Here is a 72,089-nt window from a genome sequence, read left to right on the forward strand (position 1 = left end):
TAATTCTATTCGAGAACGAGATATAACTTTTAGCGACATGCAACCAGTACTTGTATAGTGATTGAAAAAAATGGACAAAATGCTGCATTTTGCACACATTGACATCTTATCAAACACCTTATACACACCAATTTGCATGCTAAAGCGGAGCTATAGTGAACACATACCTTGTGAATTTTCCAAGTGACTGTTGGAGAGTCCATGCTCCCCAATTTCACAGAATTTATTTTGATATGTTAAACCAATAACACACCATGCATCATTTCAAGACTTAAAAGATACTGTTTCGGTAAGTTTAAAATTATAAATTACGAATTGGGAGTTTAAAATGTGACTCCTAAAAATAATTTATTGATATTTTATAGTAAATTTTATCAAAAAAATTAAAATATTAAGTCATACCCAAACTAGGGATGGGCACCGGGCAATTCAGGGGCGGGGGCGGGGAGTGCTATCCGCCCTATCCCCGAATCCGATCTCCATCTCCGATCCTATCTCGAACCTCAAATGACGATTCTTTTTCTCCCTGCTCCCCGTCTCGAATCTCCGCCAAGATTCGAGGAATTTTAGTTTTTAATAAAAAAAAATTATAATATAATATCATTTCATACTTTTAACATCAAATCATATTTAAACTGATTTATAATATAAATAAATGATAATTTTAAAATTATAAATATATTATATTACAATATAATAATCGATTAATAAAAATAAAGATTTTTTTAATTTTAATAATATTATAAAATTTATTTAGTATCATATAAATAAATATATATTATTTACATATATATACAATCGGGATCGGGAGGGACACAAATCCCCGACCTGCCTCGATCCTCGAATTTTTTATAAGACTTTCCCTCTTCCCCGTCCTGACCCCGAAAAATTCCACGAATCCCCGACCCGAACGGGGCGGGGACTGTATTGGGGTTGAGCTAAGCGGGGTGTATCCCCATCCCTACCCCCAAAGCAACTTGGATTTGACTTGGTTTCTGTTTGATATACTCCCTCCCTCTCATTTTATGTGAGCTTGTTTGATTTTCATGGAGATTAAGAAAAAAGTAATAAAAAAAAAGTAAAATTAATTGAAAAGTGGGTAAAGTGGTGGGACCTCTCAAAATTTAATGATAGATTTGAGAGTGGAGAAAAATAGTGGGAATAATAGTGTTTATTTAATTAAAAAAGAGTATAAAATTGAGAAGTAGTGGGTGTAATAGTGACATTAGTGTTTAAAAATAATAAGTACTCCCTCTGTCCCAAAATAAACGTCCGAATTTCCTTTTTGGTATATCCCACTAAAATGTCTTGATTCTAATTTTGACACTAATTTTGCTTTGAAACTCCAACCATTCATTGAACATGCTTCGGTATATTACCCATTCTTTATATTAGCAGTCAAAAGTCAAATTATAACATTAAATATTACTCCACCAATTTATAGCCATTCACTAACTAAACACAAAAATATCAACGTAAATGAATATCTAAATGACAAATATGATCCATTTAAACTTTCATAGATAAACATTCAGATACTGAAAAATACATGAGACACAAGTAAACTTCTTATCTAAACACTATTACTTTCATTTTGGAGATGACGTGCAGTTTATTCTACGATAATTCTATCATATTGCAGACTAACAGGAAGATCACCATTCATGTCAAGACTATGTTTTTTCATGTGAGGCACATTGTAGTTATTTCCACCGTAATCTTTCACTACTTCAATCATGCATTGTTGTAATTCAAGCTATTTGGTGAAATTTCTTTAAAAGATTTTTGCACTGCAACTATCAACTCCTTGTATTTTTCGGAGCTTCTTGATGTTGAAGTGACTGGATAGTTTTAAAGAAACCAAGATCAAGAACGTTCATGTTCAGGCTATTAGGTGGTTGGCATGTCAATCTTATGTCAAACCCGTTTCTTTTAGCAGCCTCTGCAAAGTCTATATCCAATAGCGGACAATGGCCTGGTCTAGGGTTGACTCCAGCCCAGGTCAAAGTCCAGTAACGCCCTTAACATTTTATAGCCCAATATCAACCAGCTCAGGTAGAAAAAATAAGCAGATATTAGTTTAGGCTCAGCCCACATAAATCAAAATAACAGAAACTGGGCTAAAAAGAAAGATTGGGCCAAGAAACATTGCTCCGCTGGACCGCTGCTTTGCAAATTAATTAAGAAAACAAAATAGAGAATCATACATACCGGTCGTGTGCATGCATTCAGAGTCCAAGACAAAAAAAAGAAAAGTTTAAGCCCCAAAGTGAAAATGCTAGGTATCCGGCGATTGTTTTCCTTGAATTATCTCCTCAACTCTCTACCTCAACTCACTATAACGTAAATTGCTGAACTTTTCTTTTTTTTTTAAATTCTTATTGTAATTAAGTATGAAAGACAATGTTGAGTAATTAATTAAAATATGGATAATGAATCTGGATTTTCTTTTAATCAGGATCATTAGAATATTGATTGTTTGGTGTTCTTTGGTTGTCCTAAAACCAAGACCTCAATATTTTAAGCCGTGTGCGAGTCAGTGAGTCCCATGAAACGAAAAGGAAGACTAATATAATATTTCAAGTTTTTGGCTGGAATCCATGTGAGAAAATTAAATTTAATAATCTTAGTGGTGTAACACACAAGCTCTTAGTTGCTAGTAATCGATGGATGGAGTAGTAATGAATGAAAGTGATTATAATAATATTCTAAAATATTGTTTGATTAATAACTTTAATTTATTTAAATTTTACTTGTTGCAGGAGTCAAGATCTAAAGAGGAAAATGTTGTTATCCTATTTTTCTACTCCTACAGCTACTCCTAGAGTCCTAGTGCTCCTCCTACAGCTACTTCTAGTTCTCTTCCTACAGCTACTTCTAGTCTTCCTACATTTGCAGCTAGTCCTATTGCTCCTGCCCCAGCTACTGATACTAGTACGGCTACAACTAATCCTATTGATCTTGCATTTCTTGAACGTGATCCAGGTCTTCGTTGTCCAATTTGGAAGTATCCACCTAATGTTCGTGATGACATTAGGCGTGAATACATTAAACTGGGAGCATTTCAACCTAAACTATGCAATGATTGATATCCACATACTGGTTATAAAAGTCAACGTCGTCGATTTCAAGCATCTTGGTTCAACTCATGGCCTTGGCTAGAGTATACAGTTTCTAAAGATTCAATATTTTGTTTTCCGTGCTATTTATTTGAAAGTGATACACATGCACAACATACATTTACTATTGATGGATTTAGGAACTGGAAAAGAGTTAATGATAATGAGAGATGTCCTTTGTTGATACATATTGGAGGCTTAAATTCCCCACATAGAAAGGCAGTGAATTCTCTTGAAGGGTTGAAGAATGTTACAAGGCATATTGACAAAGTCATAAATCGTCAATCTTTGGAAGAGGTAAAGAAGAATAGATTGCATTTGAGAGCTACTATACAGGCTGTTCGATACTTGACTTTGCAAGCATGTGCATTACGGGGTCATGATGAATCATCAACTTCTCGTAACAGAGGTAATCTTATTGAGATGATTAAAGTTTTTGGTAGACTAAGGGTTGATATCTCAAATGTTGTTTTGAAAAATGCACAAAAAATGCCATATATACTTCTCCAAAACAAAAAGATATTTTGCATATTTTTGCTTCTTAAGTAAGAAATAAAATCCGTGATGAGATAGGAGATTCTAAGTTCTGTATTTTAGTTGATGAAGCAATAGATGTATCACATAAAGAACAAATGGCTATTGTGCTTCGGTTTGTTAATGTTCACGGTGTTATTCGGGAGCGTTATTTGATATTGTTAATGTGGCTGATACAACATCATCAACTCTTATGAAAGAAATATCTGATGTTCTCACACGGAATAACTTAAGCATTCATAATATGAGAGGTAAGGGATACGATGGTGCTATTAATATGCGTGGTGCATTTAATGGTTTACAAGCTTTGTTTCTTAATGATTGTCCATATGCTTATTATGTACATTGTTTTGCTCACCGTTTACAACTAGCATTGGTTGGGGCTGCTGAGAAACAAGATTCTATTTGGGAATTCTTTTCAATGTTGTCTAATGTTGTGAATATAGTTACTGGTTCTTTTAAACGCTTATTGGAGTTATAGACTGCACATGACATGGAGGTTGACAAATCTATGGCTAGTGGAGAATGTGAGACTAGTCGGGGACTTAATCAGATTGGGAATTTACAATGATCAGGATCAATAAGGTGGAGTTCTCATTTTAATTGTGTTTGTAGCTTGATTGATAAGTTTGGTTCAATAATTATTGTGTTGGAAAGTATTAATAATTGTAGTACTTCTTCGAATTCTATGCGTGGAGAAGCCTGAGGTTCTTTAAAGGCACATAAATCATTTGACTTTGTATTTGGGTTACATCTGATGCATAAGATCATGGGCATTACAGATTTGCTTTGTCGAGCCTTACAAAGTAAATCAATTGATATTTTGAATGCCATGGATTTAGTTGCAACAACAAAAGAATTGTTACAATCTTTGAGAGATGAATGTTTTGATGTTCTTTTGGATTATGTCATGTCGGTGTGTGAAAAATATGACATTGACATACCAGATATGAATGCTCGCTATATGCATGGTATTCGTTCTGTGAGACAAAGAGGTATTATATCAGTTGAGCATCATTGTCATTATAATATATTTAATTCTGGAATTGATTTTCCATTGGAAGAGCTTCATTACAGGTTCAATGATGATGTTGTGCAGCTTTTGAGACTAAGTACATCTTTGGAACCGAAGAACAATTTCAGGTTGTTTAACATCGAGAATATTTGTACACTTGTTACTACCTTTTATCCTGCTGATTTTGGACAATAAGAGATTTACCATCTTAAACTCCAACTTGATCACTACAAGATTGATGTGGTTAATCATACTAAGTTTCAGGATTTGTCTACTCTTTTCAAGTTATGGGTACGACTGGTTGATACAGGAAAGTCAGAGCACTACAGTTTGATTTATAGATTGATATGTCTTGTGTTGACACTCCCTGTTTCCACAGCAACTTCAGAAAGGGCTTTTTCAGTTATGAAATTAATGAAGACTGATCTTCGAAATAAAATGGAGGAAGAATATTTGAGAGACTCTATGCTTATCAACATTGAGAAGGAGTATGCTGAAAACATTGATGTAGATGAGGTGATAGATGAATTTTACGCTCAAAAGAATCGCCGAGTACGACTCAAATGATGTGAGTAAATCTCCTTTTGTTTTTCGTTGAAACTAGTATGTTATTACTTGCTTTCTAGTTTATTTGTTTATCACTTCTTTGAATTCGTGGAATTTTTTTTAACTCCAGCCCCAGTAGGTTTAGAATCCTAGGTCCGCCCCTGTCTATATCATCAACAGATATGTGCGATTTTGGATTATCTTGTTGCACAAATATAGGTTCACTTGAAGAAGAAGCTGACCACTTTTCCATAATTGCCGGCACCATCTTTTCGATCAAAAAACTTCTGTAAACATCTTTAGTTATAGAGGAATAGGTTTAGTTTCTAACGTCCCCGCGTCTCGATTCTTACTCTTTCTTTTTGCCGCCTCTTCAAAAACAAGTGAAAATTTTCCATTTTTTCCTGAAAAATATTACGTTCCCTAATACATCAAATCCTGGACGAGCCACCGCAGTCAAGAACATCACCTTTGGAATGAATTTTTTACTTTTACAAGTTCTTATTGTTTTAGACTCACCAGGAAGAAGGTAGTATCTTTCTGATTCTTTGGATAAATGGAACCATTTTTCGTCCACATGTACACAATTAAACATAAGATTAAAGGATGGTTGATTAATATGCGTAACTTGAATTATTTTGGACAAGCAGAATTGTAACCTCACTTTCTTGTTTCTATATGTTAATATTGGTTTTATAAGATTTGAGTAAGCTCTCAAATCTCCATCTTCCACTCTTTGATATAATGTGGATTTGGTACATTCATGGTCGCGGACAATGAGCGAATATTTATTTTTCTTCGAAGAGGAATATGTAGAACCTGGTTAAGATCAATGACCTTTTCGGCGCGAAGATACATCAATCAAACTCTCAGGTGGTGCATCCTTTGTCTGCTTCCAAATTCTTCGTATGGTTCTTTTTGATTTTCAAAACTTAGACGACACATCTTCCATAGAACCATAACTAAGTTTCCCATATTTGCTGTTCTTTAACAACAACTGAAATATTTCTTGTCTCTCTTCTGGAATTAGGTTTTTCATTTTTTGCAAGTAAAGGTTAGCATGGTGGGTTGAAGTATATAGTGTATTTACGTGTGTGTGTATATATATATATATATAATGAAATTCAAATAAGAGCACAAAATATTGGAGGGAAAAATTGGCAGACTTTTTCCAGACGGAGGGAAATTTTGGTTGAACAGAAGATGGAGGCAAGTTTTTAATTAATGACTTAAAGAAACGTGATAATCCATTAAGACTACTCCCAGCAATCAGTCTTGAATATGTTGAATAGGAGATAGATTATGATTGGATAATTATTGATTTTATAAAAAATTTGAATTTTTTTTATTTTTCTTAAACAGCGTGTAAAAAATAATTAGACGTCTTTTATTGGGACGAAGGGAGAACAATAAATTGATTATTTTTGGGACGAGGTTCATATGAAATCGGACTTTGTGGACCAAATATACCGCAGCGCCCAATTACTTAACATCTCTGATGCACCCCGAACCAAAGCCCAATAACCAAAATCAAGACCCAAGTTGACTCCTTGATCGTTCTTCAACTGTCAGTGTATTCTCATTCGCTTCTCAAACACACACACAAACACACTCTATTCCTCATTTCTGTTACACAATACAATGGATGCTGAGTTGTTAGAACTACAAAAACAATTCGAATTCGCACAGCAAGCAAAATCAAGCGTCCGCTTATCCGATCGAAACGTCGTCGAATTGGTCCAAAAGCTCCAGCAACTTAAAATCATCGATTTCGATCTCCTCCACACCGCCTCTGGCAAAGAATACATCACTCCCGTACTCTCCTCCCCCTTTCGATAAATTATTCGTCTTCTCGATAAATTTATAATTAGTAATCTCGATAACATGACATGGACTTGTTACTTTTTGTTAGTGTGTAACAAACTATATTTATATGTGATATTCTCGATGAATTAATAATCTCGATAATGCGAAATGTGACAGGAGCAATTGAGGCATGAAATTGAGGTTGAGATAAAGAGATTAGGCCGAGTTTCGTTGATTGATTTGTCGGATAAAACTGGAGTTGATTTGTATCATGTGGAGAAACAAGCTCAGAATATTGTATCGAGTGATTCGGCGCTTATGTTGATTAATGGCGAGATTATAGCGAGTTTTTACTGGGACACTGTTGCGGAGGAGATAAATGAGCGTTTACAGGAGTGCAGTCAGATTGCGTTGGCGGAGCTTGCTGCTCAGTATCAAGTTGGTTCGGAATTGCTTGTTACTGTTTTGGAGCCTCGTCTTGGAGATTTGGTAATTAGATTTTGCATTGTTTGTCGGTTATTATGATTTTACTTTTGTTTGTCGGTTATTTTTATTTTACATTTGTTTATCGGTTTGTTCTGTATGCTGTTAATTTAATGATTTTTTGTCCAATTTGTTGAGAGATAGAAATGTAGGGACTTATCTGAATTTTTCTATATTTGGCAAATGCATTTGTAATTTAAGAGGCGATTTAAAAAGTTTACGTATATATTATGCTTGACGTGTAGTCACTGAATATAGTATTTTGTATTAAAAGTATCAGAAGAGGACTATGATCCAGTTCGGTTACGGTTTTATATGATTTAATAGAGCCTTGACATTCTACGTTTTAGTTGTAATATGTATAAAGTTACTTTAAAGGTAGATATATATAAGCATTTTTTCCGTACTTATGCCTCCGTACCCAACATGACAAACAACTCCTTGGTATATATGTCTATTCTGGTAAATGTGTTGTCTAAAAATGTATATATTCGTTTCAATTGTTTACATTAGTGTGAACTTTTAAATACCTTAGGTCAAAGGTAGACTTGAAGGTGGGCAGTTGTATACCCCAGCATATGTTGACCGTGTTAATGCTATGGTACGTGGTGCTGCGAGGGGTGTTACTGTTCCCACGAATCTGTCAGCTTTGTGGAGCTCATTGCAGCTTCTGCTGCAAGAGATGGATGGAGCTAGTGGCGTAGCTGTTGATGGGTCATTTTTCCAGTCACTGTTTAATGGATTGGTGAAGGAAGGTGAGATTCTTGGATCACTTCGTGCAGGAGTTCACTGGACACCCACAGTATGTGAATCAATTCTTTTATCTTTGTAATGGAACTTCAAGTTAATTTACTCATTAAATTTTCTTTTCAGTAACTTTGTTCATTGTGACCTTTAATATCGCAGGTCTTCGCAACTGCTCAAAAAGACTCTGTAGATGCTTTCTTCTCACAGGTAGGAGTCACTTATTTATTTGGATCTATTGCAATGATTTAAAATATATAAATTTACATATATACTTGTCTAAAAATAGTTAATGTACACTGCCCTGACCTTTCATATTGGCATTTCATTTTAGAAGTAGGTAATTGTTCTAATGGTCAACCTGTCTGCTATTTTACTACTATTATGTTTTGTTTTGAGCGAAAGGAATCAGGTTCATCATCTTGATTTTCATTGTTTCTAATCCAGTATATATAAGTTACATGGTAAATTTTGTAAGCCTGTAGGTTCAAATTTCTCAAAGAGTGTTCCATATTTTGTAAGCCTATAGGTTAAATAATATAAATATGAGAAAGAGAAATACAGATGTCATCTTCAAACAAAATATAAGTGTGTTTTTTCCTGGAATTTTCCAGGTATAAGGTCTTGTCTATGTGGAATATCGTGTTTTATGTCACTGGATTAAACCCCTTTACTGAAAGTATCTGGGCAAGTTTCCTTTTTGTTTTTTCCCTGAATGCTGCCCTGTGAGGAAGGATCTCCACGAGTGTAGCAACTGGAATCCTTCGTTTTTTTAATTATGGGGGATGGGGTTGTTTGTTTTGTGTATTGAATTTGATCTGTCTTGTTCCACTAAATTCTCACATGTACCACTTGTTTGGTGAGATTTGTTCCCTAGTTATAGTCCAAAGCTCTTCTCTCGAACCTGTCCCGATTAGTGTGTGGTCAAACCATATTAAAGTTTTAATTTAGGGCAATGTTCTCTTTATTATACAAGAAAGTATTTGACTGTGTAGATTGCCGATGGTTTTAGCAACAGAATTGCTGATGTATCTTCAAACTTTTCAACGGTTTCAAAAGTGAGGGCTTTCCTGAGTAAAGAGAAGCATTGAAGCTTAAATGTTGGTTGTCGTCGTTTTTGTTGGAAAAATTCTAAGGTTTACCCTTGTGTCCAAATTTGAACTAGTTTAATTTTTAAAAAATATTTCTTTCGATTAATACACTTGCATAAAGGAGTTTTTTTTTAGTTTTATAGCCATATTTGTACTTCTAGAAGTATGCATATTTGATTATTCGAGTTACATTTTGAAATTAGACATAGTTTAGAAAGACATTTAGTATAGATGGATAATGGACTGTTCCTTTGTTCTTGCTCATATTTTTTGGCAATCAGATAAAAGTCTTTACTGATGCTATATCCTCTATATAGAAGTATGTGGTTAGGCAGGCCAGATTGGGGTCCAGTCCAGTGCTTTGATTACATAGAAGTATCTGAAGTTCAGAAAGTGTTTTGATATATTGTCATTCCAGTGAAGACAGTGGGTAGATCTACAATATGGGCTATATTAAGGCAATAAGGCTCAAGCACTGCAGTGCAGATCTATGCTAAACTTACTGACTGTATTCTGAAGTAGGCAGTTACATCTCTACATGAGTATGTTGCTCAGTTTATATATAAGTTCTTTATTTACTATATAATTTTCAAGGGACCAACCAAAAAAAAAAATGAAACTAATTGCTGATGGTATTTACAGCCAAGATGATTACAACTTGGATTCTGGCTGGTAATTATTTAACAATAGGCAGATTGGAAACATCTTTGTCGGCACTTTTAAGGTCATGGTATTATCAAAGCTGTTAGAAAATAACTTTGTAGTGTCTAATATTTTTTTAAGATGGACACACCGACATTGGAATGTTACATCTTTATGGATTTGCTGTGACCCGTTTTGACCATAACCTTCAGTTGTGTAGTATAAATGTGATACCTCGGCTATATATATGTGTGTGCTTGTGTATGATTTACATTATATGTATATATCTACATTCGGAATAAGACTTTAATTTCATAATCCATATTATGAAGTTCCTCATTCTTTATTTGGTTTCCTTCGCTGTGCAGAATTCTTTTATCAGCTATGAAGCTCTAAATAAATTAGGAATTCCGTCAGCCATACAGTTTCTGCAGGTATCCTAATGATTCAGATGTATGCTATATGCATATGATGTGTTTCTGTCGTAGCCTAAGGAAGTGAGTTCTTTTTTATTGAATTTTCTCTACTTTTTACTGATCAAATAAGTAAATATTTACCTATTTAGGCCAGATATCCTGAAGGTATACCCTTAGTGACAGTATTTGTTCACCCATCAATGGTTGATATCTTGGATGCTGCTGTAGAGGATGCAATAGAACGTGGTAGCTGGTAAGAGCCCTAATTTTATTTTTCATTCTACTGATATTTCAGTGGCTTGTTGCATATGATATTGATATGATGTCATGTTCTTTGTAAGTTATTTTCAATAAATATTGAAAAACCAATTTGACCGTTCTTGGGATTTGCATCCCTGTCATGTGTTTACTAATACCGTATATATAAATAATAAATGTGACCTTTTCTCTCTATATGTGTTCTGAGCTGAAGGCAAAGTTCATTTATAATTTATATTTGTTTCATTGTATTAAAACAATTATTGAATTGTTGCAGGATAGACACACTTACAGTGTTACCAGCAGCATTTGCCTCCCAAGATGCTTCTAAGATTTTATCTCTTTGTCCATCCATTCAGGGGGCCCTTAAGGTAGTTTTTTTGCCGAACAATTTTCTCTGAATGGTTTGTCTCAAATTTTGCACTTACTATCTACAACAATATACTTGGAAATTTATATATCTGTTTTTCTCTCAGTCCAATGAAGCACACGTATTGGGGGATTCATATGTGTTCAGCAACGGATTCGTCAAGGTAGATCCTTTACCATCCTCGTCCGAATATATCGGGTTGCGTATAAGATTCTCATGTGCTGGAAGGATTGTGTTCTAAAATTCTAGGAGAATGGTTGGCCCAAAGTTGATGGCTTCTTTATAATTATGTAGGGGTGGCAAAAACGGACACAACCCAAAACCCGACATGAACCCCACTCAAAAAAGTACGAATTAGGGTCGAGGTTTTTATATTTCGGGTCTGGTTCAGGCTGGGTAATTTTTTACCCAAAAAACTTGGGTCGGGGTCGGGTTGAGTGTACTGAAACCCGACCCGAATTTTTATATATATATAATATACTATGTGTAATATATAAATTTTTATTAGAAAATTACATACATTAGTCTTATATTTATATATTATTTAAACAAATTTATCCACTTATAATCTCATTAAATTATTATATATATATTATATTATAATAAAATATTATTTTATATAATAAAAATAATTAATTTTAATGAAATTTTGGGTCAATCCGGGTTGATCAGCAACTGGACAGGTCGGGTTCGGGTTGAAATTTTCAACCCAACCCATCATCCAAAATTGCCACCCTAATTATGTGGGAGATCCATCTATAATTCTTTTCTGAATATTAAGCATAAACAGAGTCAGACAGACCACCTTAAGGATTATTAAACTAACAGTTTATTCGTATATATAGTAAAATGAATAGTAGAATGTAAGACACAGACTAGGCTTGATAAGTTGTTAATATTTCTTTTAACATGATTGTAGCCATGTTTTTAACTGCCACACCATCCAGACTGCAAATATAATCAAGCATCCTGTATATTTTCTTGTATCTTTTAATAAAGAGGAAGTCATAGCTCATACCAGTTACTTCTTAGATCAAAACCTTAAAAATTCAAAATTAATATTGAATCTGACATGCTTAAATTTAGTATGCACAATATCATTGCCTGTTTTAAATTTATAACAGTTAATTATAACTTGCAAAAAAAGTGCTTTAATAGCTGGACCTTTTAGGCCCTTCTATTATTGGTATATGTGACTTTCTCCCGTTATCATCAGAGGTTCCTTTATTAATTATATATAAGTCGCAGTTCAATACATTGCAATTTTATAATAGAAAAGTGATATATTCATACTGTAAACTAATTCGCCGTTCTGGATCTTGGATATTAGTATTGAATATCAACTCAAGAATGACTAGTTTTATGGTCTATACTTCTATTCAAGTTTAGATTCTTGTGGAGTGAGTCTATTGCTTTTCTACTTTCTTACCAGAATCTCTTTGAAAGCTTGGATAAGGAATCACAAACATCAAGTCTTTCAGGGGTATACGGGACACAGGCTCCTGACAGTTTGGATGCCTCTATTGACTCTAAAGTCCGTAAGGGTCTAAGCAGTAATCTGACTGAATCAAATGAAACTGAAGCTGAGATTGTTAATAGCAAACATACATCGGAGGTAGGATCGAAGAAGAAAAGGGGAAAATCTTCAGGTAATGCAAAGACTGGAGCAGCTGAAAACAGTACAGACAACCAAGAATCTGTTCCTAGTAAATCTAAGAGGAATCAGAAAAAAGGCAAGGCGATGGCTGCCCAAGTTTCAGATCTAAAGCCTGGGGGAAAGAAAAGTGTGGACAAGTTGCCTGAGGACACGGTCAATATTTTTCCAGAGAAGTTGCTGATTCAGAGGATTAACAAGCTAGTACCTGAATTTGAGGAGCAAGGTGCATTGTCTTTTCTGCTGTTTTTGTTTAAATGGTCGGGAGGCTGCTTAGTATCCGGATCTGACGAACAGAATTATTTTTTTGTAGGAATTGGTGATCAGGAAATAGTTCTTTCATCTCTAGCGCATCATTTGAGACCCATGCTCCTCAATTCATGGAAAGAGAGAAGAAAGGCGGTGTTTACAGACAATACACAACGGATGAAGCACATATTGGACAGTTTACAAAAAAAACTTGATGAGGTATGCACAGGTCCAGTGTTTGATTTATATGTAAATATGTGTGTGACTGGAAATTGGCCTACGCCTTAGGATGGGAATTTCTGTGTGTTGGAAATTTTTATGAGATGCGGTCTGTTGAAGATGTATGTAAAGTGTCTCAAGCAGAGCTTGATATAATACATTTTTTCTCATATATCCATAAACACATTGTTTACACATAGAAGCTAATTTATAAGTTCATAATTACAAATACGTGACAAATATGATTTACAAATAATACGTAAAATTAAAATCAACGTAAAATTTTCAATTTAATGGGAAATTCCTAATTTGTAGTTTGGGAGTGGCCGAGTGGGGACTTTAAAATTCAAATTTCGATTATAATCTAAAGCAGTGTCTAGTATGCATTGGAGTTCTGAATTAGATGGCCAGTCTGGAGTTTGGTACAGGAATTGGTTGATATATATTATCTTCTCAATAGAAGTGTACTTTCTTTCTGTTTAAAGTCTATAATTTCGACGTCTTTTATATCTTCATATAAGAGAATTGGATTTTAGGAAAACCAATCTCAAATATTTAAATCTGAAATAAATATGCTTTGTTTCTTGAAAGGGTCTTTCCTAACACTTATCTTTAGGTAATTATTCATGTACTACTTGGTATATAGTAACTATAAATACTTCTCACGTTTCGGTTTCTGTTTTCTGCAGTCTTCCTTAAATATGCAGTTGTATGAAAAGGCACTAGAGTTGTTTGAAGATGACCCATCAACCTCAGTATGCTTCTGGCTTAACACTCTGAATTTTAGTTTCTGTCCGTTGATAAAGCATATAAATGAAGTGTTTCTTCTAATGGATCAGGTTATCTTACATAAACATTTGCTGAGAAGCACAGCGACCCCTATGGTGGACACTCTCTTAAAGAACTTGGTGACAGCTCTCGACACTTTCTTCTAGTCCCCTGACTAAATTTTGATGTCTTGTCTATGTAATGTGTGCCTAAGTGTAGCAATCTTTCAATTACAGGATGTGTACAGTAAAATGAAAAATGGAGTTGACGTTGAGGAATTTCAAAATCCTGAATCTATTTCATGTAGCTCTGCAGAAAGACTTGCTCTTGTATGACTTTTTCTCTCATATTATAATATCATGAAGGTACTGTGTAGCTATGATATCTATTCATCCTTTTCTTTCTTTTCTGTAGGCAAAGAATTTGCCTGGATCTCTTTCTGTTAAAGCTACTGCACTAGTTGAAGCTTTAGAAGGGAAGGCAAGTGATTATTATTTTTTGGTCAAAACTCAAAAGCTTATAATTAATTACATCATCACCAACCCCCTTCCCTGAAAATGAAATGGAAATGACACAAGACAATAACGCATTAGTTTTCTCATTCTGTGCTAGTGTTCTGCTATATTTATGAATGCAGCATTCTGTGAAATATTGTCCAACTTATAAATCTATGTTTCTGTTCTTTTGAAGGTGTCCTCAAGCATTTCATGTCTTCTACTAAATCAAGGCTCTGATATGTTTTAACAATTTTGTTCTGATAACTGAACATGTTCAATTCTGTTCTGATAACTGAACAGCTTCTTTTTATAAATATAAAATACTGAATTGCTAGTCGTAGAATATTATTCATGCCACTTCTAACACATTCATTTAATCACTTATTGTCCTCTCAGGTCTTCCAATGTTATACATAATATTATATTTGTTTTATACCTTCTCCGACCCTCTCATTTCTTTACACTTTTTTTGCATAAGTTTATTATAAAATTTAGATATTATATTTCTATTCAGAAGAAAAAGAAGTTCAAAATAATTTATCAAACTATGTTTTATAATAGCATTAAAATGCATGCCGAGCCCCCGTCACCCAATGTAAAAATTGAGGGGGAAGGAGGGAGTATGATACAATGGAAAACTTTGTATTTGTTCTGATAAAGGCTTTACATGTTGTTGCTTTTGCATGACAGAGCGTGGAAAACTTTTTAGCCTCTCTTAGGGATATGGCAGAAGAGAGGTGTGTGATTGATTATCTTATAACTACTTCTATTTTTGTGTTGAATACTTAATAATACTGCCTTGGTTTATTCAGTGGTATATCTTTGAAAAAGCTTGATAAGAAATTGGAAAGAACTCTTCTTCATTCTTACCGCAAGGTATGTTTCATTTCAGCATTTGGTGATATCTAGATGTTTTGGTGCTTCTATATATCGATTGTTTTGTATCCAAAAATTTATGTTTTTGAATTACAAAAGAAACTTGACATGGATATGGTCCTGGGGACTGAATGTAACGATATGAAGTAGTTCACCGTGGCTATTTATAACAGGTCTTACCAACTGCCAAAAGTTGGGCTCACTTCAGTGTTTTAAAATCTTCAGTTTACAAATTTGTTCCAGTTTAAAAGGGTTTACTTGACCCTAGTTGTAGTTTTCTAGAGGTCAAGTCTTTTTTATCTTACCCTGTCAACACCCTGGTACTTGTAATACACTCTTTCCCCTTTTCACACGGGTACAACCTTCTCTTAGCACCAATTTGTGGTATATTGTAACATATATATGGTAAGTGTTAGAGGGATTGTATATAAAGTTTCTATATCGGTCACTGGAAACATCTATATTAGTTAAATTTGTTATTAAGTAAAGAAACTTAATAGTATAAAATGTTTAGAACACTTACGTATTAAGTATGATATTTGATATAATGTCTTTTTTAGTCAGTTAAGAATCGAAGTGCATATAACTTCATCTAAGCAATTACTATATATGCATCCATGTCAACACATTCTCTGAATTCATATTTTTTTCCGTAATTAAGGCAGATTCTCCAACGACTGTTATTTTGGTCACTTGTCATTGAAAAGTAGATGTTACGGGCTTTCACCCAGATTTCCACCTAGTAAAATAAAATATATAGAATTTTAATATTAACAATTAAATTTATATAATACAGTATGTATATTTTAACCAATCAAATATCGTACCAGCTAAACATGCAGTAAGAAGTTAAATCTAAAAAGGTAGTTTTTACCATGTATGGAGAAAGTGAAATAGATTATACTAATATACTTTGTATATAAACTATGAACTTCGGTACTATTAATACGAATTAATTATAGAAATACTAAAACATATTTAATAATATAGATTAATAAATGATCTGTGTGATACATGAGAATAAGCTAGTATATATGGAATAGGTGGAGAATGTTGTAGGGATTCTTCCAGTTTTGATAATGATTTGAATTATACACCATAAGTTTGTCTTCATATGTGAAGCCTCTCATCTCTTATATTATATGCAGGAGTTGGTGTCGCAAGTAGCTGCTGAAACTGATCCTGTTGCTCTTCTGCCCAAAGTCGTTTCTCTACTTTATATACAGGTGAATTTTTTAATTCCTTTTTATGCTAGTTATCTGCTGTACCAGCTTTGATGGAGTAGCATATTATTATTTCATTTTTTTAATAGGTTCATGGTAGAGCTCTTCAAGCTCCTGGGAGGGCCATTTCCGTTGCGGTATCTCGGTTGAAGGTAAATTACCAGAACTCTTTAATTCTCTGTTATTTATTTATGCTCTGGAAATTTGATGTATAGAGCAAGTCGTACAATTGTTTGTCAATATAAACAGTTCGTATAAATCATCTTGGAGAAAGTTGTGGGGCTGTGTAAAGAATTTTAACCATACATTTGGGAAATGCATTACAATCTGCACAGTCATTTGGATATATGAAGCAACCGGAGATTCTTTTGTACTGTAATATTGTGAACTGGATATGGCCTTCATTCTAAAGGGATTACGTACGTGCCTGTCAAAAACTGCTCAGTAGTGTTATCAGCATTCATATGTTCTGTCAGCATTACGATTTCTGCTTCTTCTACAGTCAGAAGTTGTATTGTAGTATCCTCTATATTGACCCTAGACGAATGTAGTGTTAGTAAATTGCTAATAAATTTTGACCCAAACAAAGAAGTTTCTGTTTCTTATGTCTTGGGTTATCCAATACATTTTTCTTTCGAGAAATGGAAAAAGTCTGAGGAAATCTACATGGGACGATGCAGTAAATTTGGAAAGCCCAAATATTAACTGAATCTGATTTTCAGAGTCTTATACAGTCCTGTCTTCTGTGTATGGGGAAGATTAGATCTTGGTCAACAAGTGATATCTTTACAAGGACTATGGCTGGCCTTTGTTAAAAAAAGAAATTAAAAAAAAAAACTTTAAATGTTCAAGGACTACTCAGGAGTGAGCACCTGAGCGTATATTGCTAGTCTATAGCATGATTGTTAAGTTTAATGACTGTGTTATTCTTTATACATATTATCCCATATTCCAGGATAAATTGGGAAAGTCAGAGCACAAGATTTTAGTGGATTACCATAGCGCTACGGTGAGCCTTCTAGCGCTAATATCTGCGGGGACTGCTGAGGTAAATTAGTATTTACATGCTATATTTATTTGCTGTTAAATGATTCCAGCTTTCGGTTAGGAGTATTTATTACCTCGGTCTTTTACTAGATCACCAAGCTTAATTTTGAAGGCATATTTGGTTTGATGAGATTCTTGGTGTTGCAATAAGAAATTTAATGCCTTTTTTCGGTTTCAGTGTTTTCTTGTTTGTGGCAACCAGAAATTGGAAAAAATTAATCTTGCTGCCTTGTTTTTGGCTTACGATATGTGTTCTGCAACTTAATGGTTCATTGACTACCATAACTTGTAACTTGAAGAAACCATTCAGGCGCCATAACTTTGGTCTACAAAGTAGAATAATAATTATAACATGAACTGATGGCCACAGAATCGTCCAATTCATTTTCTTCACATACCTCATGTACATATATTGGAAATTCAATTTTTTTTCAGTCTTCCCTCTTGGATACACCTTCTCCCTTAATTTGTTTTTTCATAATATCTCATTCCAGTCATAACAGCCAAATTGAGATTTAGTGCTTTTGCGCTATTTTCTTAACATGTAAATGCAATTTTTCTTAATTTTTTGAAAAGTTTGTTGTATATCTACTTCTGGTTTTGCTGAATGCAAACTCTAGACTAACATTTTCTCTTTATATATGTGTTTAATTATTTAGTGTTACCTAGATTCTTTGTTTTATCCTAGTATTTGTGTCGACATGACGTGAAGCTCGGTATGGGATCTGTGTCGGACCTTCATACTGGAACTTGACACAGAATATATAGGGCTCTAGACAACTTGTTCATAGAGTGCAAGACCCATTAATGACTTTGTGCTTCTTAATATCCTTTTTTTATATTTTATGAATTTGGCACATAAGCAATAGTATACTATTTATTTCTTAGTAGACCTTAAAAAAAATGTGTGGTGAATTGATTTACATGAACTTTTCTTGTGTCAAGCTTACTTCCCAAGCCCTTGCACCCGTGTCCATTTCTATATAGAGTGTAGTATTGATTTTAGATTTGTCTAATAATTCGGTGAAAACCTAGTTTCTGGAATTCGAGAATGGATTTGTTTTGAAAATATATGCTGTCTTAAGATTTAGGTATCCAGTTAATCTTTATTTGTAGAGAATAATAGGATAAACCCCTCGTTTATTAGAACCTGAATGTCTCCTCTGCCAGGCTATTGCTAACACTAAATATTCTGTCCCTGGGCAATATCCTTCACATGGCCTTATTACAACAAAAATGCTAGCTTTCCTTATTTTTATAGCTTCCAGGTTTTTAATCCCTAAGCTTAATCCTCTTTACGAGGACAGTTTGGTCTTTTTAATGAACAGAATTATTTGTTTTACGGTTGTTCTTAGTCATGTAAAATGGCTTCATTACTTGCATAGTCTGGTGGAAGTAAGATGTACAATGCCCTATTCAACTGAAAGCTAGATCTGCACCTAAGAAATTGACAAAATGGTCATTCTAATTTCATTTCAATATATATTTAGAATGCCATACAATCTAGTTTTCAGATTAAGCATTCTAATTGACAATATGCTTTGATAATTTATAATATAATGCTGTTGTCAGATCAAGCACTGCTTGTTCACAAGTTTTTTAAATCAAACTCTCAAGAAGCATACAAGGAAAACTGAAGGACATAAAAACATCTTGTTGTATGTTGCCTAGAACTGTTATCATTGTTTTCCTAACTTGGCAGGAAGAAGACTGTTCGTCTGACCGTATTTTGAGCAAAAGGGAGTTACTGGAGAGTTTAATGTCAGCATTGAAGGGCTTGGTCTTAGGCACCTCGCAAGCTTGATCTTACATTTCCAGATCTTATAACATTCAAATCATAAATTTGGTCTTTCTTTACGTAGTTTTCATTGGTATAGCCTAGGCAGATTTTGTGTACCCACCTCAGTAGTTTGCACTACACTCGGGATGGCAAATTAATAGATTCATATACCCGCCACCAAGCTCTAATGTTAATTATACAATTGTGAGCTGTTCTCCATTGCATTGGAAGATTGGAATTATGTCGATAACTAAATTAGATGTTAATATAATACAGTTCATGATATTTTTTGTATTTCAATAGAAGTAAACTGCACTTTGGTTACCTATTATATTTTGCAGTTTGTTGGCTTTATTATAATTTTTTTCATTTCAGTGGCACTTCTATTTTTGAAAGCAGTAGAATGGCTAGTGTTGAATACTTTCTATTTTGGTATTAGAATGGCTCCTCATCGTTAGAAAACTCAATTTATGTTAAGTTAAAACAAAACTTAGTAACATGAGGAATCAGACTAGGGCTGAGCATTCGGTTCGGTTAACCGAATACCGAACCGAAATTACCGAAATATTTCGGTTCGGTTAACCGAACCGAAATATTTCGGTTCTTAATTCGGTTATGGTAATTCGGTAATCTCTGATTTTTGCTGATCAGTTTTACAATCTGTCTTCCATGTTCCATTACAGGGGATTCAAGTAATACGGAGCTAAGCTTAAGCTTTTTTCCCGATGTTTTTTTCATTATTTTTGTGAATTTTTTTCATTATTTTTGTGATTTTTGTTCACTATTATAAAATTTCGGTTTTTTATTTCGGTATTCGGTTTTAACCGAAATAAAAAGTTCGGTTCGGTAAAATAACCGAATTAAATTCGGTTTACTATTCGGTTATGGTTTTCGAGCTTATTCGGTATTTCGGTTATTTCGGTATTCGGTAATTCGGTTCGGTTTTTACCGAATACTCAGCCCTAAATCAGACACTCTATTGTAAATATAAGTATATGACTGCACCCACGTTTATGGTGTTCGGTTGGAAAATGTGAAAATGAAATTTTGTTTGGTTGGAAGGAATAGATTGAAATCGTGATTCGTGATCATGCCTTTCAATTTGGACTGCCTACATGTTTTTCTTTTAGTTTCAATCATCTCATTGCAGTCTCGTTTTTCCTTTCAGTTAGATGACAAAACACAACAGTATATATCGAGAAAAGGTTCCATATATCACAATTTTCATAAGTAATATGCAGAAAATAGAGTTGGAGAAATGATTCAAAATATCATTTATTAACGCCGGGGAAAAATGACTCAAAATACCATTTATTATCGGTGAATAATTTAGTATTTTGATTTTTGAAAGAAAATGTTAAATTGTATTACGTTTAGGTTTGAAAATCACAACAAAACATAATATGATCAGGCAATTTAGGAGTAAAATGAAGAGAAAGAACATTACGATATGGCATTTTAGGAGTAAAACGAAGAGAAAGAACATTAAACCTACACTCAGATTAAATATAATCTACATTTATTAAAATAATTATAAAAAGGAGATGATCTTCGATTAGAAACCGGAGTGTTTAACATCCAAATTTCCTGGGTAATTTCACTTTGAGTGATGTTGATATTCCAAATGTTTTCTTTATACTACAATCAATAAATAATGAATCCACCCAAGTAAAAATAAGGCAGCAAAGAACTGGAAAATGTAACAGGTGAATATGAAGCTAGGTAGCATTGGAGAACTGCTGATTGATTCCATCAGACACCTCATCTACAACTTCATTCTCTATGTTCACCTTGATCTCGTCCATCACTGCTTCACCAATCTTACCTCCTCCAACATGTCCTGCACATCAAATATCAAATACGTCACGTGCCTGTTTGGCTAAATTTATTTTTCAGAAAGAAGAACTTATTCCCAGAAAAAAGTAAAATATCAACCAAATAAGTATTCTATCAAAGTAATTAAGACCCGGTTATCTGTTTGTTGTCCGATAGTGTAACTCTAAAATCCGTCTTTCTCCGGTTTAATACTCCCTCCATCCCATTTTAAATGTCCTATTTGACTTTTGACCGGTCAAATTAACCAAATTTTGGCCGAGATTTACATATATAATATATTTTTAAAAATAAAAAAATTATGTCATTATAAAGTACATACAATATATTATAAAATGTAATTTTTAGTTTGTTTAAAATAATAACGAATTTGTTCTTTATGTTTGATCAAAAATTGGTCAATTTGATCGTTGGACGTCAAAACAGGTTACTTAAAATAGGATGGAGGGAGTATTGTCTAGTTAGTGCCACATTTTGGACATTAATGCAATGATGGTACCAAGAGACTGTTAAATAACCTGAAGCAGCATGGTCTGTTGATGCCACAGATGTTTTCTTCCTCTTGTGTCGCACCCATGCAAGAAAACTGATAATTGCGGAGGCTAGCAGACCAGATGGAATTGTGGTACCAAGAATTACCGGAGTCTTTTTGTTCTTCTTTTTTCCGGTTGAAGGGGAGTAGCCTTCTATTGTTGGGAATCCAGGGGTGCTCGGAGTGGTAGTGGTGGTGGCATCGTCACATTTCCCAGATGTACACAAGCCAGAGTTGCCTGTCACACTGCTCGCGTACAATTTTCCATGTTAAATAAGCCTTAAATGGATTCAGAATATGACATTCTCCAGAATGGTATGAATAAAATGGGCTTACTTTAGTTTGATGTTTTTATTTTTTGATATTGATGTCGGTATGCTTCCAGTTAGCAGATTATCTGCCAAATTCCTGTCGAAGAAGGTACAGATCATTAGTATTTTTTTAGTTAGTCGAAACAATGGCACATATGTTGCGTAGAATGAATTAGAACTCACAATTCTTTAAGGTTAGGCAAGGTGCCAAGGTAATCAGGGATAACTCCGGTGAAGCTATTATTGTGCGCATCTCTGCATTATGAACAGATTCATATGAGTGATATGAAGGCAAGGAGCCAAGGTTTCCTTTTCTTATGGCGAGGCAAAGAGAGGCCTGTAAATGAAAATGAAACTCACATTGTTTTGAGACCAGTCATGGCACTTAAATCTGGAAGTAACCCTGTCAGACCAGAACTATCAAGATACCTGTTAATCAAGTTTCATGTTGGTAAATAAACTGGTGTATGGAGAATGGCCAACAGAATAATGATTTCATTTCGTAAGGAAAAGGAATATTATTTACAGTGCTGTTACACGAGGTGTGGCATCATCACTGCATTCGAGCCAGCCCCAAGCAAACGATGCTGGAAGACAAGGATCACTATAATCTGGTGCAGCACCAATTGCTTTTAAAAGCGAAGCCAAAGCTCCCACTAATTGAAACAAATAAGAAGCATATTATTAGACTTTTGCAGTAACAAGCTTATATGTATTTTTATATGTTAAAATACTTACCATCATCAGCATCCGTTCCATTTGTTAGTTTGTCCTTGCTCAAATAGAAAAGTTCCATGGCATTGATGAGAGGCGGGAGCTCTGAACCTGTAGTAGCAACCAATGACAGTGTTGTGTTGGCAGAAACATCCACTGTAGCCGTCTGGTGATCTACGTCATTATAAGGCGGTACAATACTGGAACTGGAGTCCTCTTGATTGTCCACAGTAAACAGAAAGGATCTCTTTTTGGTCACCTCAGTTGGTTCAGAAAAGTACATGCTTATGTACACAGAAGCACCATTAGATGGAAAACCAGAAGCTAATATCAATCTATCAGACGTGCTTTCTGTTGTAATCGCGTTTTGCAGCACCTCTAAAGGGGGGCTATCTACTTTAAAATCAAGTGAAAGGTCTGTAAAGTTAATTATTCCATTCCCTAATACAGCAGGAGTCCAAATTCGATCATAATCAGTTGCCGACCTGAAAATGCAAGGAGATTTAGTTACTGCAGATGAAAAACAATTGCAACAAGTGGTGCACGTAGCTCCAAGAATTACATGGCAGAGTCTTAACAACACAGTTTTCAACATGGCCTACTTTAGACAGCAAATTAGCAAGAGCAGTACCTGATAACAGCATCTGCACCATAAGCAACCCTACTCTGCAAAAGCAAAGCATAACTAGAATCTGCACTCCTGTAAACATCTGAATCCATGCTATGAACGGAAAGAGCTGATATGAAAGGAAACTGATCCTTCTCTGTTTGTCCTACGCACACACTTATAACATCGCTTCTCACAACATATGTGAGTTCATACGTCACAACTTCATCGTTTGAAGTCTCAACTGTGGTCCAGAAATTTCCATCAAACATAAGATCAAATGTAGGTGGAGAGGACTTCTGATCATAATTCCCATAATTAAAGCTTGCACGAACAAAAACCCTTTCACCATTATTCACAGTAAAGTAATAACAGTTCTTGATCCCAGTAGTGAATACTCTGAGAGTGTCCAGTATAGGATCAGAATCTGCATTGCTAGATTGCACGGTCTGAGAGACCCCATCCTGCGTTAATAACAAGTCTCCTTGCCATATGTTACCATATGCATCAGTGTTCCCCAACACAGAACCACAATCAACGTAAATCTTAACTACAAGCAATAGCAAAAACACGATCATTAGCACACTGAAAGCTACATACCAACAGTTAAATAAACATGCAACAGGTGAAACCATGCAAATGCTAAACATACTCACCATCATCACTCTTGGATAAATTGCAGAGAGCTAATAACAGAAGTAGTATGAGAAGTTTGGCCATAATATGTGATCAATGACAAATGATCAGAGTCTGTGAGTATGGTATCAACATTGCAGATAAGGCCATTTTATAAAAGAGGAGTCATTTGACTTGTTCTATTAACAGCTCAAGATTGCTGGAGTTCATGAACTAACCAGGCCTCAATTCCCATCACTTGTCTAATATAATTGTAAATTTATTCACAAGTTTACTTTGACATATTTGGCATTATTCTTTACAGAGAGAAGATACTGTGGGATTGCACTAGCAAGAAAGTCAAAATAAAAGGCTGTTAGTCTAATGAGAGCCCATAGGCAATATGTCTGACTTCTTACCAAAGTCAGTCAACGTTTGTTTATGAGATTAATTAATAAGAACTAAGAATATTTTATATTCGTTTCTGTGACCTGTGAATTATACTGTAGGCTCCAACTTCATGTACTTCAAACAATTTAAAATGTAAATAATACTATGATTTTATATGTTCTTATGAAAAACATCTTTAAGCGAGATTTTATTGAGTGTGGAGTAGAGATAAGGTCCGCGTACATTAGTCCATCTCAAACTAGGCTCTTGGAGCGGATTTTATTAAGTTTTCGTTTGGTTTTATTTGATTTCATTTATCTTCCTCTTACTTATTTGCGTTACTAACTTCAAAAAACGAAATTATTTTAAACAGGAGGTGAGGAGAAAATAATGCAAAATTTAACATCCTTATAAATGTAATGGTTTTAATTTCATACATTTTGGTATATGCAGATTCAAGCATTCTTCTCATTCGAAACAAATTTAAGCAAAAGTACAGAACTACACTAAGTTAAGTACAAGTGCAGGTGAAAAAGAATCAGAATCAGCAGATTCATGTTTATATTTCTTGATATTCAACAAACAAGAAAAAGAATTTGAGAAATTGAAGAGCTTAGTGTAGGGGCTTTGCATCAGACTCCTCATCTACATGCTCATGATCCAAGTTCACATCCACTACCGCTTCATCAATGCTTCCTCCTCCAAAATTTTGAGCTGCAAATATTCAAGACAAATTATTTGTGTAAATGTAGAATCGGTTGCACAAATGGTTTGTGCCCATGCAATCTTTGAATTTTTTTTTATTAAAAAAATGCTTCAGGATTCGAGCCTAAGTGGAGGCTTGTGTGTGAGAACATGAAATGGATCATGATAAATTGATAGATTGAGATTCACCTGGACCAGCATGGTGTGTTGAGGCCTGAGATAATTTCTTCTTCTTCTTGTGGCGCAGCCATGCAAGAAGGCTCACAAAAGCCGAACCAAACAGAGCTAGAGGAATAGTGGTGCCAAGAATGACTGGAAGTTTTTTGTTTTTCTTTTTACCAGATGATGATGATGATGATTTCCTTGTTGGGAAATCTAGCGTATTGGTATTGGTATTGGTAGTAGTAGAAGTTGTCGTCGTGCCATCATCACATGATTCCCCGGATTTACACAAGTCGGGGTTGCCTGTGACACTACTCCAGGACAATTTACCAAATTAAATGAGCATAAAATAATTGCAGAACAGGGAATTCTCTTGTCTAAAATGTATGAACAAAGATGGGCTTACTTTAGTTTGATTTTTTTATTTTCTGAGAGTAATGTCGGTATGCTTCCACTTAGCTGATTATCTGCCAAATTCCTATGGAAGAAAAAGAAAAAGAAAAATGATAATCAGAGATTCTACAGTCAGACAACTCGAATTTGTTAAAAAAAAGACACTGTTGCACATATAGCCTGTCTGTCACAGAGAAGGAATAGTACTCACAGTTCTTTAAGGTTAGGCAAGGTGCCAAGGTAATCCGGAATATTTCCAGTAAAGCTATTATTCTGCAAGTCTCTGCATTATCAACAATTTTAGCACTTATACTTATATAAACATACATGGTTTCCATTTTCTCAAGGGGGCGGGGAGTCCAGTGAATGAGTTAAATTTAGAACTCACATTGTTTCGAGACCAATCATGGAACTTAAATCTGGAAGTGATCCTGTCAGTTCAAAACTATCAAGATGCCTGTCATTCAAGTTTTACATCAGTGATTTAATAAGCATAAGGATGAAGTTGGAGCCTGGTTTAAATTTCAAAATGGTAATTAAGGCCATTGCTTCCTGAAACAATTAATATTAAGACTGAGTGAACAACATGTACAAGAGAAGGAATGTTATTTACAGTGCTGTTACACGAGGTGTGGCATCGTCGTTGCATTCGAGCCAGTCCCAAGTATACTTTGCTGGAAGACAAGGATCACTGTAATCCGAAGGAGCACCAATTGTTTCCAGAAGCGAAGCTAAAGCTTCCACTAATTATAAGAAACAGCACAAAACACAACTGTTAAAGACTTTAAGTGACAACTGACTAGATTCAATACAAATATTACTAGCTTATATACTTACCATCATCAGCATGTGTTCCATTTGTTAGTGGATCCTTGCTCACATAGAAAAGTTCCATGGCATTAATGAGAGGCGGAAGCTCTGAGCTCGTGTTAGCAATCAATGACAATGTGGTGTTTGAAGAAACCTCAAGATTACCTCTTTGGTGCTCTACGTCTTCATAAGGCGGTTCAATATCAGAACCCGAGACCACTTGGTTGTCTACAAACAATCTGAAGGATCTTGCTTCTGTCACCTCAGTTGGTTCAGAAAAGTACATGCTTATGTACACAGAATCAAGATCAGTTGGAAATCCAGAAGCCAAAATCAGTTTATCTAGAGTGTCTGATGTTGTGATTGCGTTTTGCAGCACCTCAATAGGGGGGCTCTCTACTGGAACAATAAAATCTAGTGATTTGTTTGTGAAACTAGTTTGTCCTTTCTCTAAAATAGCAGGAGTCCAAGTTCGATCATAGACATCGGATAACCTGACACAAACAAAAGGATTTCAAGCAGCTCATCCATAAACATTTAAAATTTTGCAATCTCTGACATGGATATTTTAAAAGCAGACAATCAATTAATGAGGATCGAGGTCTCGTTAAAATTACATAAGCAAGAATAGTACCTGATAGCAGCATCTGCGCCATAAGCCACCCTACTTTGCAGAAGCAAAGCATAATCAAAATCTGCATTGCTGTAAATATCTGAATCCATGCTACGAACCACAAGAGCTGACATAAAAGGAACCTGATCAGCCTTAGTTTGTGCTACGCACACACTCAAGACATTACTTTTCACAACATAAGTAACTTCTTTCGTCACTACTTCATCGTTTGAGGTCTCAACTTGTGTCCAGAAATTTCCATCAAACTGAAGATCAAATGCAGGTGGAGCTGACTTCTTGTCATAATTTCCATAATTAAAGCTTGCACGAACAAGAACCCTTTCACCTTCAGTCACATCAAATCCATAACAATTCTTTTTCCCAATAGTGAACACTCTGAGAGTGTCCATTACAGGATCAGAATCCGCGTTGCTAGCTTCCACACTCTGTGTCACCCCGTACTGTATAGGGTCTTTTTGCCATATGTTACCAAAACCATCTGTGCTTCCGGATGTAGAACCACAATCAATGTAATAGGAAACTGCAAAATTATCACAAATACGCGTTAGCTAATTGGAAGCTGTATTCAAATAATCAGGCTTTTCGATTGCATGCAATAACAGAACAATATATAACTAAGAACAGAATCACGCAGAGCATCCTTTAAACAATACTCCCTCTGTTCCAAAAATAGATGTCCACTTTCAAACAATCACGTATATTAAGAAAAGTGAATTTTGATTAAAAAAAAAGATTTGTATGAAGTCATTAATTGAACATAATATGTGGAATATGGTTGATCTTAGAAATATAAATTAGAAATATGTGAAGTAGAGTTGATTTTGAAAATATAAACTTACATTGAAAGTTGAAGTGGACAAATATTTTGAAACAAATAATTTTCTCTAAAGTGGACATGTATTATGAAACGGAGAGAGTATCAGAAGCCTACATTATGCAGACATGCAAGGAAGTGAAAGCATGCAAGAGCAAAGACACTCACCATCTGCACTAACCAGTACATGGGAAAGAGCTGATAAGAGAAGCAGTATGTGAACTCTGGCCATGATATTGTATGAGATGACCAATAATAATAGTAGGATCAATGCAGCTTAGATCTTTATATAAGAGTAGTTAGTTGACTTTTTGTTAACTCATGAATATTACTAGTGTTCATGGATTCATGAACTAGTCCAGACCTCACAATTTCACTCAACTTGTCTAGAAAATACACATGTGTGTACATAATTGCATTAGTAAGCTAAGGAGTTTACTTTCGAGTTTTGACATGTTTGGCATTAGTATGGTCGTATATTAGAGTCCACCTTAAGTTTTTGACAAATTATGGTACAGTCGATACTTTTGGAAGTATTAAAAAATCATGTATTCCGACTCTGGTTCCGGTTTAACATTTTGAGTTGGGAATGTAGTACTAGGAAGAAAAGTCAGAAAGATATGAATATTTTGTACATGTAGTGAATAATGAAAGCTAATAGGTTGACCTGTTCAACAATCCAAGTGAACGCGTTTATGTGGTGAATAAGAAGAGAATAGAGAGAGTACAAATCTATTCCTTCTTGTGTGACTAGGTGCATGCTAATTACATACTAGTTTGATTTTTGGTGAAGTCGGTATTGTTTCAGACAATGAAAGCACTGAAAAAGAGTGCATGCAAGCTGCAACTAAGAAACAACAGAAAGGAAAGAGTTGCAACTTGCAACTTATTACAGTACTAATTACTTGTAACCAGAGAATGCAACTTTTTATTATAGTTAAGTAAATGCACACATCCACCTTGTTTTTGACAAGTTTTGAACTCTCGATATCCCGTAAAGAGAGCGAGGAAAATACCATTGAACCAAGAGTTCATTGATCACAGAACGCAACTGACAAGTGCAGAAACATAAACATTTACTACGAAACAGAAGACATGGAAATTGCAAATGCTTAACAGAGCTACTAGGCGTATGCACAGACAGACCCATGAATGTATATAGTATATACATTTAAACATATTGGAGTTTGCTATGTACAGGTCAAGTTGTACTGGAGTTTGCTATGTAATCTTGAGCCTGCTGACTTATTCCATTAGACACCTGCTGTATAATTTGATCCTCCATATTCACCTTTATCTCATCCAGTATATTTTCAACAACATTACCTCCTCCACCATGTCCTAAAAATATCGAAACATGTCAGTATATGTTAGATGTGTAAGTAGATCCGGTCACACAATCTCACAGGCAGATCTAAGAAGAGTCATGGGGGACAAGTGTTGACGTCAAAAAAAAAAAAAGATAAGTAATTTTGGGTTTCTTTTCACTAAGGTTTAAGAAGGTATTTCTCCAAAAAGAATTTAGTGCATACTGTAAAAATTATTTCTGAGGCCACTCTTGCACAGATTACATGCATGATGATTAATTTTTTAATATTGTTGGACATAAATGTGAGGAACGTAGATTAATAAATATACTAAGTGATAATTACCTGAAGCAGCGTGCTGTGTTGGAGGCACAGAGGGCTTCTTCCTCTTGTGGCGCATCCATGCATAAATGCTTATCAAAGCCGAGGCAAGCAAGCCAGAGGGAATTGTGGTACCAAGAATTAGTGGAGTCTTTTTGTTTTTCTTTTTTCCAGTTGAAGGGGAGTCTGATATTGTTGGGAATCCAGGTGTATCCGTGTTGCTAGTGGTTGTGGCATCGCATGACTTCCCGGATGTACACAAGTCAGGGTTGCCTGTCACACTGCTCCAGCACAATTTTCCCATGAGCATTGCTACATAATCCCAAAGTCTCGAATTTTCTTGCAAAATTGTAATCAATAAAAAGGGCTTACTCTAGTTTGATATTTTTATTGCTTGATAGAGATGTAGGTATGCTTCCGCTTAGCTGATTATCTGCCAAATTCCTTTGAAAAATGTGTAGAGATATTTTAGTTTTTCAGTTGTTCGACTTATATGAAACAATTGTGCAGTGTGCAGAGTAGTCTGTATGTGGTAGCAGAATGAATGATACTCACAAGGCTTTAAGGTTAGGCAACGTCCCAAGGGAATCCGGGATAGCTCCAGTCAAGCTATTATTGTGCAAGTCTCTGCATTATGAAAACTTTCATTATTCTTATGAAGAAAATAGTATATATATTTATGCAGAAACCGAGCCAAGAGGTTTCCTGTTTTTTTAGGGCAAGTGCAAGTATGAAACCGTGATTTTAGTGGTGCAGAACTCACATTGTTTGGAGACTAGTCATGGAACTTATATCAGGAAGGGACCCTGTCAGATCAAAAGTACCAAGGTGCCTGTCAATCAAGTTTAATGTTAGTGATTCAGTTGATAATCAATGAAAACGCTTCTTCCTATTAGACATTAATCGATACTGTCATTGTCGGATCAACTTATCCAATATCTACTTTAATTGGAATATGCAGAAGGAGCATGATGGTAAAATCAAATTTCCAAGAGAAGGAAGGGTATATATTATTTACAGTGCTGTGACACGAGGTGTGGCATCGTTACTGCAATCAAGCCAGTCCCAAGTAAACGATGATGGAAGACAAGGATCGCCATACCAATCTTTCAAATCAGTAAATGTCTGTTGAAGTAAAGCCAAAGCTTCCACTATTTGACATAAAAAATCAGTTTTAAACAATGAGAAGCTTAAAATTATGTACTTGCTAGCTAAAACTTCAATATACTTACAATCATCAGAATTAGTTCCATCTGTTAATTGGTCCTTGCCGACATAAAAAAGTTCCATGGCATTGATGAGAGGCGGGAGCACTGAATCTGAGGTAGCAACCAGTGAAAGTGTCGAGTTGGAAGAAACATTGAGGTTACCTACAGTTTCTTGTGCGACCTCATAAGCTGGTATAATTGATTCTGAGCTGGCCTGATTGTCTATGTATAACTTAAAGGACCTTGTTTCTGTCACCTCAGTTGGTTCTGAAAAGTACGTGGTCAAGTACACAGAAACAACGTCAGACGGAAATCCAGAAGCTAATATCAATTTATCCGAAGTGCTGGCTGTTGTAATTGCATTTTGCAGCACCTCTATAGGAGGGCTATCTGCTAGAGTGATTGCAAAATATAGTGCATCGCCTGTGATGTTATCTTGTCCATTTTCTAATATGGCAGGAAGCCAAATTCGATCATAATCAGTTGATAACCTGAAAAAAGGCTTGGAATCAGCTGAGGTACACAAGAAAAATCAATTTACAGCAACTGGTGCAGGTACATGTATCATTTATCATAATACAAGTTTAGAAAAATGTAAAATCACATTTCACATAAATTCGTATGTTGATTTGATCAAACTATTGGTTGACAACAAAAATTCGTATATTTTACAGAAATTGAAACAGATATAAAAGCAAGACTGCAGGAGTACCTGATAACAGTTTCTGCACCATAAGCAACCCTACTTTTCAAAAACAAAGCATAACTGGGATCTGCATTGCTGTACATATTCGAATCCATGCTACGAATTACAAGAGCTGATATGAAAGGAAACTGATTTGGTTTTGTCTGTGCTACGCACACACTTACAACATCACCTTTCACAACATATGTAGCTTCATATGTCACTACTTCATCAATTGAAGTCTCAACCGTGGTCCAAAAATTTCCATCAAAATGAAGATCAAATGTAGGAGGGGAGGACTTCCCATCATAATTTCCATATTTAAAGCTTGCTCGAACAAGAACCCTTCCACCTTTATCCGCATTAAAAGCATAACAGTTCTTTTTCCGCGTAGTGAATACTCTTAGAGTGTCCATTACCGGATCAGAATCTGCAGTACTAGATTGCACCCTTCGTGGCACCCCATTCTGAATAAGGTCTCCGTCTCCTTGCCAAACGTTAATAAAACTATCAGTGTAGAATGCTGTAGATGTTGAACCACAATCAATGTACCAGTAAACTGCAAATTCAGTGCAAAAGTATGAGCATTAGCCAAAACGTGCAACTACGTAAAAGCTTGGAAATGTACGACAAATTAAACATGCTCACCATCCGCGCTGACCAAGAAATTGCAAAGGCCTAGTATGAGAAGTGATATGAAATGTTTGGCCATCATATGAGATGAGGAGTAATGAGAGCATAGCATGAAATTAAGAAGCTTAGAGCTATTTGTATGAGTAATGTTTGACGGAACATAATACTTTTAAAAGCTGTTAAATATTACAATAAAAAATTCTCAACCTAACACCTCGATGATGTAGAAGAGCTGATATTAATATGTTAATCCAGAGCATAATATACTAAATTTTTCATTGTTTCCCAACAATTTCCGCCTCTCAACCAGTGTTCTGAGGATAAGTTATCTCGGCCTGAGTACTCGTTTTTAGCCCTTTAACACATTCATGTCTCTGACCAGCAACCATGATTAAGGATCAAAACATATCTTCAAAACTTAAAATAGCCATTAACTTAATAAAATCCAATTGGTTAGTGATTTTTGGTCATATTGTGGCTCGATTTTTGAGTAGAACCCTTCGTATTCATATTGAACCTTAATAAGTTTGCAGCTTGATTAAGAATGAGAGTCAGAAACTACCAATATTTTTCTTGGAAGGGTATAAATATGTACAAACTTCTATTTTATCCAAAGTCTGAGGTTGACTGTTGAGTTCTATTTTTAATTCTGAGTTAAAAACATAGTATTATTCCTAATATATCTGATTTTCAGCAAGTTTACTTGGACATGTTTGGCACTATTATCGCCGTAATTTGGAGTCAACGGTTGATGCTCGGATAGTTATTGATAGCCAGACGCTGACTTATCCTGATAATTATATGATTTAAAGAACAAAATCGAGATTATATTCCTGTTTCTGTAACCAGGTGGTACCTGGTGTAGTCAAGTGCTGAGGTACTATAGTATCTGGTGAAGTCATTTGCTGTAGAAAGCCGCAGGATACGAATAATCAGTTCTGTGTGCAAATAGCTTTATAAATGTTGCTGTTCTGAATCAGCTAATCAGGTTACATGCACAACAAGTTTATAAACTCATACTCCCTCAGTCTCATTCAATAGTATACGTTACCTTTTGACACGTTTTTTTTTACGAAACCTTTTGACACGTTTTTTATGACTGCTTTAAAGTATAGTTCCATAATATTTTTTATAATTTTCTTTCTCTGAGTAAAAGTTTGATATTTAAGCTTCTATTAGAAAAATATAATTTAAAAAAATATTATGGAACTAAACTGGTACGATATGCTTGTCTCCAGATATGAAGCCTTCATATCTATACTTCCGAAGAGTGAAGGAGAATCGGTACGATATTCTTATCTCTACATATGAAGCCTCGAAATCCATACTTGGTGAGATAATCTCACAAATCTATAAGAGGTTCATGTTGTTGTTGAATGAACTAACTCTTCATGACAAAACATATCCTCAAGATGAGATAAACAGAAATTTAATATTAGTAATGTCACCACATTTAGTAAACAAGACTGAATCCATCCGCAAAAAAAGCGACTTCAGATCTATATCCCTTGAAAAGTTGTTTGAAAAAATTAAGACGTTTGTCATGGAACTTGAGCAAAGAAAGATTATATATGAAGCTGGATCGCTGGAGGCCAAGCATGCGGCTATGCAAAAGACTACCGCTCTTCTAGCTGATGTGTCATACTTTGCATATCAAGAACTAATTGACTATGGCCAGAATGACTATTCATCTGCAAAAAGTGATTAATCATCGGTCAAAATCTGAATACACCGATGCAAAGCCTGAGGTTATTAAGGCTGAAATTGATGAAAATTCCATGTATCCGGAGGACGAGTTTTACACTCTAGAGGAGTTTGAACAACTTGAGGATAATTCCATGGCTTATATGTCTGCCAGGTTCAAGCACATCAAATTCGGAAAGAACCCCCGGTACAAGAAAGCATCTAGAAGCAAGTTCCAAGACAATAATGGTTATTCAGGATCAAGGTCTGGCTCAAGAAGTAACGGCAGTTTCAAACTAAATATGATCGATAAAAGCAAGACAAGGTGCTACAACTGCAATGACTTGGGGCACTTTGCAACTGAGTGGAGGAAACCAAAGACGGCTCCTGCCAAAGAACAATTCACCTCTTATGAGAAGAAGAATTCATATCTTGAATTTGAAGAAAGAGAATGAGAAGCTGAAAGCGAAATTGGAAGCGATGATGGCCAACCACAAAGGATGGGTCTACATTGCTGAGGGAAAAAATTGGGATGACACTAACTCTAACGAAGAACTTCTAGAGCAACTATGCATACGCTCATGGCAGACACTAAATGTACTAACCCCAAATTTAGTAGCCCTTTATTGCCCTTTATCACACCTATGTGGGTCGGGTGCGGTCTTTTCATTGTCCAATCCTATAATATAGAATTATTTTTTTTGATGTTGTGGTTCATGTATGAGATATATATATATATATAATTAGTTTGCTCGATCTTGATGGTTATTAAATTGCTTCATTAATTCTACTAACATAAATCTTCCTCTTGAATTTCGTTTAGGTTTTAAGAGTTATATGATAAGAGCGAAGCTGGTTGGTGCAAAGTAAAATTCTGGTGCTTTGAAGACGCATAAAAGTGTGATAAATAAGGCGGAGGAATATAAGTACGTAGCAATTAGTTGGTAAAATTTGTCAGAAATGAAGTTTGAAATTGGGCTTAAATACATGATTTAGTCATATACAGCAAATTTGATGGATGTGAAACGGGTGCATAAAATAAATGAATGTCAATCAAAAGCTGAAAATGATGACTCCATCTTAATAGTTTCTTACTAGATTCTTTGCTCTTCCCAACTTTGTTTTCTTTTGATTTTTAAGAGTTACGCAAATTTTTAAATGTATTATGCATCTTTAATATATGTAATATTTTATAATTAATTTTTATATAAATGGATGTGTCGAAGTTCGATTTCTTTTACATATATAGTATGGAGTCAGATTTAAATTTTGGTGTCTTTACACTACGCCATAAGTGCCCATATGCAACGCTCAATAGTGTTGCCTTATACCCCAAATGGTATTGCCTTAGGCATGAAATCGAGATATGCAACGCTTTCTGAGCGTTGCATATGCGAGCCTTGCCTTTGACCTATAAGGCAACACTTATGGCTATCTAATGCAACACCGAATATGTATTGCATTATACCTATAATGCAACACCACAGTTTCATAAAGGCAACATTTATTTGTGTTGCCCCTAAAGATGGACACACAACAGAGGTGGGTCCCACTTCATCTGCCACGTCAGTTGGGTCCCTCCTGACACGTCACCTGGCACGTAAGTTGGGTCCACCTGCCACGTCATTGATGAGTCACTTTCCATGTCATTGATGAGTCACTTGCCACGTCATGGTTGGGGCCCACATGATCCAAATATTTAGTGGGTCTCACATAGCTTTTACAACACTATATATTATAATATGCAACACTATGTTGTTTATATTGGCAACACTGATAAATAATATATGAAACACTAAATAAATTTAAAATTGCAACACTGGAAAATGTAAAATGCAACACTTTTTGTAAAAAATTTGCAATAGTAGTTTTGGACATTTATAAATCCCTTCCTAATTAAACAACCCATCAACCAACAAAGCAACCCTGTCATAGTCTTTTACCAAGCTAACAGTCACAAAATCCAACTAACTACCAATCCCAACAACCAACAAAATAGCTAAGTACCGAATCTTTGAATGGCTTAAGACAGTAACAAATCTGTCATACTACATAGATTAAGTTCAAAATAACCAACTCTTAATAGTTCTAGACAATAGCAGAATAATAGGACTATGACGTGGCCCCTCCTTGAGTCACAGGAGTGCCGTTGTCATCTTGATCACTGGACACCGTAGCACAAAAGTCCCCAATATTTAATTTTAGATCGGGATTTGCATCCCCTAGTTTTTTCAGTGCCCAAGTCAAATTTTTCTGCACTTTGCGATTAACTTTGGCTTCCAGTTCAATTTCTAAGTCATGTTTGATCCTTTGTGGTCAACTCCTACACATATTGTTCCGTAGGAATTGCTGCCGAACCAGAGAATTGACCAGTTTGCTTTGTACCGGCTCTTCCAGCTCCGTCGTTTATGTATGGCTTTTATTTTTCACGTTGCCTGTTTCATGCTTCTTATTTGAGATTTTGTCTCCAACACATCCATTGTACCAGACGTACTGGTTCTTGTTCAATAGATGCACTACACATAAAATTAGTCTAAGTAGTCACTAATAAATGTTTAAACAACATATGTACGCTAATACTTATATATAAACAAATAATATGTTGATTAAGACACTTGTTAATACAGTTATTATAGAGAAACACGATAATATAATGTAACAAAGATACGAATAAAGAACATTAAAGAATTAAACATTTACGAGATTCTTCAATAGTCTAGATATATATCAAATGTAGGGGTGTTCACCGGACCGCCCACACCGCACCAAACCGCACCACAAAATACGGTTTCAAATTTTTGTGGTGCGGTTGCGGGTTGAATTTTTTACAAACCGCGCGGTGCGGTGCAGGTTGTGGTTTGAGATTTAGGTATCGCGGTTCAAACCGCACCGCACCACATATAATATATATATATATATATATATATATATATATATATATATTATAATATTTATATAATATAATATAATATATGTATATATAATATTTATATCATATATTTATTTTGGCCCATATTTCAGATTAGCCCAGCCCAACAATAGTGTAACCTAATATTAACCCTACGACTCTCATCTCTTCACAGTTCATTTGACATGTACTTGTTTTTATATACCACTGTAATAGCTCCTGCCACTGTCTAGTATGCCAAATATGAAGCTGCTTTTGAGTTTGTAATTGACTATTTGTAATGTGATTTTACACTCGGATGTTGATTTGACCACTCAATGAAGAGACGAATTATTTAGTGACTTCTAATTTTTATTGTAATTTTTAATTTTGATTTTTTTTATAATTTTAAAAGTAAAATTGTTAGACCGCACAAACCGCAATGCACCGCACCGCATTTATGCGGTGTGGTTTACGTGGCTTTTGATTTACGCGGTGCGGTCGCGGTTTAAGTTTTTAACCAAACCGCATATGCGGGTTGGTCTGCGGTTTTAGGTAAAAACCGCACCACCCGCACCGCGAACACCCCTAATCAAATGTCATCAGTTACGGGAAAATAGGTGAGTTTATGATATTATATATATGGGCCGATTATATCGATTATACTACACTCTAGTGTTCAAATAACTTAAAGACATCGGTCTCAGATAAATTGATGTAATAAACGCTTTTAAAATTGGTGTCACTTCAAACGATATTAAAAATCCGATGTCTATTTTACTTTTTCTAGAAGTAAATAAACACTTGAAAACTACAAATAATAAAAATAAATTACTTACCAATACGAACAACTTACCAGAGAAATATTGAATATGGAGCATTTTCTTCATTGCTTGATAATCAGATGCAACTATATTTGGGTACATGTTATCCAGATCTACACGGGTGTAAGTAACATCTGTGGATGAAAACTCAAAATTATTAGAATGATAATAAAAGTAGAGAATACTATTTTCTAAATTATAAAAATCATCCTATATCACATGATAAAGCTATTAACTTATATTTAAAATTATACAAAAGAAAGAGATCTGATTAGCTCACCATACTCTTACAGGAGTATATATCAAAATTTTATACCAAGTACATGAAATCATTTTGGTATTATTGAAATCACTTACAATTAGATCTAAAATACCAAAATCAAACTAGAAAGATTGAAAACTTACTTGAGTAAACAAATTGTATTATAAACGATCTAATTGTAAAATTCACATCTACAATTGAAACTTATGATATTGAAGATGAGCCGAGGTGAAACGAGTCGAAGAGATTTTATCAGTAGGAGGCGAGATACAGTAAGGAGAAGGGAAGAAGGGGATCGATAAATGGTAACTATATGCGGCTGGTAAAGTATATCGAGGTACTTATTAGGGTTATCCTATTGCATTTACAACAAATGAAATGACGGGTTTGGCATAAAATCCCAACAATTTTATGAGCCCATTAAGCGTTGTATGAATATATTAAAACTATTATATAAAGCGGAATTATTGTTTATGATTTAAAAAACATGTAACACTACAAATAATTTTTATAATGAGTAGTACTCCATCTGTCCCCCTCATTTGTTTACAGCTTTTTTACACTGCTCGACACGCATTTTAAGACGCATATAAAACATAGTTATATAACTTATTTTCAAAAAAAAAAATTTTGTATAAAAATTTAAACATTAAATTTTTATTCAAAAGAAAAAAAAGTTCAAAATAATATATCAAGCTATACTTTATGAGAGCATTAGAATGCGTGCCGAGTCCCCGTCCCCCAATGTAAACAATTGAGGAGGACGGAGGGAGTATTATTTAAACATATATATATTTCATTAATCATAATATGAAGTAATTTTTATTCTATTAAAAGAATTTCAAATGAGAGAATTCATACACATAAATTTTTTAAATTAACAAATTTGTTGTCAACAAAAACTGATAAAAAAGTATCTATTTTTTAAAAAATGTGATTTGTGATTATAATAATTAATTGATCAATAAAATTGATATATGAAAACGACAACTGTATATTGTGTTAATGGATAAATTGATGATTTGTAAAAGTATTATAATGATTGATAATGATAATAAGTATGGCATAATGTCAAATATATGTTTGAGTATCTAGAGGGCTCAAGATTGTAGAATAGAAATGATTGCATAATAAGCAATAATTTTGATACAATCTCATGCATACCAAACATCTTACACACCTATTTTTGTATGACTTTATCATCATCTTAAAATCAATACAATAATATAGGAGTTGAACACATTTTGAATTGTCTAATAATAGATATGTAGCTATATTATATATTACTTTTCTCAATCAGTATATTACTTCAAAATATTAGTGACAACAACTACAAAATTAACCGTCAATAATTTTAGTATAATCTCATGTATATATACCAAACATCTTACATAACTATATTTGTCGGAATTTTCAGAAATGATATATGAATTTAAATATGTAGCTATATTATTATTTTTACTTTTTCTCGATCAATACACGACTTTTGTAAAACAATCACAATATGTGCGACTATAAGTGATGATACGTCAAATAATATTTACACAGCACGAGTCGTTATACCAAATAAAATAATATTAATAGATACCGGTATGGTCATAAGCAATAAAAAAACTAGAGATAATAAAAACATTTCTAAAAATTTTCTCAACTCTTAGTTTGATGAATTTTGATTCTTTTCATCATCATCAATAGTTTTAAGACCGATCTATATACATTAATTACTAAATTAAAATCGGGCAATCCATTACTTGAGAATATTTTTGAATTCTTCTCTCGCATTGATAGAATATATTTTTATATATATTCTATATGATTTTATTCTCATATTTAATTATATTTTGCACTGATTTGGATATTTATTTAATAGATTTTATTGTTTTATTGTAGGAAATAAAAAATTCCAAGTTGAGAAGGATTTGGAGATAAATTAGCTATTTTGGAGCCAAATTCTATTAAAATTCGGATTTATTGGGTTCTACCCAATTTCCGCACTGTTCGGGCCATATCTTGGGTTCCGGATGTCAGAATTGGACGATCTTACAGCCCACGCGAAGCTCTTGAAATTTCCTTTAATTCAGAAGTGGTCCAAGAAGCAAAGTCCAACTGAAAAGGCCCGAAAACAGAGCAGCAAAGTCAGTTACGAATTTTGAGAGAAAATCCTATCTTGTTTTGGATTTCTATTTGTATATAAGTTTTAAATATTAAAATACTATATTATGAGGAGAGAGAGAATGAGTTTTATCATTGTATACTATTAGAATAGAATTAGGGTTAGGTAGAGAGACTTATGAAGAAACCATGGCTTTCATGAATGTGACACTTTGAATGTTAAAGGTTTTCTTCTAGTTTTCTTCTCTTTTGTTATTAGTTTTATTATGTCTTATGATTGTCTTAGTTGTTTTACTTGTTTAATTAGTATCGAGTAGTGTGTTCTAGGGCTTAAGGGGAAGCCATGTTTGCATTATGATGTTGGCATGATTTCACAGTGATTTGATTTGTTGTGGTAATTCCGAATGATATGTTTTAATATTGATTTGTGTAATCGGCCGATATCATGAATTGATTATATGCGAATAGGAGTATAATCGAGAGATATACTACTAGAGGCACACATACAATCAGCAGAATTGAATTTGAGTGCGAGAGCATCATTGGATTTCTGAGAGCGTTAATACTCGAGAGAGATTAACATTGCTTTAATTACCCGATTAATTGAATTACTAAAAGTGATTATTTGTGTAAGCATGTTTCGAGAGTGTTGATACTTGAGAGAGATTAACAAACTCCAGTTGCATGACCGCTTTAATTGCTTTAGCTTAGAGCTAGTCATTGTGTAAGCATGGTGGACCTGATTGCCCTAGGTTTTAAATATATTATTTTAGTATCTTTTTAGTTTAGTGATAATTTAGTTGTATTAGTTAGTTAAATATTTTTACTCATCGTTTGCTCTTAAAACAATCGAATATAACTGAATAAAATTGATAGCATCTGTCTTCTTGAGGATACGACCCGCATTTGCCAGTCTGCACTACGATAGACACCGTGCGCTTGCGGTTAGTTATAATTTAACACATCACGCATCTTTTACAGTGTTCGATAAAAATGTTTGGCTAACTTAGACATATAATACATTATATAAAAGTTGCTGAACATGTCAAACTTTTTGCTTCAATGGTACTGATTATATTGGTTATACTGATTGATTATATTTTTAAAATAATGTGTTATTATTATTTCAAATTTTTATTAATAAAATATACTCTTTAATATGATAACTGATGATGTGGAATCTTGAGATCTATGGAGGATGATCAGATATAGCCACCATGAGATTACTTAAAATTATAAACAATAACAATGTTCTATTCGAGTTTGTGATAGGTCTTTCTGGAGGTTGGTCAAATATAGTTATCATGGTTGACTAAAATTATAAATGATAAAAAAAATTTATTCGAGTTTTAATTTTTGACATAATCTCTATAAATTTTATTTATAACATGTATTAGTTATTTTTAGTTAAATATCCCAGAGTATTGGTTATTTTTAGTTAAATATTCCAAAGGCTTGGAGGTGGCGGAGCCAACCTAAACACGTTCAGAAAACATCATCATCCATTCAGAACACATCACCCTCCTTACATGATATTCTAGCTTGCCCTATATAATAGCACCTTAAATTCAGATAAATTTATATAGTTTAACCGGTACAAAATATGAAATTTCACGAATTAGTTCCATATATGTTTAGCTGTTATTGTAGCCAGCTACATTACTTTGAATATTTGAATAATATTTCAATATGTTACTAAAGTTCAACTTGGAAGAATGTTTAGCAAAATGTGTGTAGTTTCGCCGATGAATATGATGGGGAAAAATCCTTGTAAATGTCTATTAAATGTGTCTTGGATCGTTCTCATTTATAATGTGTTAGACAACATATGACATAATGCACAGATTCAATCATAATTTTTTTTGGACTATGGTTCAGAGAAAATAATAAACAACCAATCTGCTAAAAGAAATAATGAAAGTTAATATATTGCAAAATATACCGTGCTAATGAAATAGAGCATGCATAGTATGATAAAAGGTTCACGTCTATTCTTTCCTGCATCACATTGCTATCAATTAAACACTCCCTTTTAGGCAATAGCCATAGAGCAACTTATAGAAAAACGAAAAGAAAAAGAAGCCAATAGCATAAAATGAAGGCAAAAAAATTGAATTTATCAAAGACATAGATCAGTCAAAACTTGAAATTGCTAATAATTGGCAACTGCCATAAAACTGAATTAGTCGCACAATTTATTGGTACCAATGACTACGCCAAGCATTTAGGATAAGTTGTCTAGATTTTTAGATTACAAAATATCACAGGCCCAAATTTTAATAATGATTCATGGAGAACGAAAATCTCATAAATTTCGTCAATTAAATGTGTTGGGCCTTTCCTGACAAAAAAAAAATGTGTTGGGCCTTTATGACAAAAAAATATTTCCGAGCCTCAAAATTTATAGCAACTCTCTCAAATCTCAAGTGCTCGGTGGAGAAAAGTTGAACTGCACATCAGTCTTTCCTTGGTTGGTTGCTTGCTGTGACACTTTTCATACTTCAGATGACTGATACAAGCTGGTGAAACATTGAACAAATGTGAATAGTACTGTTGAGCCGATCTTAACTAAAAAAATTTGTAGTCCAGATTCCACAGAGGATATAAAAGTTGTATTTATATATTAGGAGCAAAACACCAATTTTAAGTTAATAAGCACAATATATATAGTCCAATGTATCTGTTACAATCATGATTAAGCTACACAGACAATAAGATAAGCTTCACATGTGTTGCAAAAATAACTAATAAACAAAATAAAACCATGGTATGATAAGGCGCCCTGTAAATATGTAGATTATACAACAAAGAGAAAGTAAACCTGGAATGTATGTGGAAAACAATGAAATTAAGCATCAGACTGTAGATGAAAAGCTAAGTTTATGCCAACACTTTTATTGTATATGATAATCATACATCTTTAGAGGATGCCTAAATTGTAAAAAACTCTTCAAGCAAATATATGGAATTCCCATACAGTTTATAAGGTTCAATGATAAAAGATTTTACTAATTGCAAATTTATATTAGAAAAATTAAACAAGGCTTCAGTCGCCATATTCTCCCCTACATCTGTTTTTACTTCTACCCACCTGAATCCTCCGTATATCTTCATCCGGCATCTTTGGAACGTACTAAAATAATAACTTCTAATCCATGCTACCGAGACTCAGGCTTGACTGCCGGACACAATCCAATTCTGGGATTCTTAATTTATAAACATCTTGGACTCTTGATTTTGACAATGACTAAGATGGCAATCAAGGATTGTGGGCAGATCAGACCACAAAATTGATGTTAATCCTGATTGTTCAGTTTTGTCACAAAGGACATGCTATTCCTCAAATATAGTCAGGCTGGAAATGCTTTAAAGAAGGGTGTTAATGGATATTTTCAGTCGGTGGCCCCTGGACTAATACTCTTCCACTTAAACCCATAAATTACAATGTGATAGAAAACGGTGTCTAGCACACACATCTAAGTTCTAGCAATTATTTTATGTCCAAATAGTATAATGTATAATATTTAGATTTTGGAACACAAATGACTGACCTTCATACGGAAAAGTTTGGTAGGTATGATCACTCGTATGGAGCTTCTAAGTGATTCACGAAATTTTCTGGTAAGACAAATTTTCCGTATTCATTTTCTGATAATTTTTTGAGGCTCCTAGCAGAAGCAAAAATGTGTCCATGGATGCCTGCTTCTCTTAACACCCTCAACGGCAAGGCAAAAGTAAGTTCTGGAAATGCGGCAACTGCAAGGTCACCTCCAAGAAAATAAGTACCAAGGTGACTGTCAGAACTCTCTTTATCATCATTCACTTTCCTTCTCAGTTCAATAGGGCCCAGCTCCCGTGTTTTAAAACCCAATACAGACGTGGTCCTCCCAATGTGCACACAGGAGAAAAATTGCCACCCAAGTAGAATCTATCAAGCAAAGAAGATGGTTTACTCTGGAATCCAATCTACAGGAGTCTTGAAATGCGGGCAAACAGTAAACGTATACTACCCAATAGGATGGGGAGGGAGGGAGTAGCTCATTAGGAAAATGAAAGTAACAAGTTGGTAAATGTAACTTAAAAGTACATTAGAGTTGAAGTTGACAGTGAGAAATAATTAGAAATGGATTTGATTTGAACCTTGATAGTTTGTTCCTTGGTCCCTTGGAATATCAGCAATGCAACCCATTTTTACAGCCTGCAACATTAGTGAAAAATTGGGTTTTCTTCTCGGACGCATATAATACAGATATAAAGTAACATGATGGACTGATAGTGGTCCTCCAATGTAAAAGCAGTGAAAGAATTTGCAGCAGTTGTAGGAGATACAAAATAGATATAAATCAATAAAAATCGCAGAGTTGGCCAACCCACTCTCACGGCCTGGCAACTTATTTACTTACCTTCAGGTCTTCAACCATGTAAATGCAAAGCGTTCTAGCCTTGAAACTGGACGAGTTTCAATTGAGTAACCACTTTTCAGTTAAAAAAAACTATCATAATCAATCTCCCAGGATCTTTGGTCTCATTTATTTTAGTTTTTGGTGTCCAGATGATCAAATTTCGTGGGCCGTTTAATTAATCTTTTCTCTCAGAAATAAGGACTTATATCTCATAAATAAGAATTTGTTTTTGCGAAAAAATATATATAATATTGAAATAAGTTTTTTAATTAAATAACGAATAAAAAATGCTATTTAATATATATCCAAAAAATATTAGAAAATCACATTTTTGGAAAAAAGTAAGGACTTATTTTGTAAAAGTGACATGATTTGGGTATAGATCGACATGATTTTCATTAGTTTGATTCAGGTTTGAAGATTAATATGGGATCGCATCATTGTCGATTGTTCAGAACAATTAAGTGAAAACAAGTACATATTTAAACTATCTCCAAATTGCTTATGTTGTGTTTGGTTAAGGTGAATGATTCCGGAAGCAATTGAATGAAAAATGTACAATTTTATGGGCAATTTTTAAAAAATTTCATTCCTTACTCCATTCCATTTCTTACATCATGTGCTAGATATCACACTTTCAATTTCAGATGGAATGTTCCATTCTCTTCTATCTTCAGTTTCTTCTCAAATCTCATAATAGCAATTTTGCACTTCCTCACAATTTTTTCAAAGGAAATGTTATATCCAAAGCAAATTTTTATATCCAGAGCTGAAAAAGTATGAAAGATGAAATTGACTCTCACATTGATTTTCTTTTCTTTTGCTGTTATTGTGTATGCACGGGGTCAGTTTTGTTTTTTCATGCTTCTTTGCTCTGGATATAAAAACTTTGCTCTGGATATAGTATTTCTTTTTTTTTTTTTTTCAAAACTTTCCTCCTATCTCTATTAGTTTCAAGTATTTTTACTCATTACATTTTATTCCATTCCATTCTCCCCAACCAAACACAACATTAGTTGCTCTTCAAGAAGGAATGATTCAATAGCAATATTCTTCAACGCCCGTCCAATTTTGATTATATTTATTATAACTTTTAATTAATGAATTGATTCTCTTTTATATATATAAAAAAAGATTAAATTTAAGAGGACTTTTGAATTGAAGTTGGAGACTCTAACGAGTCCCAAAAATGGGTCATCCTATTTTACAGTTGGACCACTTTCTCAAAGGCCATACCTGAACGGGGTTTTTCATTTAGGTTTCTTCTTAGAAGACATCTCCAATGAGGTTAATTATAATGGTTGATTAAATTAGACCTATAAAATATTATATAAAATTTGTTGAATCTATAAGACATTTTGCTTTGATGGTATTGACTATAATTTAAAAATAGTATGTTATTAATATTTTAGATTGTTATAAATAGAATCTATCAGTTTAATATGTTTATAAGTTATGTGTAATCTTTCCACACATTTAGAACTGTAGCGGATTAACAAGTATAGTCATTCATATGAGGTTGACTATAATTATAGGTAGAGGGTGAGTATGGTTGGAATGTCGTTTTTTTGAAAACGTTGGTTATAATTTCTATCTTTGATATGCCAACTAAATTTTTAATTAAGAGTTTGTCGTGGTCGGAGATCTGAGCTCCTGCAAATTGAACTCATAGGAACCACGATTATTAAAAAATTTATATCATCTGTTTGGATTATATATAATACTTTTGCCATTCAGTTTCCGCTGTAAATCAACTGTGCGACTAGGGTAGCGCAATTAACGCAGATTCCCCATTAATTCGGGGCTAATTTCTGTTTTTAAATGAGGCACCTTCTAAAAATTTTGTGAACAATTATTATTAGAGCGTACATGTTATTCTTGTCTCTGACCTATTATTAGAGTTCCTTTGCCTGTAATTTCGTTATGTTTGTTTATAATTATTATAATTATAATTATTGTGGATCATTCATAAAATATTAGTAAAATATAAATATTGTAGGATGCTGTGTTGTCCGTCCTCCATCCTAAAAATATTGCCGGTATATATTATCAGGAAAAAAATTACTGACAGTATATAAAATTATATATAAAAAAAAAAAAAGACAAATGGTATATCGTTTAGGTACTTAAAAAAAAAAAAAGACAAATGGTATATCGTTTAGGTACTGATCATCCCAGGATCAGCTTCAGCTGTAGTTACATGTTTTCATTGAATCTAAGAGCATATCTAATGGCGTTGGCTAAATTAGACCTGCAAAATATTATGTAAAATTTGCTAAACTTGTAAGATATTATGTTTCAATGGTATTGACTATGTTGGTTGCATATAATTTAAAAATAGCATGTTATTAATATTTAGATTGTTATAAATAGAATATATCAGTTTAGTATAGTAATAAATAATTTGTAAAATCAACTGCGCGAGATGACGTATAGTGGTTCGACAAATATTGTCATTTATAGGGGGATGGTTATAATTACTGAGAAGGGCTTGCTATGGTTGGAGTGCTGTTTTTTGTGGACATTGGTTATAATTTTTAATTTTAGTAAGTCAACTAGACTTTTAGCTAAGGCTTGTCACGGTTGGATAAGCTCTGAGTTGGTCTCTTGGTTTAGGTTTATGAGTCTAGGTTTTTGCTTCGATCTGCTTTCTTCCACTAAGTTGCTTTATTATAGGTTTAGAGGTAATTGCATATCGCACCCTCTTCAAAAACGATATTGTACCTATACTTTGAGAAACCCAACTCGCATCCTCTATTTTTACATTTCAAGAACGATACGCACCCCTCCGTTAAATTCCGTTAAAATACTCTCTCCGTCTCAATTTACATGTCCTTTTTCCTTTTTAGGAGTCAAATTGACTAATTTTTGACCAACTATTAGAAAATATTTATTTGTTATTTTAGGAAATAGAAAGCTACATATTAAAATAGACTAGATTTACTTTTTGATGAAATTTTATTTAATTTTTTGTTTAATTAAGCTATCCCCAAGTCAAAATGATTTTACATATCAAATTATTTTAAATTTTTAGTGATATGTGTATTAAATGCTTAATATATACACTATTTTAAATATAAAAAATAAATATTATGTGATATTTATTATAAATATATACACTTTTATTAGAAAAAAATTTGATATGTTAAATCATTTGATATGTAAAATCATTTTGACTTGGGGATATCTTAATTAAAAAAATTAAAAAAATTATCATCAAAAAGTAAATATAGTCTATTTTAATATGTAACTTTCTAATTACTAAAATAATAAATAAATATTTTCTAATGACTCCTTGAAAAGCAAAAGAGACATGTAAATTGAGACGGAGGAAGTATTTTAACAGAAGTCAACGAAATTTAACGGAGGGGGTGCGTATCGTTCTTGAAATATAAAGATAGGGGGTGAGAGTTGAGTTTCCCAAAGTATGAGTACAATATCGTTTTCGAACGATAGTTAGGGGTGTGATATGTAATTACCTCTTAGGTTTATGTGTCTAGGTTTATGCTTCGGTCTGCTTTCTTCCGGTAAGTTGCTGGGACAGAGAATGTGTTTATTTGGCTTCAATGGTATTAGCTATATTGGTATAATTTAAAAAAAATATGTTATTAATATTTTAGATTGTTAAAATAGAATATATCAGTTTAATATGATAATAAATGATGTGCAATCTTTCAACAGATTTTTTACAGACCTGTAGAGGTTAGACAAATATAGTCGTCCGCAGATTGACTAAAATTATAGTCAAGCATATAAGTATGATTGGAGTGTGAGTTTTTTAATAAGTTGGTTAAATTTTTTATTTTTGGCATGCCAGATCATAATTAGCTAATGACTTTCTATTATTAGAGATGCTCTAATCTTTGCATATAATTTTAATTTTAGACTGATACTTGAATTTTTAGTTAATTTTTCTTTTCAGACAACATGATACTCCCTCCATCCCATTTTAAGTGTTCTGTTTTGACTTTCAGTGGTTAAATTGACCAATTTTTGACCAAACATAAAGAACAAATTTGTTATTATTTTAAAAAACTAAAAATTACATTTTATAGTATATTGTATGTATTTTATAATGATATATAATTTTTTTTACTTTTAAAAATTGTATTATATGTGTAAATCTCAGTCAAAATCTGGTCAATTTGACCATTCAAAAGTCAAACAGGAGACTTAAAATGAGATGGAAGGAGTATTTTCAGAATTTATTCAATGTATGAATATAGTTTACCACAAAAATAAGAATTAAAACAGTCCACATTACTGGTTTTTATCAGACATGGTATTACCCTTGTTTGCAATTAAAGTGAGAAAAAGACAAGCGAGTAACAGAACAGAGAACCTATTTAATTGTTCATTTTCCTTAATTAACTCTGGTCACCGTTAACATATGTTTACACCTCATTGGCTTCATCTGTGATTTCTTTTGACCTCTTTTCAATTATATATACACCTCTGTATAAATTTTCAAAATGTATCTAACTACCACCTCTATTTTATTCATTCCATTTGTCCAAATTTTCACACACAAAAGAATATGTCAATTTCTCAGCTGGCTGGCTGGCCGAGTTTTCTAGCTGGCTCCTCATTTTTCAGTCTGGCACAACACTAACATATCATTAAATATTAATATAAATCTATTACACAACTCAGTTGTTAAAAATCTTAAAACCCCTTCTTTTTTTGACTGTTTCAGTTCTGGGTTTCTCTCTGTTTCAGCTCAGATGCTTTAAAAGGTGCAATCTTTCTGCTCTTTATCTAGTAATCTTTGGTGGGTATTTTTTATTTTAGTGTTTTTGATTGAATCTTGCTGAATCTTGAAAAAATCTGGGGTTTTGGGCTCTGTTTTAGCTCAAGATTTCATCTTTAGATCTGTTAAAATGATAGAGACCTGTGTGTTTAAGTTGCTCATCTGGGTTTTTTGTGTATTTTTGTATTTTGCTTGCTTTTCTTGTCAATTTGTTCCCGCTGATAAGTATTATATAAATTGTGGATCAAATGAAAATGTTACCATTGGTAGTCAGGTTTATTTGGCTGATAATTTAGCTTCAAAGTATCTTTCTAGCCCAGATAATATTTTAGAGGCTACCACCTCAAATTCTATTCCACAGACTGATGAGTTTGGTCTGTATAAGAATGCTAGAATTTTCACAAAAAGTTCCAAGTATACCTTTAAGATTAGCCAAAAGGGGAGGGTTTGGATCCGGCTTTACCTTTCCCCGTTTGTGTTTAACACTTATAATCCAAGTTCAGCAAAGTTTTTGGTTTCAATTCCCAACCATGTGTTGCTCAATGATTTTAAATCTGATTCTGTTGCTAAGAGAGAATTTTTAGTGAACATAACTTCCGATTCACTTGTAATCACTCTTTCGCCTTCCGAGAATTCCTTTGCGTTCTTGAATGCTCTAGAAGTTGTTTCGGCCCCGGATTTCCTTATCACTGATGATGCACAAGGTGTTAGTCCTGCAGTCAAGTTCGAAGGTTTGCCAACACAGGCGTTGCAGACCATTAGAAGGGTTAATATGGGAGGGCCGACCGTCACTGCCAAAAATGATACACTGGGTCGAACTTGGGAACCTGACACGAAATATCTTTTGGATTCTAATCTTGCTAGAAATGTATCAAAAATAAATTCTGTCAGGTATCCTTCGGGAGGAGCTACAGCGGAGTTTGCTCCAAAAACCGTTTATGGTACTGCCACAAAGATGAGATCAGAAGATGACCCTGGCAGCAATTTTAATGTTACATGGGATTTCCCTGTTGATCAGGGGTTTCGATATTTTGTACGCTTTCATTTTTGCGATGTTGCAAGTAATTCTACCAATGATTTGTACTTCAATGTGTACCTTGGTCCCTCAAATGTTTTGCCTGACTTTGATCTGACGACCATAAATCAGAATTTTCTGGCTACTGCGGTATATAGGGATTTTGTTACTTCAACCATATCTAGCAGTAATCTTCGTGTGAGTATTGGGCCATCTTCTTTTGGTAACAGCTATCCTGATGCAATCCTTAATGGACTCGAGATAATGAAGATAAATAATTCTGTTGGAAGCCTTGGTGGAGTGGACACTGTGCCATCTTCGTCAGGATCAGGCTCAAAGTCAAATGTTGGGGTGATTGTAGGTGTAATAGCGGGGATTGCAATTGTTCTGTTCATTGTTGGACTGTTCTTTTATATTCGCAGGAAAAGGAGACTGGAACGACTTCACCATTCAAAAACATGGGTCCCTCTGTCTGTCAATGCGTCCTACACAATGGGTAGTAAATTCTCTAATGGAACAACTACCAGTGCCGGATCAGACTTTGGCTACCGATGTCCTTTTGTGGCAGTTCAAGAGGCAACTAATAATTTTGACGAGAGCTGGGTTATTGGGATTGGTGGTTTTGGGAAGGTTTACAAGGGAGAGTTCAGTGATGGCACAAAAGTAGCAGTTAAAAGGGGTAATCCCAGGTCACAGCAAGGTTTGGCAGAATTCCGTACCGAAATTGAAATGCTTTCGCAATTTCGTCATCGGCATCTTGTTTCCTTGATAGGCTACTGTGATGAAAAGAGTGAAATGATTCTAATATACGAGTATATGGAGAATGGAACTCTTAAGAGTCATTTGTATGGCTCTGGTCTTCCTAGCTTGGGTTGGAAGGAGAGACTCGAGATATGCATTGGATCAGCTAGAGGACTTCACTACCTTCATACTGGATATGCGAAAGCTGTTATTCATCGTGATGTAAAGTCTGCAAACATATTGCTCGATGAAACATTTTTGGCAAAGGTTGCTGATTTTGGGCTCTCAAAAACTGGACCCGAATTAGATCAAACCCATGTGAGTACAGCAGTGAAAGGGAGTTTTGGGTACCTTGATCCCGAGTATTTTAGAAGGCAACAGCTCACGGAAAAATCGGATGTGTATTCATTTGGTGTTGTTCTTTTTGAAGTTCTATGTGCAAGGCCTGTTATAGATCCATCTCTTCCTAGGGAGATGGTCAACTTGGCTGAATGGGCAATGAAGTGGCAGAAGCGAGGACAACTGGATCAAATTATAGATCCTAATCTTGCAGGGAAGATCAAACCAGATTCTCTTCGAAAGTTTGCAGAAACCGCAGAGAAATGTTTAGCTGATTTTGGTGTTGATCGGCCCTCTATGGGAGATGTCCTTTGGAATCTTGAGTATGCGCTTCAACTTCAGGAGGCAGTTCTTCATAATGATCCCGAAGAGAACAGTACCAACATTATCCGCGAGCTATCTCCTCAACTCAATAACTTCAATAATGATGACTCCACCACATCAGCTGGACAGCATGACATGTCAGTCGTGGATGATGATCTTTCAGGTGTTTCGATGAGCAGAGTTTTCTCTCAACTGGTGAAGTCCGAAGGCAGATAAGTTCTTCCAAATGGTATTTCATTCTCATTCATATTTTAAAGCTCCCACATTCTTTTGCGCGTTGAGGGACAAATTATTCAAACAGAGTCCGTGCAGCCAATGCATTTTCACCTCTCAGAATGTCTGAAGCACTCTGATAAAGGAATGTAATTGCGTTGCATGCTCCACAGATGCATAATCGTGGTCTGCCCAGACGGTGGTTCTTATAAAGTTCGCCATTATATTTTTAGTTGTTTGGAAGATGTGAAATACAGTAGATGTTTTATTAGCATGTAATGTTGATCTTTGATAGAATTTAGTTTATTCTCTAGTTTGTTTCTTCCTCTATTTGAAAAGTACAGCAATTTGTTCATCCCATGGTTTCTGATTGATTAAATTTCTAGAGCAATATCATTTTCTCAACACATCTTTTGGTTTCAAGTGCTCAGTTTTCTTGACCTTCTGGACACTGGTTGTATAAGTTTGTTAAATGATTCAACTTTCTTAACCAAGTGGCCATGTGTAAGGTAGCTTCTTTGTTAGGCCAGGTATTGTTGTATAATGTATTGCATGCAACATTTGACAACCATCAACCATGACAGCTGATTGTTAGGCCAGGCGAAAGCTTCTTGACAGAGACTGATAATTTGATAAATTTGATGGCAAGCCACTGCATGTGATGAAATTCTATAAAATTAATGAATTCCCTCGAGGGCAATTCAAATTTGGGAAAACAAAATAGTTTTTAATTTTAATTTCAAAATAATAATAATAATCGAATCGAGCTCGAACTGAGATCCGTTTGAATGGCCATCGACAGTGTTGTGGATGCTGACAATGGGACACCTACTCATTATCATGTGATGAATAAGTGAGAAATTGACAATACGAAATGGTTGTGGAATTGGCTTGGAGTCTTGAACGAATTTAGTGTACTTTAGACTATATCATTATTGCTGTAGTGTAAACAGAAATAATGAACTGTGACCACACCAAAAAGATGCTCTCGCACAGCCATGTGCGGCCCCTCAATCTAGATTCACATCAAATCGTATGTCAACTTGTTGTTTTCTAGTTGTTTGTGTGTCAAATTGCTACTTGAGAAAGACAAATGGCACATGCACCAGTGCTCATCCTATAGAGTACTATTACATGAGATTATCTATTAAGTCAAATTCTTGATATCTGGCTTTTGTTGATAAATTCCTCGCATCTTCCTCGCTGGAGTTTACTAAGGAAGTGTATCAGATTTTAGACGAATTATTTTGAGTCTATGAATTTTAATATATTATATTTGATTTTGATTTTGTGCCGATTTTTAATAAAATGTTGTAGAATTAATGATATAGATTTTTTAAGATTTTAGCACAAAACTTTAAAATCTTATGGATTTTGGTAGGATTTCAAAAACTTAAAATTTACTAAAAAATCCCACAAAAATCTGTCATTTTATGAAGTCCAAAAACATCCATACGTATTAAACACCATCAAATTTTAATGGATTTTAAACAATCAGAATTAAATACCATCAGAATTTAAAGTATAGTTTAAAATCCAAATTGAATACCACCATATTTTATACATAATTTTTTTTTGAAACAAAGGTGTTAACTAATAATAAAGAACCATACAACATCTATATCAATGATGGAGTCAAACAAATAATAAATTGTTATCGCCTGTTCTCATGAAAAGACAATTAAACGACTTTTTGAAGATAATGTATATACAAACACAAGTACCTATTTCATGCATTCTCATTAAATTAGTGATATCCTCCTCATCAGCCTGATGGAACTATCGTTTGAGTTATCGACCAGACTGCGATTCCATACAAAATTTCATCACCAAATCAACACCACAGTTTACAATAAAAGAGCGAAAACAAACCTCTCACTAAGGAGAGAAAACAACCTGAAAATACAAGCCGAAGACTAAAATAAAAGGAAACTGAAAACAAATGAAAATAAAAAAACATCTGATATAGTTGAAGCCACAAGATAGACGATTAACTTTCGAATCCGATAAACTCCGCTTGAATCGAAGAAATAGTAAACCAGATGCTCTGGCGATTCAGATCTAGACAAACAAACCAAACCAGATATATAAAAAGATAGAAACCCTTCTCCGAATAAGAAGATTATTGAAGAAAACAAATTAAATAAAAGAGTTTGGGGCTTTCCTCCAGTGAAAACTGATGGAATCCCCTCAGATAATAGAGACGACTACTTCAAGAATAGATAAAATTTTAGGGTTCGTCAGAAAGAGTGGATTTTGTACATAATTTAAAAGGCCAATTGAATATCTTAAGTGACCGATTTGAGACTTTTTTGAGTTCGATGACCAACTTGATATATCTAACCCACTTTGGTGACTCACTTGATTATTATTAACCCATGTATTATATTTATGTATATATATACTTTTTATATGAAAATATATTTATTTATTTAAAAATATATTTATATCGTGTACATTTGTGTATTTTCGTGTTCATGTATCAAAAATTAAAATCAAACACTAAATTTTCGTGTTGTATTTATGTCGTATATTAAATTATTAATTTTTCGTATCGTATATATGTCGTGTACTAAATTCTCGGGTCTAGTCAATATGCAGCCGTGAAAGATAAATGACAGACTCATCCTGTTCAGAGTAGTGTTACATGAGATCATCTATAAGTCAAATACTTGATATCCGGCTTTTGTTGATAAATGCGTCATATCTTTCTCACTAAATTTTTTAAAATTTAGATGATCGACTAGAACCAATGAAGAAGCTGGAAATTTATTTATACTAGCCTTTAACCCGTGCGAAGCACGGGCGGGTATATACTTCGTAATTTATTATTTATAATTTAAATTTAAACATCATTTTATTTGTATTTTAGTATTAATAGATTGAATTTTAATCAAATTATATTATTCAACTGACTTATATATATATTAGTACATTTAATCCGAATTTAGTACATGTAGATTTAAAAATAAAAAATCAGAAAATTCAAATCTTTTCCAAACATAGCCGACCGTGTAATACCTTCGAAAGATTTAGTAATCTAATCAATCGAATTTCAAACGTAATTTTGTAATCTTGATTTTTTTGACAACAATAACTTTTAATATTAGAGTTGCAAAGAGTTATGTAATGGTTCGTGTTTATATTGAAATAGAACACATTAAAGTTAAAAAGAGTTATATGAAGGTTCTTGTTAAAAAAAGATATTCAAAATTGTATATTTATAATTTTATTTATAACATCATTATAATTTTTTTAATAAAATATTATATGATAATGTATTGTTATGAGTGTTTTTAGTATTTGAAATTGTATAACAACAATATAATACTAATAGACTCCACATTTGTAGAGTTGTAGTACCAAAAGGAGAGTACCAAACCAAAAAATATAACTAAAACTTAGGACTACAAATTATACCTATGTTGGCTTATTATAGTATAGTATAGATGGGCACATTTGTTAACCGCTCGATGAAATTTAAAGAGCTGGATTGAGATATATGTTTACCATTAAAATTGTTTTTTAAGACTTTTTTAATGCTGGCTGACACCAAAACCATCTGCAAGGACACATATCACACAACTGATTATAACTTCTATGTGCCTTTACTTTGTGTTGTGCATAGCTTCTAATATAATTATAATTTTTTAGAGAAATATAATTATAATTATAGTGTTCTTAACTTTTTTACGATTGTGTATAAAAATTTAACATATAATATATCTTATTTTGAATTATAAATTTTATAAAAATCTATAATAAAGTATTTTGAATTGTTAACATGTATTTTTCATATTAAAATAAATAAATAATTATTCAAATTTATGTGTATACTTGGAGAAATAATAACATAAAAAATTCGTCAAATAATTAATATTTACATTCAAATATTCTTATATAATAAAACATATTTTCTTATCTACGGTAATTCATGTCTATGTATATAATTAATCAAATTAAAAAATTAATATATAAATGATTCTTTTTTGGGAATTTACTAAAAATTCCACTTGTTCTAAGTTTTTATGCGATTTATAATCTTTTGAAAATATTTACAAAAATACAAACTTTTTAAACTATTTGCAAAAATGTGGTCTGTAAGTAGATATGCAACCATATGCAACTTCAGTTAATTGGCCCTCCAAGGGTTGCAAGTTTGGTTGCATCTGGTTGTAAGTATGATTGCACGTGGTTGCAACTAGTTGCTTATCGTATTTTTTCAAAATATCTTTAGAAATTTTGTATTTTTGTAAAATATTTGAAAAATATGTAGTTATTTTGCAAAAAAGGTTTTGGACTTGGGTATTTATGAGAAAACCTCTTATTTTCTTTTGAAGATTTAAAAATTAAAATTTTGAATCAACTACAACAGTTTTTTAAAAAAAAAACATATAGTTCAAAAGTATTTGGTAAATCTAAAACTGCCTTTGAAATAAGTGATTTTTTGACAAGCAACAATTTGTTGTTTTTTGGGGAAGCGTGGCAAAAAAAAAGGCGGGCTGAGCCCAACATTCCAATAACGTGATTAATGAAAGTATGGAGATTTTTTATATCTTAATTGTAATAAATAATATTAACAGACTATTAGTACTAGTCATTAGCAACACTTCTTTTCTTTAACTTGCAGTATGGATTTTCTCATTTCTTTAATTAGTTGCTTAGCTTATGAAGATATGATTTTCATAAACATTTGCATGCTCAACCCATTCAACTCAACCTTACCCGACCCAAACCCATCGCATATGTAATAGGGTTAATAGGGTTATGTAGTAGGATTTTTTTGATATTAATGGGTTACTTTTTTGTGACCCGGACTAAATGGATCGGGTTACCGAAGCGGTTAAAACCAACCTAGCACATGTGCATCACCACTCCCTGTTTATATACACATATAGAATCAAGTGTTAAAAGGAACGAGATGTATACTTTAGTGGTTAAAGGGAACGAGCAAAATTTACCTTCAATAGTAAATGTCGTGTTTACCCTCTGCTGATATACCGTTTGTGGACTTCATACCTGTAACGAGGGATAGAAGGAACATTTGTGAAACTTGGAGGGTTGAATCGGCCGAGTTAAAACATCGAGGCCGCATCAGTATATACCCCCAAACATTGAGGGTTGAAAGGTAATTAAACCATTAATCCGACATGATCCCAAAATGTTACCAAAATCAGAGAGATAATTGATATTCATTTTGTAGTGCATTAACCACATTGAGAGAGTCGCTTTCCGCTACCAAATGTTGTACTATATAGTCCCCAACCCAAAATAACGCCTCCTGCACCCTATTGCTTTAGCCTCCAAAACAGAACTTATCCCGGCTATGCGCTTATTTATACCTGCAACAAAGTCTATCTTATAATTCTAGAACATCATTTCTATCATAAAAGATGCTTTTCATTCACAAACGGATGCATCCACATTTAGTTCGAAAACTTTTTAAAATATAGTCCGAAAAAGATTCATTCAAAAAGATCAAAAGAAAAAATAATTTCTTTTTTTGACCGTTGTTATGTCCAAAATCATCAATCGACTTCGGCCCCACATTCAGATATGGATCATCAAAGTGGGGCCATCCACCTCAATTAATCTCCACCCAACAGCAGAAATGGATCAAGTCTTCTAGACTCATCATTTTGCTAAGCCACCTCATTATTGAGCCTCAATTACTTAGAAGATTTATCAAGGCTTAAGAATTGCTCCCCAGGGGTCATCATCTTAGGAGTCATTGTGAGCATCAATAGTGAGCCTAGGGGTCGCTATCCCTTGTCCTTGTTATCTCTTGGCCTCGTTGTATAGGGGTATTCAGTAGGGGTGTACACGGGTTGGCAAAACCGACCAACCCGATCCAAACCGACCATATTTTGTCCAATTCAACCCGAAATTTTTTAACCTGATTAGTAATTGGATTGAAATAGTATTAACCCGATTTAATTGGGTTGGGTCAATAAATTCTGTCAACCCGCGCAACCCGAACCGTGTACACCCCTAGTATTCAGCACAGCTAACCTATGGATCATCACCCTAGGTCTCATTCTCTAGGAAGACTCTCAGGCCTCCTCATCATTACTACAAGTTGGCCTCATCTAATGGGTCACCCACTTTATTTACTAAGTCCCTTGTGGGCTCTCTCTCTAGAACTACGCCCTCTATTTGGGTTCCCTCTCCCCACTAGAACATGATTCAGTTTTCTCACCCCATCAAAGGATGATCAAGACATGATGGCTAATTGCATAATTATAAATTGCAGGTGAATGAAAACTTGTAAAAAGTAGTACCAGAGTTGGAGTAGGTCGACGGAAAATGGACGATGACAAGATAGAGACTGAAAGAGACGATGTTGGTTGAGCATTGAGTGGGTTCTAGAAGTGGTGCGATGATGGTTGTTTACTGCAGGGTAGGCAGATTTGGAAGAAGAGATGATTGGATTTGAAAGAGGAGGTGATTGAAATGGTTGGAAATAGGTAGCAATCACACCAGATATGATGAGAGAGAGAGTAAGGGTGAGGTTGCGTGATCGTAGCGGTTGATTCTAATGGTGATGGTGGGAGTGAAGGTGGAGAGTCACCTGAAAATGTGCGGATGGAAAGAGCGGTGCACATGAGGAGGTAAGTGCAGAGAGTAGTACGAGGAGAGAGAGCAGAGAGTAGTACGAGGAAAGAGAAAGTAGTGAGAGAGATAAGGAATAGGAGAGAGAGTAGTGGAGAGAGATAAGGAAGAGAGAGGAGATAAGTAAAAAAGGAATGGAAAGAGTAAGATGGTATTTTTGCAATTTAATTGTTTGTATTTTAAAAGGTACTCCCTCCGTGTCTAAATACTTCTTTCGTTTGATATGTCGGGACTGTTTATGACATGAGATAAATTATTAATTTATGTCTAATCTATAAGACTAAATATAGTCTTGAGTGATCTTGTTGGATTTGTATTTATGAGTACTTTAATACGGTGAAGTTTTTATATTTAATATTAATACGGAATTAAAAATATTAACGATCAAAAGTGTGCGTTGGCAAACGTGATAAAAGGGAAACATGAACATTGTTAAGGGACGGAGGGAGTAGTAAATTTGCAAAATTTTAGACAAGTTAGTATATTTGCCGTTAAATATCCAAAAGTTAGTATATTTGTCAAATTCCCTAAAATATTTATTGTTAGATGCTTATAAATTTTGAATGAGAAATTTTAATATAATAAATTAAAATTTGATTGTATTATAATAATCTTATTATTTGTGATTTAAATTTTAACATCTTATTTGTGTTTTAGTATTGTTAATGTACGTAAACTTTTTGTATGAGAAATCCTGTAATAATGATTTGGATTTTGATTGATTGATTATATATTTTTTAGAAATTTAATTAGTTTTTATAATAATCTTTATATAAAGTAAATTAGAAATACAAACAATAAACGTTTTTATCATCTCTATATAAATGTTCTTATAATATTAATATCTAAATGTGCTTTTTAATTAATTTAAATCTTATATTTTTCATTCGTAAGAAAATATTATTATTTATTTCATTTGTAAGAAAAAAAATGTAAAAATGTTATTTGTCTATATTCGCTTATCTTAAATAACTTTAGCGTCAGAAATAGTTTCAAAATGATTTGTGTTTGTATCTGGAAATGAAGAGTAGAATGATGGTTCTATTTGTGTTGAAGTATAGCACATCATAATTTATAGAGACATATTAGTTTGTTTTTATATTTTATATAATTTTTTTAAAATCATAATGAAAAATAATAATTTAGGAATGAAATAAATATTTGACCAAAAATACCTAATTTACTATCATAGGTCTTATAAAATCGGGGTGCTACCCCGGACATCTTCGGTTCCAGCAACCCCTTTATTTATTCATAATAGTTAAGTTGTATGGAGACATTTTTTTTGGAGACCGTAGAGACCGTTTATGTTCTGCAAGTAAAATATGCATAAAAATATTGCAAAACTCATAATTTTGCAAATAATGTTGTAGAAAAATCATTATATCATTTAAAATCATGATTATCATGTATGTTTTGTATGTAAATATTATAAAATATTTTATCCTGCGCAATATGTTTAGTTTGCAGAACATTTGTTCAATTTGCAGAACATACATTAAACATAGATGTTCTTCAATAATTTTAATGAATTGGTGATATTTGTAGAATTTACTACACAAAATAATATATTCTACAGTATTTTGATTTGCAAAATTATGAGTTTTGCAATGTTTTTATACAATATTTTACTTGCACAACATAAATGGTCTCCACGGTCTCCAAAAAAAGTGATCTCCATAGAACTTTACTCTTATTTAATGAAAGTAAATCAAACCCACCGGTTTACGTGCACATAGACATAGGTGCATAACGTTTAACGCCATTGACCATTTCTCTCAAAGAGTGCTTAGTCAAAGTAGTATTGTATAAAAAACAATGTTTGATATATAAATTTTGATACAGAAATTATTTATAAAATTGTATGAATAAAATTTTGGTTGGAACAGAATACTCCTTATACATGCATGCATTAAATATATTAATTAAAATATCTCATTTATGTGGTTTTGTGGAAAATTTTAATACTCAAATTTGTGCATGTAGCACAGGATACGTCAAAATCTTTTTTACCTACAATATTTCATATTTGGTTTTAAAAATCATCTTAACACTCATAGGTTAAAGTCATGATATTCAATCATGAAATGCTGAGGAGGACCTTTCTAAATCTTCTTGCATAGCTTTATGCTCTAAAATAAAAGGACAAAAAAGAATAATCATATCATATGGCTAGCCGTTCTCTCCCTATAATCTATCAATTGAAATCATAATCAGATGAAGTGCATGTACCAACATCTTAAATTAGTGCCGGATATCCTTTATAGTGTGGCTCAAGGAGATCCACCAAATGCTTAAAGACAAGGATCGAAATGGGAGGAGAAAGGCACTTAAAAAAAGTGTGGTTGCATGTTTATATTTTTTATACACAAATGCAGTCCGTGGATGAGCTGCGGTGTTTACGTGCATGTAATGTTTGAAACGCGATGTTTGTGTGTCGTTTCAATTTTCAGTTTCCCATCACAAAAGGAGTATATATAAAGCCTTATCGAGTTATCGTCCACTCAACTATCCAATCGTGCTCATACAATTTTTTTCTTTCATAGATGTCAGTATGTTATATATCGTTTATGATTTTTTTTTTTTCCAACATGCACACAACTTTAATTTTCTCTACTAACATAATTTTGTTTATTTTGTTATCATCTGTCTGGCCATAACCTCAAGTTTAAAACCGTATCTCAATATATCCGTCTTATTTTATCTGTGCGCTTAAAAGGCCGTCATTTATATCCCTTTTTTCGTATATTTAACAGAATTTGTGTGAGCATGGCATATTTAATTTTCGGAAGTTATAAAAAATCAGCAAGTGACAATATATATAGCAAACGTGGGACCTCTGTAACGTGACAGTTTTAAGATGAATCAAAAGCATACGACATTGGTTTGTATTCTTTTAATTTGTTTGCCTAGCAATATTTAAAAGTCAGGGGTGTTCCGGAACTTATAAAACAAAAATAATCTATTTGTATTGATTTAGTTCACGAATTTATAAATTAATTTTCGGTTTATAAGTCAGAATTTGAAGAGTCGAAAATTCAAATTTTCAGGTGATTTATTTTTATTTTTGAAATTTGATTTTACAAATATATAAAGGATCATTTTTTAATAATAATTTATTGGAAAAATAGATTTTTTTGCCACTCAACTTATTGTGCTTTTAGAAACTTACCACCCAACTAAATTTTTTTTCCTTTTAATCACTAATGTTAGGTTTGGATTTTTTTTTTAGCCACCAACTTAGGTTCGGATTTGATTACTAGTATTATGATAATTTTTTTTGTCACTAAACTTATTGCGTGTTTAGAAACTAACCACTTAATTATAATTTTTTTTATTTTACTCACTAATATCAAGTTCAGCTTCTTTTTTTGTCACTGAATTTAGGTTCAGATTTGATTATTAGCATTACATTTTCTGTGTAGCATTATTAATATATAGTGGTAGTTGTATTTGTCAAAAAAAATAATAAAAATATATAGTGGTAGTCCATAATGTTTTGATGATTTGATATATGTTTGTATCTTTATACATAGTACTTTTTATGTGTCCAAGGTCGTTTACCTTGGCTGATAAGAATTTTACACGCATTTTATGACTTTTAAAAGATGTAGTTTCATAAATAATTTTTTTTCTTCCGAATGAAAATTCAGTGTTTAAATTTTTACACACAAAAATAAGCTATGAAACTATGTTTATTAAGAGTCTTAAATAAGTGCTAAGCAGTAAAAAAAACTGTAAACTAATGAGAGGGAAGGAGGAAGTAATAATAACATAAAATGATGCATTATAGAGAACAATCATCAAAAATTAAGTTTTCTTCTCTATTTATTTATCTTTAAAATTGTAATAAGGTAAAGTTATTAAAATTTTTAAATATAAATTTAAGAGAGATCTTAATTAAACTGAGTTAGTCGGTTGAAACTTAAATAACAATAACGAAAGATGATGCATCATATCACTCAAATACACTTTATCTTATGAGTGAGGGTGAATTGTTTGAAATCATTGATTTCATAGTCATGATTTGTTGAATTTTTAGAATTCTAATTACCTTTTTTCCTGATTTTAATTTTTCATCGACTCATTTTATATTATTAATGCTATACATAAAGATATAAACATACGACACATCATCAAAATATTACACACTATCACTATGTATAAATGATGCTACAAAAAATTATCATAATGCTAGTAATCAAATCCGAACCTAAGTTGGTGGCTAAAAATAAAACCAAACCTAACATTAGTGAGTAAAAAGGAAAAAAAAATTAGTTGGATGGTAAGTTTCTAAAAACACAATAATTTGAGTGGCAAAAAAATCTATTTTCCCTAATTTATTATTAGTATAATAATTTTTGTACACAATAAGTTGTAAACACCAATAAAATTATCCAAAAACATAAAATAAAAATTAATTCTCACTTATAATTAAATTATGACTTATGAATAATAAGTAATATTTTGAAATTACGCCAAACGGCCCTTTAATGCACTCAATATATGGTTGCATTTTAGTTTTTCAAAATGACAGTCTATATACTTAACGGTGTCCTTGTTTAGATATAGTTAGAATAATTATTTGAAATTATTTATTTAATATGATGATCAAAAATCATAAAATTATTATTTTACACGATAAGTAAGTCATGAATATATTGTCCTCTTTCCACAAGCCATGAGGTCATATACCACTAAGGAAAAGCTTTGAAAACTACAAATTCGCATGGACCCAAATTCTCCCCTCTTTAAATTTAGCCAAACTAGCAAAACTGCAAATAAATCCACTGGTAGTGCTAATCATGTGCCATTCTTTTTTATCCTCACTTAATGCCAAGCCATTGAATCTCGCTCCCTCCTACAACCATCCAAACACATAAATTCACCCCCCATGCACAATTTTTCCCAACCTTTTCTCTACATTACTAATTCTCAGCTCTCCCCTTCTCAACATACAAGAAACTTGTTCCCTATACCAAAATATTTTCAGCATTTTTTTATGGCTGCAACATACATTCCCAAGTGTCACAGTGATAACTGGATCCCGGTCCGGGCCACGTACGAGAATTTGTACAAATGGCCCGAATCGGATGCAGAATTCGTAAGGTCGGTCAGTTGTAATGGCCGTGGGACGGATTTTGATTCGTCCACACGGCCCTTCATGAGGTCTTTAACAACAAACGGCCGCTTGGACGGACCAAGCCAGCCTAGGGTTGTGGATAGCATGTCATGCAGGCAAATTTACTTGAGAAGCTACACGTTTTCGAGAAAAGAAAGTATGCCGCAAAAGGCGAGAAAATGTGCTTGCCGGATTAAAAGAAGTGTGTCCGCGCGGAGACGAAATAGGAAGGCCTCAAATGGAGCTCATGGCGGCGTTGTGGTGATTCGAAGGGCTAAGGAGATCTCATGTGCCGCCATGAACGTGGTTTTCCGGCGGTTGTTGTCATGCACCACCAAAGTTGACGTCGTAGGTTGATCGGAAAAAATATGTTATACAATTTTAGTTTCTGTTTGGTTTCGTGTATCGGTATAATTTGATACAAACACATACGACATATACGACTGCAGGAGGGGTGCGTGTGTAAATTAATAATTAACCCCATCTCTCATTTTACTGTTTAATTGTGTGACTATAATATATAATATATCGATCAGTTCCAAGCATTCGAAAGGCGTTTTAGTTATGTATACCGCGTTTTGTTCATTTTTTTTTTTCTGTTTTAACGGTCATAATGTTTTTTCTATCAGCATGACCTTTCGTTAAAAGATACAGTATAAACTGCATTTTCTACTAGGAAGCTAGAGGAGGGGAAACACTTAAACCTGAGGAATGTGTTGCTATCTATTCATCGACAGATAAACCATAAATATTGACGTGGGACGGTCTTAATTATATTTTTTCCGATGATGAAGAGTTAGGAGCACCCACTTGACCTAATGTACCAAAATATTATATAAATAATACTAGCATAAATTAATTTGATGACACTATTTAATTTTATCACCTTGTCTTTTCGAAAAAAACCCGTCGATCTAATAATAAAATTAAATTAATACGATATCTAAAACAATGATCGAGTAGAATAAACACTAAATTGTAATATCCGTGAAGACACAATTAAACGATATTTTGAAGATAAAACATATTCAAATATATAAGTATCATTTGATGTAATATTGTTGAGTTACTGCCACACTCTTCTTACATGTCCCATTGTTTTCATCATCAAATCAAGATCTCTGCTTACCATCAAGAAGCAAAAACGAAACCTGACGAATATTTCTTATGACGGATTTCTATGCGGGAATATACCATATTATTTAGGGAATATATCATATTATTTAATTTTTTTGCGCTATGACTTTAATATTTAAATATTCAACCAATTCAGCTGCTGTGGTTAGAGCAAATCATCTTCGAGATACTCTAATAAGAAACCAACTTGACTTAGCGAAAAAAAAAAAGAAAAAAGAAAAAAAAGAAACCAACTTGGAGTGACTAGAAGTTAGCTGATGCAAATTATCAGGCATCTGGGTAGCTAGCTATGGCTACAGCCAAAGAATAAGAACTTCCTACATCCATTATTCTTCCTTTATGTTAGCTTAAAAACTCCATTCACCCAACACCCATCAACTTCACATTATACTGTCTCGTAATTATCAAACTCGTATGGATTTGTTTTTAACTCTTCCCCAAAAATCATCATATATATTAATGGAGTTATTTGACTACTTATAGACAAATCTTCTTTGAAACTTGGGTTGACACCCACAGAGCAACCCCAATGTCGTTACCTATTTTGAACCTCTAAAATATAATAAATTGATGGTTACCTAAAATATAGGTAGCCAAAAAGTTGTTTTACTCCAACCGCACTTATTCCCTATAATCATCCATATATTTGAAAAAAATAATATTTATTAAAACTTCTACTATGATGGGGGAGATAAAAAAAAAAAAAGGAGGGAAAAGGAAAAATGAAAGAAAATGAGAGAGGGTGATGAGATGGAAGAAATAGAGGCTTACTTTTCTATCTCTTATATAGAAGAGTGGTGCTAGGTGCACATAATTGTGTATATAAAATTTGTACATAATGATGGTTGATGTGAATACAGGAGGCTATTCTAATTAAAACCCAACACATGTCATTATGTACAAATTTTTGTACACAATTATGTGCGCCAAGCATTTTCCCATATAGAAGGGGTTTTGTTTTCTCTCACCTAACTATTTTTAGGACAAATTTTATTTAAACCCTTATTTTTGTACACGTAGACTTATTGTAGTTAAGGAAGATGTTCACTTGGAGTTGTTGTAATGCAAATGTAAATATAAATGAATACCATTTCGAAAAACATTATAACTATAACAACTTGTCGTCACATTACATCAATGAATAACATTAAAGCAAACAGAATACAATGGAAGAAAAAACCAATATAAGCTCCAGGACTTTACTTCGGCATGTTGCAGAGAGACCTCGACTCTCTCGACTTAAAACTTATTGTTATACCAATAAATCCCTTTGTTTTGCTCATCTTCCTCAACATATACACAATCTTTTAGAGTACTCCACAGTGATTTATAAAATGGTGTGTAATCAAACTGATAGTACTCCCCCAATATAGGTTTAAATGCTCTGGTGGCTTCCACTTCATGGTAATGCGGCATTTTGGGAAAGAGATGATGCGCTACATGTGTATTCGGCTGCTGATGAAACACCGTGTTAAGAAATCCAAAATCGCGATCAATAGTGGCCATGGATCCCTTCAACCACTCCCACTCTGTGGAATTGTAGTAAGGCACAAGAGGGTTTGTGTGTTGAAGTACAGCCACTATGATCAGCATTGCATTTTGGAACAGGTACGGTCCTCCGTAAATAAAACCAATCCAAGCGAAGCCTTTCAACAGAGCAAGTTTGTAGACTGCATAGATCACGGCCAAACATCCAGCATCCGAAAGCAAGACTTGAGCACGTTGTTTTCGTGAGAACATTGGACTATACGGATCAAAATGAGAGGCAAATCAGTCGTAAGTACGGCCACGGAAGTTGACAAGCAAGTACAGAGGCACCGCAACAATTAGAACCAAGAGAATGACAAAAAATCTGGCGACAGGATTGTTGAGGTATTTAAAAATAAACGAGACTTGATTCTTGAGCAAAGGGATGTCGAATTCCTCCTCTTCGAGGGATCCGGTTCTCAAGTGGTGACGATGGTGACTAAACTTGAATGAAAAATAAGGAAACAGGACGAGAGAGTGTGTGAGGAATCCGACTGTATCGTCGAGCCATTTGTAGTCGCTGAATGCCCCGTGCCCACATTCGTGACCTATGACCCAAAATCGAGCAAGTATGCATCCTTGAAGCAATGAATATATAATCCAACAAGTAAGAAAATATAATTTGGATGACTTGACTACTTCCGATGTTAAGATATAGGTTGCGGCAATGTAGTAAAGAGAGAAAGAAATGAAGAGATCTAAGGCGAGATATGACAAAGAGCGAATAGCCGAACGCTGAAAACAATGTGGTGGAACTGCTTTCTTGACATCACTTAGAGTGAATGGAGGTTTGGTGTGGGGAGATCTTAATGTTCTTTTCACGCTACAATCCGATTTTCGGTCCATTTGGTATCTGCAAAGTAGCAATGATACAAAGAGCTTGATGAGTTGAAAGAATTGGAAGAGAATGTGATGAAGTTGCAAATGCAGAGGAAAGCGGAATGGATATATAGGCACTGGATGGGCACCAACTCCATGAATTAAGTAGCAGGAAAGTCATATGGAAGCCATCACGTAAGAAGTAGTTTTCCTCGTTTTCTTTCCCAGTCACATGTCAATTGTACAGCAAGTAAGAATGTTTTTGTCTTGTTAGAAAAGAGAATGATTTTTCATCTTAGTCGCCTACTTGCTTTAATTCTGCGCTGAACATAGCCTAATTGTCATAATCCATTCATTATCGATGGCTAAGTGACCACTTGACTAACAAATTAATATTCCTGTCCAAAGAAAAAAGAAACAATAGCACTTAGTATTCACCAGCCGTCATAACCTAAAAAACTTGCGCGGACATCTTTCTCATTGTTAGTTAAATATACTCCACATCCTGTTTCAAATACTTCACTCTTTATTTTCTGGCACACTATTCTAAGAAATTTGACTGCATAATTACAAATTTTATTTTTTAAAGTTTACTTTTTTCAATAAAATTATGAAATTTGTACTTTAACTCGCAACAAAAAAAAATTAAAAATATTAACTGAACTGCCGTCAATGAACTAAAAATGTGTGCATAAAAGTCAAACGTCAAATATTTGAACAAAAGAAGTAAAAACTAATTTATTGAATTAAATATGTGTGAAGCTTAATTGTTCCCGATGACGTTTTATTTAACAAATATATACAGAGGAAAAAAATGTCAAATAAATGACCACGTTAAGTTGTCTAGTAATAGTTATATTATGGGTCAAAACTTAATTAATTTGAATAATTTAGCCGTGAGTAGTGTTGGAGGGTGTTTGTTATTTGGAAGTCCATTTCAAATTCAGAATTCGATATAATGACATGTTTGTTCTTGAATATATTAAAAAATTAGATTATATTTAAAAGCTCAGACATTCTATATTAATCTAAACTTGAAATTTTGAAATGTAGAACTCAAATTTTCACATGTGAAATCGAAGGTTTGAAATGTAAATATTTCTGGACACCAAATACACTCCAGTGTAATTGATCCATCTTAGTTTGACTCTTTTCTTTGATGTCCTTTTTAATGTAGAATGGAAGAATAAGGATTCATATCTGCAATTTTTAGTAACCCTACATATGCAATTATAAGTACAACTTTGAAAAAAATAATTGAAAATTATATTTAATACAAAATAAGTTGCAAATTGTTGCAAATGGTGAAAAATGAGTGCCCCTACAAGACCAGCCTTAATATCACGAAAGAAACTACAAAATCAACTAAAACCAATCAAACTCCTTCACTACTAACACATCAACAAGCCACATCCAACCACCAAAACTCTCCCTCATCAACACCCGTTGCATCCACTTCTCCACTTCCATCTGCTACGACATCTCCACCATCTTAATCAATTCAGGGGCGTCGTCGTCTCCGCCGATACCAATCAATCCTCCTCTACCAGTAACACCTTCCTTTCCATCATCACCGCCGCCCGCCGCACCCGGCTCAACTCCGACCATCATGTCTCCTCAGTGATATCCCGATCTCAGTCGTCTCTCTGCTCCACCGTGATAGGGGCAGTGACATCAAAAAAAATTATTGTTATACTTTAAGATAGGAATAAAAAATCGTATTATTGAAAGAATAATAAACTGAGCAGGCATAAATATTGAAAGAGAAACAATGAAGATGTATTTTTACAAATAAAATAGAGAGACCACGTACACAATTTTCCTAAAAATTACTCATAAGACATAAATTATCAATAAATCATTTTTATTTTCATTATTATATTTTTAGTAACTCGTAATCATTAATATGTAAAAATTATCTAAACAGATATTTTAAACTCTCAGCTTATCATATAACTCATGTTAAATCATAAGTCATTTTAAGTTATAAGCTCAGTCAAATGGGCTCTAAGTAACCATAAAATTGAAAAAATATTCTTTTTTTTATTTTATTAATTATTATGCGTCCGGAATAAAGGAGTTAACGCAATAACTTAAACAATATGCAACATAGACCATATGATTTACGTCGATTTTTTTAGCAACATCCACACCGATAGAAAATTTATATTAATCACCAATCGACGTTAATGACAGTTATATGTGTCGTTTAATTCATGTCTTACGGTCTATAACCAACGCAGCTATAATAAAAGTAACAACGATGACCCATATCTTTAGTAACACTGCCAATATTCACTACAAGGAAAAAGGGTAATTTCGACCGTTTTTTTCGACCGAAACCTTTTATTATAGCTGCGTTGGTTGTAAAATAAGTGGTCGAAATTAATTAATTCGACCGTATATGATCGAAAATAAAACCGGTCGAAAATAGCCGGTCGAAAAAAAGTTGTTTTCGACGCGTGCATTCGACCGGTCCCTCCATTTTATTCTCGTCATGGTTTTGGTCGAAAATAACCTCCGGTTGAAAATATTTCGTGGGCGGGAAAATTGCCGCACTTTTGAATTTGAATTTTTTTAGTACGTGTCGCCCGTTTTCGGTCGAAATATAATTTCGACCGAATTTGGTCGAAAATATAAATGCGACTGTATCTGGTCGAAGGTATGAATTCGACCATATCTGGTCGAAATCATAAATTCGACCGCTGTTGGTCGAAAATATAAATGCGACCGTATCTAGTCGAAGGTGTAAATTCGACCAAATATGGTCGCAATTACAAATTTGACCGAATTTGGTCGAAAGTATAAATTCGACCAGATACGATCGAATATATGCGCATAAAAATAATACCACACCCCCTTTCCTTTCCAGTAGCCGTTGTCCAACTTAGCTTTCCTCCATTCCCTCTCTCTTTTTGCACCCCAAGTTCATGAATTTCATATGAAATCATCATAAATCATCAAGTAAGTAATCTTTTTTAGTCACTTAATATCTATATATGTACTTATCTTTGTCAATTATTGTAATTGTAGAATTTTTTTTCATATATTTATGACTTTTCATGTTTCTATAGTTATGATATATTTGCACATTTTAATTAGGGTATTTTTGTTGAAATGCTTTAAAATAAATTCAATGTATGTATTTCTTGTAGATGGCATCTGATCGTAGTTGGATTAGTCGTAGTCGATATAACGAGTCAAGATATTTAACGAACGAATACAAAAATGGTGTTGAAGATTTCATTAAATTTGCTTGTGAGAATATTCGTGAAAGAAATGGTGGGGTTATTAGGTGTCCGTGTGGACATTGTAAAAATAAGCACTACAAGACTCCTATTGTCGTTAAACTTGATTTGTATCGGTATGGTATGATGCAATGGTATACCATATGGACTGCACATGGGGAGGAAATGCCGGCAGAAAATATCGGGACGAGTAGTAGAAATGTTGGTGATGGGGATGATGATATGTATTATGACGCCGATGATATGTTAAGAGATTTTGGGGAGGCAAATAAGTAGTGTGAGTATGTGGAGGATGAACCGAATCCAGACGCCAAAGAATTTTATAAGATGCTGCATAGTGCTTCGGAACCGATTTATCCAAATAATGTCAACTATACAACCTTTGAGTTTGTGAACGAGTTACTTCATTTCAAGAACAAGCATAATTGTAGTAACAATGGCTTTGATGAGTTGTTTAAGCTCATTGGATCAGTCTTGCCTGACAATCATAAACTGCCCCAAACCTACTATGCTGTGAAAAATATGCTTAAAGGATTGAATTTGGGATATGAAAAGATTGATGCTTGTGAGAATGACTGTATGTTATTTTACAAGGAAAATAGCGAGAAGATGCGTTGTGACATATGCAATGAAAGTCGATACAAAGAACCAAAAGATCTTAACAAAAAAAAGATCCCACGGAAAGTCTTGCACTATTTTCCTTTTACCTCGAGACTGCAACGTTTGTTCATGGCTGGGAAGACTGCAAAATGTATGAGATGGCATCATAACAGAAATGTGGTTGAAGGTGAATTAAGTCACCCGGCAGATGGAGATGAGTGGAAACAATTTGACTGCAGGTTTCCAAAATTTTCAAAAGAGATTCGAAATGTGAGACTCGGACTTTCTTCTGATGGATTTGATCCCTTTCGTGATGCACATGCGAGAGATTATACAGTATGGCCTATGGTGGTTGTTGTTTACAACCTTCCCCCATCTATGTGCACGAAAGCTCCGTACATGTTTATGCCTCTTCTTATTCCCGGGCCTAAGGATCCAACGAAAGACTTGCTTGTTTATCTTAGACCATTGATTGATAAATTGAGAGATTTATGGCAGAATGGGGTGGAAACCTATGATAGGTTCTCACGTTCCAACTTTTTGATGAGAGCAGCATTGATGTGGACAATTAGCGACTTTCCTGCACTTGCCATGCTTAGCGGGTGGTCGACTAAGGGGAAGTTGTCATGTCCAGTTTGCATGGGAGAGGTAAAGGCCAAACAACTCAAGTATGGTGGCAAAGTTACCTTTTATGGCACTTCTAGATATTTTTTAGAACCGGATGATCCATTAAGAAGAAGTACGAGATTTGGAAGTGTTGAGACACGATCATGCACATGTCGTCATTCAGGAATAATTGCAAAGACCATGTGTGAGCATAAACAATTCCCCCCTCCAGGAAAGTCATCTAAGAAGAAAGCAAAAGATTATGGTGTGACACATAATTGGATCCACTTTTCCCCATTTTTTGAGCTTCCGTATTGGGAGACCCTTAGTCTTCGTCATAACATCGATATCATGCACACGGAGAAAAATGTTTTTGACAACATATTCTACATGATTCTTGATGATAAGCAAAAGTCAAAAGATAGTAGGTCAGATTCAATTGTCGAAGTTGCCAATACAGTTGGAAAATGCAGTAGAACTTGTTTCTTAGTGTGTAAGTTGTGGTCAGATTCAATTGTCGAAGTTGAAAACCAGTCAACTATTTTTATATCAACTTTTGTTTTAATAGAAGTATTTACCACCGTATTTAAAAGTTTAACCAAAGTGACTTTTAAATTTTCAGATGTGCTATTACTTTTAAGTTTAATAGATTGACTAGAATTTTTATATGGATACGATGATATGTTCTGTTACGTCTGACCCATGTGTCAAATCTGAACAAGTATTAGCATATACCTGATATATATCTGGTCTTAGCCATTGTTATAAGTTTTAATTTCTTATCAATGTCGATTGCAACTACCTTTTACTGGTCAATACATATAGGGTGATTATGGAACTTGATTCAAGGTATA

The 72,089-nt window shown here is 33.8% G+C and overlaps 5 protein-coding genes and 1 pseudogene across 5 annotated transcripts; 2 read left to right on the top strand and 4 right to left on the bottom strand.

Moving 5' to 3' along the window:
* Positions 1-6,736: 6,736 nt before the first annotated feature.
* Positions 6,737-19,663, top strand: LOC108219056 (E3 UFM1-protein ligase 1 homolog). Its single transcript, XM_017392304.2, has 20 exons — positions 6,737-7,029; positions 7,198-7,509; positions 8,039-8,305; positions 8,410-8,457; positions 10,349-10,414; positions 10,546-10,649; positions 10,932-11,025; positions 11,131-11,187; positions 12,457-12,904; positions 12,992-13,146; positions 13,836-13,901; positions 13,986-14,054; positions 14,151-14,243; positions 14,329-14,394; positions 15,102-15,148; positions 15,224-15,287; positions 16,436-16,513; positions 16,600-16,662; positions 17,466-17,558; positions 19,260-19,663. Exons 1-20 carry the CDS (start codon positions 6,856-6,858, stop codon positions 19,359-19,361), a joined length of 2,466 nt encoding a protein of 821 aa, XP_017247793.1. The 5' UTR covers positions 6,737-6,855; the 3' UTR covers positions 19,362-19,663.
* A 1,152-nt stretch (positions 19,664-20,815) lies between these two features.
* LOC108217992 (uncharacterized protein At1g24485) lies at positions 20,816-24,219 on the bottom strand. The gene is made up of 9 exons (XM_017390911.2): positions 23,991-24,219; positions 23,359-23,884; positions 22,752-23,212; positions 22,540-22,669; positions 22,374-22,442; positions 22,197-22,268; positions 22,039-22,110; positions 21,689-21,948; positions 20,816-21,177 (listed from the first exon to the last, which is right to left on the bottom strand). Exons 1-9 carry the CDS (start codon positions 24,052-24,054, stop codon positions 21,056-21,058), a joined length of 1,776 nt encoding a protein of 591 aa, XP_017246400.1. The 5' UTR covers positions 24,055-24,219; the 3' UTR covers positions 20,816-21,055.
* A 508-nt stretch (positions 24,220-24,727) lies between these two features.
* Positions 24,728-28,111, bottom strand: LOC108217952 (putative leucine-rich repeat receptor-like protein kinase At2g19210). Its single transcript, XM_017390865.2, has 9 exons — positions 28,026-28,111; positions 27,044-27,563; positions 26,437-26,903; positions 26,213-26,342; positions 25,988-26,056; positions 25,811-25,882; positions 25,613-25,684; positions 25,234-25,517; positions 24,728-25,053 (listed from the first exon to the last, which is right to left on the bottom strand). The coding sequence occupies exons 1-9, from the start codon at positions 28,087-28,089 to the stop codon at positions 24,953-24,955; spliced, it is 1,779 nt and encodes a 592-aa protein (XP_017246354.1). The 5' UTR covers positions 28,090-28,111; the 3' UTR covers positions 24,728-24,952.
* A 610-nt stretch (positions 28,112-28,721) lies between these two features.
* Positions 28,722-32,313, bottom strand: LOC108218138 (uncharacterized protein At1g24485). The gene is made up of 9 exons (XM_017391060.2): positions 32,027-32,313; positions 31,406-31,937; positions 30,718-31,184; positions 30,504-30,636; positions 30,249-30,317; positions 30,041-30,112; positions 29,858-29,929; positions 29,510-29,766; positions 28,722-29,198 (listed from the first exon to the last, which is right to left on the bottom strand). The coding sequence occupies exons 1-9, from the start codon at positions 32,121-32,123 to the stop codon at positions 29,059-29,061; spliced, it is 1,839 nt and encodes a 612-aa protein (XP_017246549.1). The 5' UTR covers positions 32,124-32,313; the 3' UTR covers positions 28,722-29,058.
* A 16,349-nt stretch (positions 32,314-48,662) lies between these two features.
* LOC108218845 (receptor-like protein kinase HERK 1) lies at positions 48,663-51,973 on the top strand. The gene has a single exon (XM_017391969.2). The coding sequence runs from the start codon at positions 49,063-49,065 to the stop codon at positions 51,565-51,567; it is 2,505 nt and encodes an 834-aa protein (XP_017247458.1). The 5' UTR covers positions 48,663-49,062; the 3' UTR covers positions 51,568-51,973.
* Positions 51,974-65,525: 13,552 nt separating this feature from the next.
* Positions 65,526-66,977, bottom strand: LOC108217970 (delta(12)-fatty-acid desaturase FAD2-like; annotated as a pseudogene).
* Positions 66,978-72,089: the final 5,112 nt, after the last annotated feature.

Source organism: Daucus carota, chromosome 4, assembly GCF_001625215.2.
Source record: "Daucus carota subsp. sativus chromosome 4, DH1 v3.0, whole genome shotgun sequence".
Taxonomy (NCBI): Eukaryota; Viridiplantae; Streptophyta; class Magnoliopsida; order Apiales; family Apiaceae; genus Daucus; species Daucus carota.

Excerpts from the sequence above, each read along its gene's own strand:
- LOC108217952 (XM_017390865.2), bottom strand. The coding sequence starts at position 28,089 with ATGGCCAGAGTTCACATACTGCTTCTCTTATCAGCTCTTTCCCATGTA. Across the intron at positions 25,883-25,987 it reads ATGATTGGTCTCGAAACAAT|AGACTTGCAGAATAATAGCT; the intron begins GTGAGTTCTAAA and ends TTGATAATGCAG. Across the intron at positions 25,518-25,612 it reads AATAAAAAAATCAAACTAAA|TGTCACAGGCAACCCCGACT; the intron begins GTAAGCCCATCT and ends GTCCTGGAGTAG.
- LOC108219056 (XM_017392304.2), top strand. The coding sequence starts at position 6,856 with ATGGATGCTGAGTTGTTAGAACTACAAAAACAATTCGAATTCGCACAG. Across the intron at positions 11,026-11,130 it reads CCATTCAGGGGGCCCTTAAG|TCCAATGAAGCACACGTATT; the intron begins GTAGTTTTTTTG and ends TTTTTCTCTCAG. Across the intron at positions 16,663-17,465 it reads TTGCGGTATCTCGGTTGAAG|GATAAATTGGGAAAGTCAGA; the intron begins GTAAATTACCAG and ends CCCATATTCCAG.
- LOC108217992 (XM_017390911.2), bottom strand. The coding sequence starts at position 24,054 with ATGGCCAAACTTCTCATACTACTTCTGTTATTAGCTCTCTGCAATTTA. Across the intron at positions 22,443-22,539 it reads ACACCTCGTGTAACAGCACT|GTATCTTGATAGTTCTGGTC; the intron begins GTAAATAATATT and ends CTTGATTAACAG. Across the intron at positions 21,178-21,688 it reads AACAGACCATGCTGCTTCAG|GACATGTTGGAGGAGGTAAG; the intron begins GTTATTTAACAG and ends TTTGATGTGCAG.
- LOC108218138 (XM_017391060.2), bottom strand. The coding sequence starts at position 32,123 with ATGCTATGCTCTCATTACTCCTCATCTCATATGATGGCCAAACATTTC. Across the intron at positions 30,318-30,503 it reads ACACCTCGTGTCACAGCACT|GCACCTTGGTACTTTTGATC; the intron begins GTAAATAATATA and ends CTTGATTGACAG. Across the intron at positions 30,113-30,248 it reads ATGACTAGTCTCCAAACAAT|AGACTTGCACAATAATAGCT; the intron begins GTGAGTTCTGCA and ends TTCATAATGCAG.
- LOC108218845 (XM_017391969.2), top strand. The coding sequence starts at position 49,063 with ATGATAGAGACCTGTGTGTTTAAGTTGCTCATCTGGGTTTTTTGTGTA.